General features: G+C 45.2%; 1 protein-coding gene across 3 annotated transcripts; it reads left to right on the forward strand.

Annotated features, from left to right (window-relative positions):
• Positions 1 to 15,863: 15,863 nt before the first annotated feature.
• On the forward strand, positions 15,864 to 58,260 carry LOC141083279 (aldo-keto reductase family 1 member D1-like). 3 transcript variants are annotated; one of them, XM_073567455.1, is made up of 9 exons: positions 15,864 to 16,129; positions 50,703 to 50,870; positions 51,463 to 51,579; positions 51,772 to 51,849; positions 52,243 to 52,365; positions 52,719 to 52,828; positions 56,287 to 56,452; positions 57,506 to 57,588; positions 57,972 to 58,260. In XM_073567455.1, exons 1-9 carry the CDS (start codon positions 15,905 to 15,907, stop codon positions 57,994 to 57,996), a joined length of 1,095 nt encoding a protein of 364 aa, XP_073423556.1. In that variant the 5' UTR covers positions 15,864 to 15,904; the 3' UTR covers positions 57,997 to 58,260. The 3 variants fall into 3 exon arrangements, with proteins under 3 accessions (XP_073423556.1, XP_073423555.1, XP_073423557.1); XM_073567454.1 differs by having other exon boundaries at positions 15,865 to 16,129; positions 58,036 to 58,260; XM_073567456.1 differs by having other exon boundaries at positions 15,889 to 15,907; positions 58,036 to 58,260.
• The last annotated feature ends 13,829 nt before the right edge of the window (positions 58,261 to 72,089 follow it).

Raw genomic sequence — 72,089 nt, forward strand, 5'->3', positions numbered from 1 at the left:
CACAGCATCCTGCAGCGGCATGCTATTCCATCCGGTTTGTGTTTAGTTGGACCATCTCATTTATTTTTCTACAGAACAATGACCCCAAACACACCTCCAGGCTGTATAAGGGCTATTTGACCAAGAAGGAGAGTGATGGGGTGTTACGCCAGATGACCTGGCCTCCACAGGCACCAGACCTGAACCCAATCGAGATGGTTTGGGGAGAGCTGGACCGCAGAGTGAAGGCAAAAGAGCCAACAAGTGCTAAGCATCTCTGGGAACTCCTTCAAGACTGTTGGAAGACCATTTCCAGTGACTACCTCTTGAAGCTCATCAAGAGAATGCCAAGAGTGTGCAAAGCAGTAATCAAAGCAAAAGGTGGCTACTTTGAAGAACCTAGAATATAAGACAGATTTTCAGTTGTTTCACACTTTTTTGTTAATTATATAATTCCACATGTGGTAATTCATAGTTTTGATGCCTTCAGAGTGAATCTACAATTTTCATAGTCATGAAAATAAAGAAAACTCTGAATGAGAAGGTGTGTCCAAACTTTGGTCTGTACCGTATGTATGTAATCGATATTATACAGTGTATTACATATTTACAATTTATTACAGTTTTTTGTGTTCTAAAGTTGTAATCCAATAAATAGATATTATGTTCTATCGAAATATCTTGATTATTGGATCATAGAAATGATTAAATGTCTGATGTTCACATTGTACTACAATAAATTTTTCACTTAAATATAAGCAATATATGTGGGAGTCGGAGTCGTGGAGTTGGTGTAAGGGAAATTGTGTAGTTGGAGTCGCAGGTTTGGCTTACGGACTCCACAGCCCTGCTTTGGTACTTGGGCTTCAGTGGAAGGTCTTCTCTGCGAAGTCCGGTCTGCTCTGGGATCAGCTCACTCTCAGGTACTTATACTGCAGTGATGTCCAGAAACCCACTTCGATATTCACGCATCCTTTCACATCTTGGCGCCAACCCGCCTCCTGCTCCACTGTCCCAGCCTTTTATATTTAGCAACTGCTCCACAGTTGTCACCGGAACTGGCATCCCCTTCAAACTCTATCCTTGAGGAAACAAACTCTCCGTCCTTCAGTTCCAACCTGTCCAGTCCAACCAGCAGATGGCGGTATTTATCTGCAAGTGCTGTGTGATGTTGACTGGATGCATCCTCTGCTCACCAATCCCTTAGGCTAGTTTCACACTTGCTTTTTTTTGCAGCGCGTTTTTCCCGCAAAAAAACGCATTGAAAAAACGCATACAAAAGCATACAACTGCTGCGTTTTTTTCAAGCATTTTTATGAGCATGCATGAAAAAAACGCAGCGTTTTTATGCGTTTTTAGTGCGTTTTTACCGCGTTTGCGTTTTTCCAACATTAGGTGGCCCCTCACACTAACCCAAACCATGACTTTACTAACCCTAACCCTGACCCTAACCCTGACCCTAACCCTTAACCAAATCATACTTAACCCTAACCCAAACCCTAACTAACCCTAACCCTGACCCTAACCCTAACCCTGACCCTAACCCTGACCCTAAGCCTAACCCTGACCCTAACCCTTAACCAAACCATACTTAACCCTAATCCTGACCCTAACCCTTAACAAAACCATACTTAACCCTAACCCTGACCCTAACCCTAACCCTGACCATAACCCTAACCCTGACCCTAACCCTGACCCTAACCCTTAACCAAACCATACTTAACCCTAATCCTGACCCTAACCCTGACCCTAACCCTTAACAAAACCATACTTAACCCTAACCCTGACCCTAACCCTAACCCTGACCATAACCCTAACCCTTAACCAAACCATACTTAACCCTAACCCTGACCCTAACCCTTAACAAAACCATACTTAACCCTAACCCTGACCCTAACCCTGACCCTGACCCTAACCCTTAACCAAACCATACTTAACCCTAATCCTGACCCTAACCCTGACCCTAACCCTTAACCAAACCATACTTAACCCTAACCCTGACCCAAACCCCAACCCTGACCCTGACCCTAACCCTAAACCCCCTTAACTAACCCTAACTCTAACCCAAACCCCTAAATTCCATGGTTAAAAAAAAAAAAACGCATATGCAAAAAAAAGCATACATGAGCATGCCAGTGCGCACATATGCGCATCCATAGGCTATAATGGCCAATTTTAGCGCAAAACGTGCGCATGCGCTTTTTTGCAGGGCCAAAAAATGCAACATGCTGCGTCTGGAAAATACAAACGCACACCCCAAAAAAACGCAGCGCATGAAAATCGCATACATGCGCTTACAAGCGCGCAGGTATGCGCACCCATGTTAAATATAGGGGAAAAAAACGCATGCGCACATATGCGTTTTTTTCCAGCGCTAAAAAACGCAAATGTGAAACCAGCCTCACACAGTGACAAGGCACTTATTTTGTTGAGAAATGCAGAGTATTAACCCCATTAAATGCCAACAGGGTTAATCTTTGTGTGAATCTGCCACACACCCATAGCCAAAATGTGATGATCAATGCATTTCTGTTCTGAAATAAATGGATTTTTATCAGGTGCTTTGACAATTATGGTAGTGACAACCCAAGTGGCATCTGGACACTAGTAGGAATATTGCGATTTACTCCTAATAAATCATTAATTCATACGGAATTTTATTCCCCCCACCCAGATTGTATCTTGGGGAAATCCAGCGTACACCCCTGGGTAAGAAGGCCCACATGATAGTCACCAATGCAAAGCCTGAATTAAGAAGGGTAATAAATGTAGAAAAACCATGGATGATAAGTCATGGTTATGTATTTATGATGTTTGCTGACTACTATGCATAATCTAAAGTAAACCACACTAATCACTTGGGGGCATCATGAGAATATACTATACCTCTGGCTATGAGTCTTGCATACTGTATGTTATATATGTCAGGTGTTATAGTAAATCCAGTCTGTTAAAAGGGTAATTATCTGATTAATAATGAAAACTGACACGACTTGACTTTTGCAGAAACTGACTTTTCTCTTACTTGCCTTCAGTGCCAATCCGGTTGAGTCAGACTTAGAGTTGAGCAAAAACATGGTTTGGCCTCCACTCCAGTCCTTTGTGGCACCCTGATCAGAGCAGTCTTGGCTGATGAAGGCCAGTATCTTCGACATGGCATACTGAGCAACCCTTACAGTTACTAAAGCTCCGAAATATCACAACGTCGTATGAGGCCCAGTCACACGTCATAAAATGTGTGGCCTCATAAACGCAAGAAGTTCCCAGGATGCTGGACCAAGACTGAAGTTAGCAGAAGTGAAGACTGTAGAGCTATTGCCATGTCAATGTTTGGCCACTAAACGGGAGCCCTGAGAACCACCTATCATCTGATAATATTGGTGGCTTTTTTTTTTTTTACTAGTCAGTCTTGATGTTGTGACAGGCCAGCTCATCAAAAAGAGAGCTGCAGATGACGGGTGTCGGATATTAGGGCTTCCACCCATCCATTGGCCACAAATCATAGAGGCTGCCGATGGACGGGGTCCTGCGAATTGACTCACACCAAGTCTAGAAGGCTGCTCTGGTCCAGCTACAACAGAGGACCAGACTGGATACTTGACCAAGGTAGCATTTAACATTTTGCTTAACTTTAGTATGGTTCCTATGGACATACTTGCGCAAGTACTGGTGACTTTGTGGTAGAATTAACTACCAGCATGTCCTGGGCAATCAGTCTCAGAAACCATCAATGGTCCAGATTAGTTTAAAATTTCTCTTCACATTTCTGGAAGTAGATGATTACTCTAATATTACAATAAAAATTTGTAGTCTAAAACATAAATTTTTTTCCTTATTTTTAAGCCCAATGATATTCTTTCATTACTCAAGAGCAAAAAGAAAAAGTGAAACTTGGTACACAAGACAGTGTACAGACATGTGGTGTATTACAAGCCCTCTCCCAGGCAAGAAGGGCCCACAAACCAAAATACTTTCCCTAAGGACACAGCAAAGGATGGAGGCATGTGCTAAGGCTTAGGGAGAGCCTGCCTTGCCCTCAGAGTTAACCTGGGATGTTAATCCAATACCATCTGGAAGGGCAAGGAGGGGAGCAAATAGCTGCAAGGGGTGCATAAACAGCTCCTCTACACACAAGATGAAAATCCATACGAGCACACCTTCCTGAAATGTTCTTGTGACAAACAGACGGGTACAGTCAACAAGAACAACAAATAGGATGTGCACTGTGACTACCTAGCCAGAAGGCATGAAAGAGAGTAGCGTGTGTGTAAGGAGATTGAAATATTGCTCATGTTCCCCTTGAAGAACAAGTGTGATGTTGTGCTGTGTAATGTGAATAGTGTTACATGTTAATGATGTTTGTACGTGTAATGATTTGCATTGTTAGTGTAAGGCTATGTGCAGACGATCTTGAAGCTGCTGCGGATTTTTCCGCACAGATTTGTCAGAATCCGCAGGTAAATTGACCTGCGGACTTTCCCCTGCGGAATCCTAGAATGGAGCAGGTGGAAAACTGCAGGAAATCCGCACAAAAGAAGTCACATGCTGCAGTTTTCAATCCGCAGCAAATCTGCGCGGAAAAATCCGCAGCATGTGCACAGCGGATTTTGTTTTCCCTACACTATAATTGTACTGTACATGACCTGCAGTTCTGCTACGGATCCGCAGGGCCAAATCCGCACCGTGTGCACAGAGCCTAAAACTGTACTGTGCCCAATAACAGACAGTTGACAGGGATAGTGGGAGTTAAGAGTTGGGACTAGCCCAGAGAGTGTTACAAAATCGGAATGGAGTTCCTGGTAGTGAGTCAGAAAGAGCCCAGTGTGTATAGAAAGAGACCATAAGGTCTAATGTGAGTAGAGCTGCATTCTGGGTTATCCAAAGGGAGTGGAGACCAAAGGAAAGAGATAGTGAAATCCGAAGCAGAACTGGCTTAGAAACAAAGTGATTTGCAAGAAACCGATCCTGTGAGAGGACACCTAGCCACAAGCCCCAGAGTTTATAACTCCAGGAAGTAACGGGCCTAGATAGGACTACGTACGTGAGACGAGTAAAATGTCCCAGGTGGGAGTTCCAGAGCATGAGCATTATAGAAGCAGTCCCACGCAGCGTCCCCAGGCCTCAGTGATGCTCCCGGTAGGTCCCGTTCCCAGTGATGCATTGCGACAATGACCTTTGATGACATCACTGGGAACGGGACCTGCCGGGAGCATCGTAATGATCAGGAATGCTGCGTGGGACGACGGAAGGTGAGAATATCATGATTTTTTTTTATTATTTTTAACATTAAATCTTTTTACTACTGATGCCGCATAGGCAGCCTCACTAGTAAAAAGTTGGTCACACTCGTTAAACAATGTTTGATGAGTGTGACCAACCTGTCAATCAGTTTTCCAAGCGATGCTACAGATCGCTTGGAGAACGCTAGCATTCTGCAAGCTAATTACACTTGCAAAGCGCTAGTTAAACCGCGGGAATTACAAATGCGGATTTCTCGCAGATTTCTTTCAATCTTTGACCAAAAGGCCAGAACATGTGACACATTAGCAGTTCTTCTCTCCCTCCATCGGCAATGATTTGCCTCTCCACCAAGTTAAGACTGAGCTCTCTCCAGCCAATGCCCTACAGCTATGCCTCATCACAAATTTTCTCTCATGCTGCGCCTACAATGTGGAAGGTTTTCCTTAAAATGTAACTATCATTTCTGTAGAACTAATATGGGACCCTGTTTGCAGAATGAATGCAATAACACGGGATATAGACTGCTGCCAAAAGTACCTGCTCATTGTAGAAACGTGGTACGGAGATAACACGTGCGGGCAAATATTGCCTCCATCCTGAGGTAGGCGGTAGTCCGTTCTATGCCAGGTAAATGGAGTGGGCTCAACAACTGAGCCTGCATCAAACCCAGCAGATGACAGCTGTGCGATACAGCCAGCGGTCGCCACTAATATCAGAATTTATGCCAATTACGGCTGTTTAACCCCTTAAATGCCTCTGGGAATCTCTTACAGTGGCATTTAAGGCGCACAGTCCTGCCCAGGCAGAGGTCGCCGGCATCACTAAAGCCTGCGCAGGCTATTTTACGCTTTTCAAAAAGTTTCACGTGTGTTACTACGCTTGAAACTTTTCCGACAAGGAGCAACAAAGTGCCTATGTTCCTGAGGGTCCCGAAGACGTCTGGTCTGGGTGGTGGGACTGTAGGGTACCTCATCTGACTACAAATGGTGCTTCTTCCCACATTTAACTGGGCAGCACGGTGGCTCAGTGATTAGCTCTGTACAGTGGGCAACATGGTGGCTCAGTGGTTAGCCCTGTACAGTGAGCAGCACAGTGGCTCAGTGGTTAGCCCTGTACAGTGAGCAGCACGGTGGCTCAGTGGTTAGCACTGTACAGTGGGCAGCACGGTGGCTCAGTGGTTAGCACTGTACAGTGGGCAGCACGGTGGCTCAGTGGTTAGCACTGTACAGTGGCTCAGTGGTTAGCCCTGTACAGCTGGCTCTACGGTGGCTGAGTGGTTAGCCCTGTACAGTGGGCAGCACGGTGGCTCAGTGGTTAGCCCTGTACAGTGGGCAGCACGGTGGCGCAGTGGTTAGCCCTGTACAGCGGGCAGCACGGTGGCGCAGTGGTTAGCCCTGTACAGCGGGCTGCACGGTGGCTCAGTGGTTAGCCCTGTACAGCGGGCTGCACGGTGGCTCAGTGGTTAGCCCTGTACAGCGGGCTGCACGGTGGCTCAGTGGTTAGCCCTGTACAGTGGGCTGCACGGTGGCTCAGTGGTTAGCCCTGTACAGTGGGCTGCACGGTGGCTCAGTGGTTAGCCCTGTACAGTGGGCTGCACGGTGGCTCAGTGGTTAGCCCTGTACAGTGGGCTGCACGGTGGCTCAGTGGTTAGCCCTGTACAGTGGGCTGCACGGTGGCTCAGTGGTTAGCCCTGTACAGTGGGCTGCACGGTGGCTCAGTGGTTAGCCCTGTACAGTGGGCTGCACGGTGGCTCAGTGGTTAGCCCTGTACAGTGGGCTGCACGGTGGCTCAGTGGTTAGCCCTGTACAGTGGGCTGCACGGTGGCTCAGTGGTTAGCCCTGTACAGTGGGCAGCACAGTGGCTCAGTGGTTAGCACTGTACAGTGGCTCAGTGGTTAGCCCTGTACAGCTGGCTTTACGGTGGCTCAGTGGTTAGCCCTGTACAGTGGGCAGCACGGTGGCTCAGTGGTTAGCCCTGTACAGTGTGCAGCACGGTGGCGCAGTGGTTAGCCCTGTACAGCTGGCTCTACGGTGGCTCAGCGGTTAGCCCTTACAGTGGGCAGCACGGTGGCTCAGTGGTTAGGCCTGTACAGCTGGCTCTACGGTGGCTCAGTGGTTAGCCCTGTACAGCGGGCTGCACGGTGGCTCAGTGGTTAGCCCTGTACAGTGGGCTGCACGGTGGCTCAGTGGTTAGCCCTGTACAGTGGGCTGCACGGTGGCTCAGTGGTTAGCCCTGTACAGCGGGCTGCACGGTGGCTCAGTGGTTAGCCCTGTACAGTGGGCTGCACGGTGGCTCAGTGGTTAGCCCTGTACAGTGGGCTGCACGGTGGCTCAGTGGTTAGCCCTGTACAGTGGGCTGCACGGTGGCTCAGTGGTTAGCCCTGTACAGTGGGCTGCACGGTGGCTCAGTGGTTAGCCCTGTACAGTGGGCTGCACGGTGGCTCAGTGGTTAGCCCTGTACAGTGGGCTGCACGGTGGCTCAGTGGTTAGCCCTGTACAGTGGGCTGCACGGTGGCTCAGTGGTTAGCCCTGTACATTGGGCAGCACGGTGGCTCAGTGGTTAGCCCTGTACAGTGGGCAGCACGGTGGCTCAGTGGTTAGCCCTGTACAGTGGGCAGCACGGTGGCTCAGTGGTTAGCCCTGTACAGTGGGCAGCACGGTGGCTCAGTGGTTAGCCCTGTACAGTGGGCAGCACGGTGGCTCAGTGGTTAGCCCTGTACAGTGGGCAGCACGGTGGCTCAGTGGTTAGCCCTGTACAGTGGGCAGCACGGTGGCTCAGTGGTTAGCCCTGTACAGTGGGCTGCACAGTGGCTCAGTGGTTAGCCCTGTACAGTGGGCTGCACGGTGGCTCAGTGGTTAGCCCTGTACAGTGGGCTGCACGGTGGCTCAGTGGTTAGCCCTGTACAGTGGGCTGCACGGAGGCTCAGTGGTTAGCCCTGTACAGTGGGCTGCACGGTGGTTCAGTGGTTGGCACTGTACAGTGGGCAGCACGGAGGCCAGGGCTGTGGAGTCGGAGTCGTGGAGTTGGAGTCGGAGTTAGTTTTGGTTGGAGTCGGAGTCGGTAGAAATGTACCGACTCCAGCTTTAAAAAAAATGTATTAATATTTCATAATTGAACTTTCATATGAATTTTATAAATGTTACTCAAATATATATGTTCTATCAAACTATGAACAACAGTGATAAGCAGTTCTGCTGGAGATAGAGACATTTCTTACTTCTTGTGTGTCACTGTTCTCCACTGCCCTTATCTAATCTTATACTTGGTTAACCTCATGCTGCCCCAACCCCCCTACTTACAATGTATGAAACTGAAAGTGAAAATGTGTTGCAAATTCTTAGTAGTAAAGCTCCTCCTCTAGACTAGATCATACTAGGTGTGCGTCTTCCAAGCATCTCACAGCTGCCTGCTACTCAGAAAAGGAAGACTGTAAGAAGTATTATATCTTTCAACAAACTTTGCATCAGTTAACTGTGAGTACATGAGGAATAATAACAGTATTACTGACCACTATATCAGTTGTACGACCTGGCAATAATTTTGTACAATTGTTTTTAGGAAAAACAATTGTCATTTGGATTGTGAATGCAGAATTAAAAACCTGAGAATGTCAAAGAAGCATCACATTAAATCAGCTGTATTTGAACATTTCACCATCACTCAAGATAGAAAACATTATGTCTGTCAGTGTATGACAAATGATCCAGACGAAAACAAATGCTGTGAAGCCAAGATGAGTGCATATTCAGGCAAAGATAAAAATGCTCCTACCAGAGCTTCTAATCTAAAGAGACATTTACAGCACTTTCATCCAGAAGTACTGAAAGCAGTGGATGAGAAAGACTGCATCCAAACCAATGAACCAGTGCCCAGCTCTTCCAGCCAAACAAAGGAGCAGAGAACTTTGCAGCCATCAGTTGCAAGATATTTTGTCAGTGACAAAGTTACTGTGACAATGACAGTAGATACATTTAAAAAACAGATCATAGAGCTTGTTGTAAAGGATAGTGTGCCTATTTCATTATTTTCACGACCAGCTTTTGTGTGTCTGAATGGGGAAATGGCCCGCAAGCTTGGTGTTTCTCTGGAGAGAGAGTATTATAAAATTAGTAATCGAAGAAGCTTTCAAACAAAAGGAAGAACTTAAAAAAACTCTCAAGGGACGCTTTCTGTTTCTTAAAATGGATGCCTGCACACGTCACAGAGTGAACTATTTTGCCATCAATGTCCGATTTGTTTGTGACAAAAATGAAATAGTTACCCAGACATTGGCAGTAAAAGACACCAAAGCTCATCACACCAGTGAGTTTCTCCAGGTCTTGGTGGAAAAGGTTCTGCAAGACTATGAACTTAAAAAAGAGCAAGTTCTTTCTGTCGTAACTGACAATGCTTCAAATATAAGTACTATTAAGCTAATGAATGAGAGTAATGATGGTGACCAGCAGCTAGAAGAACATTCTGGGTCCACAGACACAGAAATGTTTGAAATAGAGGAACACAGTATTGTAACTGAGGAGCAAACTGAAGTTGCTTCAGATGAACAGCAACATGATAGTTTAGATGATCTTGTAGAAACTGTGTCAATATGTTCTTTCATTCATCACATGCGCTGTGTTGTGCATACGCTACAGCTGGCTATAAGAGACAGTCTGCAAGAAGGACATGCTGCCGCACTGATTGGCAAGGTGAGAAAATTGGCTACTGTTGCCAGAACCCCTAAAGTTGACTCAATTCTGAAGAGACGTGCTGGAAAAGGGGCAATTATTGATCAAGCCACACAATGGGGCAGTACTTACTTAATGATTCAGCGCTTGGTTGAACTGAAAACCTTTCTTGTAGACATGGCTAACCCTCAACTGACGCTAAATGAAAGTCAGTGGAATCAGGTGACTGAGCTGGAAAAATTGCTAGAGCACCCATTTACAGTGACTAAAAAATTACAAGCAGAGGACTTAACTCCAGGTATTTTCTTAAAGGCGTGGAAGAACCTGATGTTTCGCCTGTCCCAAAGAGGAGGGTTAATTGCAAGTGGCATTGCTACATCAATGAAACGGAGAGAGGAGCTACTATTACAAAATAACATTCTTTTGGCAGCTGTTTATGTAGACCCAATGCATTGGATTCTTCTAGATGATCAACAGCTAAGTAAAGGAAAAGAAGCTCTGTTTGAAATAGCAGTAAGGATGAAAGGGTTGCAGAACAGTCAGGAGGAACAAGAATAATTTGGTCAAGAAACTGAATAAGCACGATGTTTAACATTTTACAACAGTAAATTTGTTGTTATGAATTGGCCATTTATGAAGGAGTCGGAGTCGGAGCCTGATAAAATCCAGGAGTCGGAGTCACAACTGAGGCTTACCGACTCCACAGCCCTGACGGAGGCTCAGTGGTTAGCACTGTACAGTGGGCAGCACGGTGGCTCAGTGGTTAGAACTTTACAGTGGGCAGCACGGTGGCTCAGTGGTTAGCACTTTACAGTGGGCTGCACGGTGGCTCAGTGGTTAGCCCTGGACAGTGGGCAGCACGGTGGCTCAGTGGTTAGCCCTGGACAGTGGGCAGCACGGTGGCTCAGTGGTTAGCCCTGGACAGTGGGCAGCACGGTGGCTCAGTGGTTAGCCCTGGACAGTGGGCAGCACGGTGGCTCAGTGGTTAGCCCTGGACAGTGGGCAGCACGGTGGCTCAGTGGTTAGCCCTGGACAGTGGGCAGCACGGTGGCTCAGTGGTTAGCCCTGGACAGTGGGCAGCACGGTGGCTCAGTGGTTAGCCCTGGACAGTGGGCAGCACGGTGGCTCAGTGGTTAGCCCTGGACAGTGGGCAGCACGGTGGCTCAGTGGTTAGCCCTGGACAGTGGGCAGCACGGTGGCTCAGTGGTTAGCCCTGGACAGTGGGCAGCACGGTGGCTCAGTGGTTAGCCCTGGACAGTGGGCAGCACGGTGGCTCAGTGGTTAGCCCTGGACAGTGGGCAGCACTGTGGCTCAGTGGTTAGCCCTGGACAGTGGGCAGCACGGTGGCTCAGTGGTTAGCCCTGGACAGTGGGCAGCACGGTGGCTCAGTGGTTAGCAGGGCTGTGGAGTTGGAGTCGTGGAGTCGGTGCTCATTTTGGTGGAGTCGGAGTCGGTATAAAATGGACCGACTCCGACAATATATAATAAATTGGGTACAGTAATTCAATGCAGGATGTGCTGAATATTTTTTCATAGGAGTTTGGGAAAGTTATGAAGTGTCCTATAAATTGCTGTTATATTCCTGATCTAAGGCTACATTCACACACAGCGTTTTTCCTGTGTTTTTTGAGGATACGTTTTTCAGCTGCAAAAGCTGATCATCTTTTTAAAAAACTGCATCACCTGAAAGGTTTTTGAGCTCATAGATAATGTTTTCAATAGCAAAAGCAGATTAGAAATCTGCTGTATCTATCCATTTATCCATATCTGTCTATCCATATCGTATCTGTACAAAAAAGAATGAAAACCAGGTAGTACACCAATATATATTCTGTTCTATCTAAATATCTTGATTATTGGATCATAAAAATGATTAAATGTCTGATGTTCACATTGTACTACAATAAATTTTTCACTTAAATATAAGCAATATGTGTGGGAGTCGGAGTCGGTGTAAGGGAAATTGAGGAGTCGGAGTCGCAGGTTTGGCTTACCGACTCCACAGCCCTGGTGGTTAGCCCTGTACAGTGGGCAGCACGGTGGCTCAGTGGTTAGCCCTGTACAGTGGGCAGCACGGTGGCTCAGTGGTTAGCCCTGTACAGTGGGCAGCACGGTGGCTCAGTGGTTAGCCCTGTACAGTGGGCAGCACGGTGGCTCAGTGGTTAGCCCTGTACAGTGGGCAGCACGGTGGCTCAGTGGTTAGCCCTGTACAGTGGGCAGCACGGTGGCTCAGTGGTTAGCCCTGTACAGTGGGCAGCACGGTGGCTCAGTGGTTAGCCCTGTACAGTGGGCAGCACGGTGGCTCAGTGGTTATCTCTGTACGGTGGCTCAGTGGTTAGCCCTGTACTGTGGGCTGCACGGTGGCTCAGTGGTTAGCACAGTACAGTGGGCAGCACGGTGGCTCAGTGGTTAGCCCTGTACAGTGGACAGCACGGTGGCTCAGTGGTTAGCCCTGTACAGTGGGCAGCACGGTGGCTCAGTGGTTAGCCCTGTACAGTGGACAGCACGGTGGCTCAGTGGTTAGCCCTGTACAGTGGGCAGCACGGTGGCTCAGTGGTTAGCCCTGTACAGTGGGCAGCACGGTGGCTCAGTGGTTAGCCCTGTACAGTGGGCAGCACGGTGGCTCAGTGGTTAGCCCTGTACAGTGGGCAGCACGGTGGCTCAGTGGTTAGCCCTGTACAGTGGGCAGCACGGTGGCTCAGTGGTTAGCCCTGTACAGTGGACAGCAAGGTGGCTCAGTGGTTAGCCCTGTACTGTGGGCAGCACGGTGGCTCAGTGGTTAGCACAGTACAGTGGGCAGCACGGTGGCTCAGTGGTTAGCTCTGTACAGTGGGCAGCACGGTGGCTCAGTGGTTAGCCCTGTACAGTGGGCAGCACGGTGGCTCAGTGGTTAGCCCTGTACAGTGGACAGCACGGTGGCTCAGTGGTTAGCACAGTACAGTGGGCAGCACGGTGGCTCAGTGGTTAGCTCTGTACAGTGGACAGCACGGTGGCTCAGTGGTTAGCCCTGTACAGTGGGCAGCACGGTGGCTCAGTGGTTAGCCCTGTACAGTGGACAGCACGGTGGCTCAGTGGTTAGCCCTGTACTGTGGGCAGCACGGTGGCTCAGTGGTTAGCACAGTACAGTGGGCAGCACGGTGGCTCAGTGGTTAGCACAGTACAGTGGGCAGCACGGTGGCTCAGTGGTTAGCTCTGTACAGTGGACAGCACGGTGGCTCAGTGGTTAGCACAGTACAGTGGGCAGCACGGTGGCTCAGTGGTTATCTCTGTACAGTGGCTCAGTGGTTAGCCCTGTACTGTGGGCTGCACGGTGGCTCAGTGGTTAGCACAGTACAGTGGGCAGCACGGTGGCTCAGTGGTTAGCCCTGTACAGTGGACAGCACGGTGGCTCAGTGGTTAGCCCTGTACAGTGGGCTTTACGGTGGCTCAGTGGTTAGCACAGTACAGTGGGCAGCACGGTGGCTCAGTGGTTAGCCCTGTACAGTGGACAGCACGGTGGCTCAGTGGTTAGCCCTGTACAGTGGACAGCACGGTGGCTCAGTGGTTAGCCCTGTACAGTGGACAGCACGGTGGCTCAGTGGTTAGCCCTGTACTGTGGGCAGCACGGTGGCTCAGTGGTTAGCCCTGTACAGTGGACAGCACGGTGGCTCAGTGGTTAGCCCTGTACTGTGGGCAGCACGGTGGCTCAGTGGTTAGCACAGTACAGTGGGCAGCACGGTGGCTCAGTGGTTAGCTCTGTACAGTGGACAGCACGGTGGCTCAGTGGTTAGCCCTGTACAGTGGGCAGCACGGTGGCTCAGTGGTTAGCCCTGTACAGTGGGCAGCACGGTGGCTCAGTGGTTAGCCCTGTACAGTGGGCAGCACGGTGGCTCAGTGGTTAGCCCTGTACTGTGGGCAGCATGGTGGCTCAGTGGTTAGCCCTGTACAGTGGGCAGCACGGTGGCTCAGTGGTTAGCACAGTACAGTGGGCAGCACGGTGGCTCAGTGGTTATCTCTGTACGGTGGCTCAGTGGTTAGCCCTGTACTGTGGGCTGCACGGTGGCTCAGTGGTTAGCACAGTACAGTGGGCAGCACGGTGGCTCAGTGGTTAGCCCTGTACAGTGGACAGCACGGTGGCTCAGTGGTTAGCCCTGTACAGTGGGCTTTACGGTGGCTCAGTGGTTAGCACAGTACAGTGGGCAGCACGGTGGCTCAGTGGTTAGCCCTGTACAGTGGACAGCACGGTGGCTCAGTGGTTAGCCCTGTACTGTGGGCTGCACGGTGGCTCAGTGGTTAGCCCTGTACAGTGGGCAGCACGGTGGCTCAGTGGTTAGCCCTGTACAGTGGGCAGCACGGTGGCTCAGTGGTTAGCCCTGTACAGTGGGCAGCACGGTGGCTCAGTGGTTAGCTCTGTACAGTGGACAGCACGGTGGCTCAGTGGTTAGCCCTGTACAGTGGACAGCACGGTGGCTCAGTGGTTAGCCCTGTACAGTGGACAGCACGGTGGCTCAGTGGTTAGCCCTGTACAGTGGGCAGCACGGTGGCTCAGTGGTTAGCCCAGTACAGTGGGCAGCACGGTGGCTCAGTGGTTAGCACAGTACAGTGGGCAGCACGGTGGCTCAGTGGTTAGCTCTGTACAGTGGACAGCACGGTGGCTCAGTGGTTAGCCCTGTACAGTGGACAGCACGGTGGCTCAGTGGTTAGCCCTGTACAGTGGACAGCACGGTGGCTCAGTGGTTAGCCCTGTACAGTGGACAGCACGGTGGCTCAGTGGTTAGCACAGTACAGTGGGCTGCACTGTGGCTCAGTGGTTAGCCCTGGACAGTGGGCTGCACGGTGGCTCAGTGGTTAGCCCTGGACAGTGGGCTGCACGGTGGCTCAGTGGTTAGCCCTGGACAGTGGACAGCACGGTGGCTCAGTGGTTAGCCCTGGACAGTGGACAGCACGGTGGCTCAGTGGTTAGCCCTGGACAGTGGACAGCACGGTGGCTCAGTGGTTAGCACAGTACAGTGGGCAGCACGGTGGCTCAGTGGTTAGCCCTGTACTGTGGGCAGCACGGTGGCTCAGTGGTTAGCCCTGGACAGTGGACAGCACGGTGGCTCAGTGGTTAGCCCTGTACAGTGGGCAGCACGGTGGCTCAGTGGTTAGCCCTGTACTGTGGGCAGCACGGTGGCTCAGTGGTTAGCCCTGGACAGTGGACAGCACGGTGGCTCAGTGGTTAGCCCTGTACAGTGGGCAGCACGGTGGCTCAGTGGTTAGCCCTGTACTGTGGGCAGCACGGTGGCTCAGTGGTTAGCACAGTACAGTGGGCTGCACGGTGGCTCAGTGGTTAGCCCTGTACTGTGGGCAGCACGGTGGCTCAGTGGTTAGCCCTGGACAGTGGACAGCACGGTGGCTCAGTGGTTAGCCCTGGACAGTGGACAGCACGGTGGCTCAGTGGTTAGCACAGTACAGTGGGCTGCACGGTGGCTCAGTGGTTAGCACTGCAGCGTTGCAAATCCCACCAAGTACATCTGCAAGGAGTTTGTATGTGCTCCACGTGTCAAAAAAAATATACAAAATTTTATTCTTGAAAGGGGAAAAAAAATAAAAACAATTGAAGATGAAAATTAGCTGTGACAGGAGGGGTTAAACTGAGGGTTATAACGCCGCCTTTCCTTACCATAAGGTAGTAATAATTCCCATCTTGGTCCTGAAAGAGAGATGGCGGCGGCACTATGTGAGGCATCTGCCAGTCTAATTGCCTGTGCCCAGGTCTGGTCAGCGGTCATCACCTCACACAGGTCCTCCTGTGCAGCCCGCCAAAAACCAACCAATCAGCAGCCTCTCTGCATGAGCCCATACACAGAAGTCTGCTAGTAACAAGCTTCTCATAGGCTGGAAGTTTCCAGCGCTGACCTGAGGCTCCGCCCCCCGCTACTTCACCTCAGAGTTCGGGCTCAGGTGGGCAGTCGCGTCACTGACGCCGGTGGAGTCGGTGCTGCGTTCTGTACGTTACTATAAATTCACATATTTCATAACTGTGACTCTGAGCTGAAGCTATGGTGGGTGTCCTCGCTTTATGCCCCGGTTGCAGACCTCCTCCTGCAGGTGTCCTCTCCGCCTTCCTCCCGCCCCTCCGCTCAGCGCCACTTATGAGTTCCCCGGTGCCGGTCCGCACTCAGGAGCTCAGCATGGAGCTGACGGCAGAGCAGCACCGCGTCCGCCTGAGCGACGGCAACAGCGTCCCGCTGCTGGGGCTGGGAACCTACTCCTCCCCGGCCACGGTAAGGGCGAGAGCAGCAGGTGCTGTGATGCTCCATGGTACCGCTATTCTATACTGCTGATCTTATGCTACATGGGACTGCTGATGTACTCCATGGTACCACTATTATACGTACTACTGACACTACATGGGACTGCTGATGTACTCCATGGTACCACTATTATACGTACTACTGACACTACATGGGACTGCTGATGTACTCCATGGTACCACTATTATACGTACTACTGACACTACATGGGACTGCTGATGTACTCCATGGTACCACTATTATACGTACTACTGACACTACATGGGACTGCTGATGTACTGCTGATACTAGTTCCACTACATGGGACTGCTGATATAATACTCCAAGGTACCGCTATTATACTGGTGATATTGCGCTACATGGGACTGCTGATATAATGCTCCAAGGTACCGCTATACTAGTTACACTACATGGGACTGCTGATATAATACTCCATGGTACCGCTATTATACTGCAGATATAACGCTACATGGGACTGCTGGTGTACCGCTATACTAGTTCCACCACATGGGACTGCTGATATAATGCTCCAAGGTACCGCTATTATACTGCTGATATTGCGCTACATGGGACTGCTGATATAATGCTCCAAGGTACCGCTATACTAGTTACACTACATGGGACTGCTGTTATAATACTCCATGGTACCGCTATTATACTGCTGATATTGCGCTACATGGGACTGCTGATATAATGCTCCAAGGTACCGCTATACTAGTTGTGCTACATGGGACTGCTGATATAATACTCCAAGGTACCGCTATACTAGTTACACTACATGGGACTGCTGATATAATGCTCCGAGGTGCCACTATAATATCACTGATATTACGCTACATGGGACTGCTGATGTACCCCATGGTACCACTATTATATGTACTAATGACACTACATGGGACTGCTGATGTACCCCATGGTACCACTATTATATGTACTAATGACACTACATGGGACTGCTCATGTACTGCTGATACTAGTTCCAAAACATGTGACTGCTGATATAATGCTCCATGGTACCGCTATACTAGTTACACTACATGGGACTGCTGATATAATACTCCATGGTACCGCTATTATACTGCAGATATAACGCTACATGGGACTGCTGGTGTACCGCTATACGAGTTCCACCACATGGGACTGCTGATATAATGCTCCAAGGTACCGCTATTGGACTGCTGATATAATGCTCCAAGGTACCGCTATACTAGTTCCACTACATGGGACTGCTGATATAATACTCCATGGTACCGCTATTACACTGCAGATATTACGCTACATGGGACTGCTGATATAGCTTATACTCCATGTACTGCTATTATGCTCCCTTATTTTAGGACTGATATTTCTGCTCCCTGGTATTGGTCTTATGCTCCTTAATATAGTACTGATATTAGTTACACTCCATGGTGCTATGCATACACTGTGTTCCAAAGTATTATGCAAATATTTCCTCATATTTTCTCTAAATTCCCTATATGAATTGCAGTCATTGTTATTTTCCAGTCATCTACTATTCTAGTATAATTGCAATGTTTTTGAACAAACTGCCTATGAAAACAGTATATTTTTAAAAATAAGAAACACTCAAAATGCATGTTCCAAATTATTATGCACAGCAGAGTTTTCAACCTTTTTATTTTGAACAAAAAAATGGTGAATTTTGAAGTTATAAGCATTATCAGCTTATTCCAAAATGAAATCAAACAGTTTTCAAGTGAAAACTTTATTCTCGGTGATGTTACATTTGCACATAGGACCCTTGTTGGAAAGAAGCTTCTGAACTCTCTCGTCCATTGAATTTGTCAGTTTTTGGATGGTTTGTGCTTCGATTGTTTTGCATGTGGACAGAATCCCCTCCCAGAGCTGTTGCTTAGATGTGAACTGCCTCCCACCATCATAGACACTCCTTTTGATGATGCTTCATAGGTTCTCTATAGGGTTGAGGTCAGGGGAAGATGGTGGCCACACCATAAGTTTGTCCTCTTTTATGCCCATAGCAGCCAGAGATGCAGATGTGTTATTTACAGCATGAGACGGTGCATTATCATGCATGAAAATGATCTTGCTGGGGAAAGCACGGTTCTTCCTCTTGAACCATGGCAGGAAGTGCTGTTCTAGAAACTCCACATAGATTATGGAGTTCAACTTTACCCCTTCAGGGATCCTAAAGGGGCTGACAATCTCCCCATGATTCCAGCCCAAAACATTACTCCACCTCCTCCTTGTTGGCGCCTTAGCTGTGTTTTCATGGGGTGTCCATCAACCAGCCATCCTCCACTCCATCCATCTGGACCATCGAACGTTGCACGGCACTCAAAACAGTTTGGAAGTCAATCTTCATGTCTCGTTTGGCGCACTGGAGCCGTTTCTGCTTGTGTGCAGTGGATAGAGGTGGTCGACAGGATGGCTTGCGCACAGCTGCAAACCTCTGAAGGACCCTGCATCTTGTTGTTCGGGGGACGTTGGAGGCACCAGCAGCTTCAAAAACTTGTCTGCTGCTATGACCAGGCATTTTTGCAGCTGCTTTTTTAACCTGACGCAATTGCCTGTTGGAAAGAGTCCTCAATTTTTCCTTATCAGCACGCACACGTGTGTGCTGGGAATCCGCTACATACTTCTTGATTGTGCGATGATCACGAAGTGTCTTGGCAATGTTGATTGTCGTCATGCCTTAACCTAAATACTCCACAATTGCTTCTCAGCAGCCGACACATCCTTTTTCTTTCCCATTTTGGCAAAAAATGTAGGCTGCTTAATAATGTGGAACAGCCTTCTTAAGTAGTCTTGCCTTTATTTGGACACACCTGCCAAACTAATGTGCACAGGTATCTGCAATTGCTTTCAGTGACACACATCACCATCAATGAGTTTAAATGACAAACAAAAAAATCTAACCTTATCACTCCGAAACTCTTTTTGCATAATAATTTGGAACACAGTTTAGTTACACTCCATGGCCCTGTTTATTATAGTGCTGATATTAGTTACACTCATTATAAGGCTCATATTAGTTATGCTCTCTGGCACTGCTATTACGCTTGTTATTATAGGGCTGATATTGGCTATACTCCTTATAGGGCTGATGTGAAGAAACCAGATTATATCTTAATTACCCAGACGACTATAGGTACTGTCACACTTGGCGATGTACCAGCGATCCCGACCAGCGATATGACGCGGTCAGGATCGCTGGTACATCGCTAAGTGGTCGCTAGTGAGCTGCCACACAGGCAGATCTCACCAGCGACATCGCTGGGGTCGGGGGTCGCTACTTACCTGTCACACTAGGCGATCCTGCGTCGCCCGTCCTCACAGCAGGAAGCGCCGCAGGAAGCTGACGACGAGAAACAGTCCTGAACGTTCTCGCGCGATCAGCCATAACCAGCGGGGGAGCGGGTCGTAGGTAAGTATCAGACACAGCGATATCGCTAGCAGTATCGCTATAACGTCACTAGTTATAGCGATATTGCTAGCGATATCTTAGTGTGACATGCCCTTTAGTTTAGCAAACCAAGAAGAATTGACTTTTTATCTGTATGTTGGCTTTTGGATTTAACTGTTGATTTCTGGTTGGTCAAGAAAACAGACTTTTGTTCATGTAAGCCTGAAATATTGTAGGCTGATATTTGATATAACATTGTGCTCTTATCCTTGCTGAATAGTGAGGTCTGCTAATATGCTAATTATACATTGTCTAGCCCAGATAGTGTGTTGATTTTTTAAAACAGAGGAGGAAAAACTATGCAAATAGATTACGCATCCAAACAGGCGACCTGGTCGTCGCCATTCTTCCCCCTTGTCTGTGAGGGTGGACTGAGGGACACTGGGTAAATCTAAAAATAGGTTACATGCCATTATATTAAGGTACTGTCACACTTAGTGATGCATCAGCGATCCCGACCAGCGATATGACGCGGTCAGGATCGCTGGTACATCGCTAAGTGGTCGCTAGTGAGCTGCCACACAGGCAGATCTCACCAGCGACATAGCAGGGGTCGGGGGTCGCTACTTACCTGTCAGACGAGGCGATCCTGACGTCCTCCCGCCCGCGTCCACGCGTCGCTCGTCGGCGCCACAGGAAGCCCAGCAGGAAGCTGACAACGAGAAATGGTCCAGGACGTTCTCGCGCGATCAGCGATGAGCAGCGGGGGAGCCGGTCGGAGGTAAGTATCAGACATAGTGATATCGCTAGCAATATTGCTGCTACGTCACAAAATCAGTGACGTTATAGCGATATTGCTAGCGATATCGCTTAGTGTGACAGGCCCTTAAGACTTTCTTCGGGTTGGTGTATCTCTTCAGAATCTCAGCTTGGAGTACTGTGGACCCGGCTGGTAGAACACAGGACTGCATCACTGACCATCACTGAAACCCCAGAGATGTCCAGGTTGGGACAATCGGTTCACCTGGCCACATACCTCACTGCTCTGTTAGTTTCCTAAGCTTGTCGTTGCCTCCTCTCTGTGGGGTCCTGCCAAAAGTGAGGAGCCACTGGTGGGGGTAAGCTACACTGGAAGCAGCTCTGACCCCGGCGAGTTAGCGGAAGGGTGAGACTGTAATTTGCACCATCTTATATATTTGCTGGGACTGTTCTGTTTGCTATTGGGTGTTGTGGTTCAATAAAGTATTGCCACACTGTGTTACCCAAACCCTGTGTTGTCTGAGTAGTGTTCTGCCCACAGGGAGAGAGCGTGGGCGTTCAGTGGTATGAGCCCTGGTCCATGCAGTCTTTCTAAAGACCGCTGAGCCAGCGGACGAGACCACCCACTGACCCCCGTGTCTCCACAGCTGATAATAGTTATATTCCGTAGTATTATAGGGCTGTTATTACTTATACTCCATGGTACTGCTAATATTACTGGTGTTACTATTGAACTTGTGCTACTAATATTCATGTTAGTTACTACTATTATACTCAATATTACTAAAAACATAATAGTGATATTACAATTTTATATTTCTGAAGCTACTGTTATTCTCCAATACTATTATATCCCTGCTACTATTATAATCTTTATACTCTATGGTTCTTTTACTATATTCCTGGTACTATTATTATTGCAGTTATACACCCCTGATAAAACTGATGTACAGTGTCCTACTATTAGTCATGTTAATACTGATACTATTGTACTATCTAGTATTACTATTTTTACTACTATTATACTCCAGATACTATGTTATTATATTCTCTTGTTTCTCTAGTCACCTTCCACGACAGCCACCTTGGAGGTTGTCTCCCCGCCCTAATGGGGGACAGGAACACAAAGAGGTTAAATAACCCTCCCCTTCCTGCTACCTCAGTGTTTTTCCTGTCCCCTATCGGGGCATGAAGAGGTCACAAGGGGCTGCCGTGGCCAGCGAGCGGAGCCTATATACTTACCGAAGCTGGGCAGCCGAGGTCGGGGGGTTCGCCTCTCCTCCTCCACAGGCTGCTCCAGTCTCCACCGCGGTGTGACTCGGGACTTTTGCCGCCCCTCCCGCGCCCTCCGGGGTAAAGCGGGGCGGTATGGTGCCTGCGGGGTCCTGCATAGCTCCCCGGCGTCCTCCCTCCTCCCAAACGCTCAGGATGACGCCGGCGCGCGCGCCAGAGGGGGCGGGCAGTGAACCGGAAGTTGCGATGACGCGCACTTCCGGTTTGCAGCCTCCGGCGTCCTGTGAGAGGGGAAACGCGCGCCGGCACTCGGGGGACCCGGGAAAGGCCTCCAATGGCGGCGGAGGTCGACCAGAGTCCTCCCCAGGGACAAGGAAGGAGGGAGGAGCACCACAGAAGAACGCCAAGCAACACTCTTAAAAAGGTGCAGCAGCTCCAGGTAAGTGCAGTGTGTCTGTGGTGTGTGCAGACATGGATGGTGAGAAGCCCTCGACTGCAGCATCTGCGGAGCCCAGCGTTCCCCCTCCTACAGTGAGTAGCAGGGCTGGTCCCGTCTCTGTCAAACTACGGTGGCACGGATCTGAGCGAGCCTCTCTTCTAATTGCATGAAGACAAGGCCTCGGTCCCTAAAAATCCCCGCAAGTGTGGTATTTGTGGTGCCAGGTTTCCTTCTGACTACAGGAAGAAGTTATGCCAACCCTGTACGCAAAATATCCTGCGTACCGAGCAACCCTCCCTGTTTGACAGCATAAAGGCTCTCATCAGACAAGAGGTGCAGACTTCCATAGCAGCCCAGACCCCCGCGGCCCAGGGCCCTGCCCCAAAAAAGAGGAAGAGAGCGCCCATGGAAGCTGACTCGGACTCGGGAGAAGTCCGTTCCTCCGGATCGGAGGATATCTGGGAAAATGAGGCCTCCACGTCCGCATCCACTCATGATGCGAAAAAATACTATTTCTCCTCAGAGGATATGGAGGAGTTAGTATCCATGGTGAGAAATACCATGGGATTAGAGGACGAGGAGGTTAAACTCTCAGTCCAGGATGAGATGTTTGGAGGGTTGAAACCCAGAGGTAGAAAGGGTTTCCCGGTTCATGAGATCATACAGGATTTAGTAGCTCAGGAGTGGTCCTCCCCCGAGAAGGCACTCACTGTGCCCTCCGAGCTTAAAAACCGGTTTCCCCTAGAGGGTGATAATTCTATTTGGGAGATCCCTAAAATAGATATCCAAGTGTCTAGGGTCACTAAAAAGACGTCCTTGCCCTTCGAGGATGCTTCCCAATTAAAGGATCCAATGGATCGGAAAATAGTGAGGCCAATATTCTAAAAGCTAAAGGGTTATCGGACAAGGTGATTCGGACCCTCCAAAAAAGTAGAAAGCAGGTGACAAATGCAATCTACGGCAAGATATGGAAGAAATTTTGCTCCTGGTGCCTCCCGGGGGCCCCTGTCCCCTTCCATCCAAATATTGCCCAAATACTAGATTTCCTGCAGAAAGGCTTAGAGTTAGGGCTTACGCCAAGTACGTTAAAAGTGCAGGTATCTGCCCTTAGCTCTTTCTTTGACCAAGACCTAGCTAGACACCGCTGGATTAAGCGGTTCATGGTAGCGGCAGGCAGAATTCGCCCTTCACTTTCTAATCGGGTTCCCCCCTGGGATCTTAATTTAGTACTCAATAGCCTAACACAGGCCCCGTTTGAGCCCCTGTCAGAAATCTCATTGAAAATTCTTACACTCAAAACTGTTTCTGGTGGCAATCACATCGGCCAGACGGGTGGGGGAGTTACAGGCCCTATCGGTGCAGGAACCTTACCTCCTACTCAATTCAGACAGTATAGTGCTACGTCTAGACCCCTCCTTTTTGCCCAAGGTGGTGTCGGATTTTCATAGAAGCCAGGATATCGTGTTTCCCTCATTTTGCCCAAATCCTTCCAATCCGAAAGAGGGAAGGTTTCATACCCTGGACGTTCGCAGGGTGGTTCTCCGCTACCTCAAAGCAACCAAGGAGTGGAGAATTGACCAGAGCTTGTTCCTTCAGTATTCGGGAAGAAACAAAGGGAAGAAAGCTGCAAAGAACACAATAGCGGGTTCGATCAAACAGTCCATCCCACTGGCATATTCTTCAAGACCTCTCTCTCCTCTGGAGTCGTTAAAAGCCCACTCCACTCGATGAGTCGCTACGTCCTGGGCATCAAGAGGAAATACGTCTTCAGAGCAGATATGCAGAGCGGCTACCTAGTCCTCTGTACACACCTTTACCAGGCATTATAGACTGGATTTCGATAGGGATCTGACGTTCGGCAGACGTGTCTTGCAAGCCGTTGTCCCTCCCTAATAAATTAACGTTGGCATGACTCCAAGGTGGCTGTCGTGGAAAGTGACTAGAGAAAATAGAATTAGACTTACCGGTAATTCGGTTTCTAGGAACCTTCCACGACAGCACTAATTTCCCTCCCTATATGATGTATTTACCTGATGATTCCTGCTCTACTGGCGGTAACTATTCATGCTAGTATGTCAGAAAAAACACTGAGGTAGCAGGAAGGGGGGAGGGTTATTTAACCTCTTTGTGTTCCTGTCCCCCATTAGGGCGGGGAGACAAACCTCCAAGGTGGCTGTCGTGGAAGGTTCCTAGAAACCGAATTACCGGTAAGTCTAATTCCTATTTTTTTTTATATCCCTGTTACTACTACCATAGTTGTAATCCCTGATACTATTGTATTTGTTACAATTTTTATATTTAGTAACTACTACATTCCTATTACTACTACATTATTATTACACTTATACGCCATGGTGCTACTGATGTTAAAGGCATAGTCCCAACTCATAGATCCTATCCCAATATGTATTAGATGTAATAATATTAGCAAATGCCTCCAATTAGAAATGTGGTATAGTTTGCCTGATTCACTGACTCTTTCCTCATGTACAAGCATTTTAGGACCTTAGGTATCCATGGTTATGACCACTAGCTAACGGTCAGTACCAGTTGTCGTAACCATGGATACCTAAGGTCCTGCAATGCCTGCACATGAAGAAAGAGACATAGCGAATCAGAAGAACTATACCACATTTCTAATTGGAGGTATTTGCTAATATTAATTTATCTACTACATATTGGAATAGGATCTTGGAGATGAGAAAACCTCTTTAAATGTCCTACTATTATACATATTACAGTTCTACTACCCGACACCAAACTTGTTTCTACTACTAGTTAGTGCAGGAGTAGCACTGCTGCAGCAAGGCATGTCCTCTGAAAGCCGGAGGAGTGTCTGCTCCAGCAAGGGGCGAAATAGGAGGGCAGGTCAGACAGGTGCTGGTAGTGGGAGACTCAATTATTAGGGGAACAGGGCAATCTGTCACAAAGACAGGGATCGTCGAACGGTGTGCTGCCTACCTGGCGCTCGAGTCCGACACATCGCTGATCGGGTTGACAGATTACTGGGAGGGGCTGGTGAGGATCCAGCGGTCATGGTGCACATTGGCACAAATGACAAAGTTAGAGGTAGGTGGAAGGTCCTTAAAGATGATTTCAGGGAATTAGGCTGCAAGCTTAAAGCAAGGACTTCCAAGGAGGTATTTTCGGAAATACTTCCTGTGCCACGCCAGAGAGGCAACGGGAGATTAGGGAGGTTAATAAGTGGCTCAGGAATTGGTGTAGGAAGGAGGGGTTTGGGTTCCTGCACAACTGGGTTAACTTCACAGTTGGCTACAGGTTCTACGCTAGGGACGGGCTGCACCTCAATGGGGAGGGTGCTGCTGTGCTGGGGGAGAAAATGGCTAGAAGGTTGGAGGAGTGTTTAAACTAGGGACGGGGGGGGGAGGGTATTCCTTTTATAGGAGGGGAAGACAGTGCAGATAGAGACCTGGGCACAAATAATGACATTGGGGGTGGCATGTGGGGTGGGGTTAGAACAGTTAATAAATTAAGAAAGAATAGAGGTACAGAGAGATACATAAAGTGCATGTATACTAATGACAGAAGTCTCGCCAACAAGATGGAGGAATTGGAGTTAATGTTGTTGGAACATAATTATGACATGGTGGGGATATCTGAGACATGGCTGGACGAGAGCAAGGACCGGGCGGTTAATTTACAGGGCTATAGTCTGTTCAGAAATGACCGAACAAATAAGCGAGGGGGAGGCGTGTGTTTATATGTAAAATCATCCTTAAAACCCATCCTTCGTGATAATATATATGAGTCTAATGAAAATGTAGAGTCCCTGTGGGTAGAGATAAGGGGAGGGGGGAAAAATAATAAATTACTGATAGGGGTTTGTTATAAGTCTCCAAAAATAATGGAAGCAACAGAGAATATCCTCATAAAGCAAATAGATGAAGCTGCGACTCAAGGAGAAGTCATTATTATGGGGGACTTCAACTACCCAGAAATACATTGGGGAACCGAAACCTGCAGTTCCAGCAAAGGTGATAGGTGTCTGACAACTATGAGAGACAACTACCTTTCACAACTGGTTCAGGACCCAACAAGAGGGGGGCACTGCTAGACCTAATATTAACCAACAGGCCAGACCGCAGATCAAATGTAAGGGTTGGGGGTCACTGGGGGAATAGTGATCACAAATTAAGTTTTCATGTGTCCTGTAATAAGATGTGTAGTAGAGGGGTTACAAGGACACTAAACTTCAGGAAGGCAAATTTCCAACGGATGAGAGATGATCTTGGTGCAATTAACTGGGACGATATCCTGAGACATAAAAATACACACAGAAAATGGGAGACGTTTATTAGCATCCTGAATAGGACCTGTGCACAATATATACCGTATGAGAATAAACATGCTAGAAATAGGAGGAAACCACTATGGTTAAATAGAGCTGTAAGGGGAGCAATAAGAGATAAAAATAAAGCATTTAGAGAATTAAAGCAAGTAGGTAGTGATGAGGCATTAACTAAATACAGAAAATTAAATTCTGTAAAAAGCAAATCAAGACAGCAAAGATTGAGACAGAGAGACTCATTGCCAGAGAAAGTAAAAATAATCCTAAAATATTCTTTAACTACATAAATAGTAAGAAGCTAAAAAATGATAGTGTTGGCCCCTTAAAAATAGTCTGGGTGAAATGATGGATGAGGAAAAAGCCAATATGCTAAATGACTTTTATTCAACAGTGTTTACACAAGAAAATCCCATGACAGATAACATGATCAGGGATAACAAAAATTCTCCATTAAATGTCACCTGCTTAACCCAGCAGGAAGTACGGCGGCATCTAAAAATCACTAAAATTGACAAATCCCCGGGCCCGGATGGGATACACCCCCGAGTACTGCAGGAATTAAGCACAGTCATAGACCATTATTTTTAATCTTTAAAGATTCCATAATAACAGGGTCTGTACCACAGGACTGGCGTATAGCAAATGTGGTGCCAATATTCAAAAAGGGGACAAAAACTGAACTTGGAAATTATAGGCCAGTGAGTTTAACCTCAACTGTGGGTAAAATCCTGGAGGGTTTTCTAAGAGATACTATACTGGAGTATCTGGAGAAGAATAACCTCATGACCCAGTATCAACATGGGTTTACAAGGGACCGTTCCTGTCAGACTAATCTGATAAGCTTTTATGAAGAGGTAAGTTCTGGACTGGACCAAGGGAATGCAGTGGACGTGGTGTATCTGGACTTTTCAAAAGCTTTTGATACGGTGCCACACAAAAGGTTGATACATAAAATGATAACAATGGGGATAGGGGAAAATATGTGTAGGGGGGTTAAGAGCTGGCTCAGGGATAGGAAACAAAGGGTGGTTATTAATGGAGCACACTCGGACTGGATCACGGTTAGCAGTGGGGTACCACAGGGGTCAGTTTTGGGCCCGCTTCTTTTTAACATATTTATTAATGACCTTGTAAGGGGCATAGAGTAGAATTTCAATATTTGCAGATGACACTAAACTCTGCAGGGTAATCAATTCAGAGGAGGACAATTTTATATTACAGGAGGATTTATGTAAACTAGAAGCTTGGGCTGATAAATGGCAAATGAGCTCTAATGGGGATAAATGTAAGGTCATGCACTTGGGTAGAACGAACATGATGTATAATTATGTGCTTAATTGTAAAACACTGGGCAAAACTGTCACTGCAAAAGACCTGGGTGTATGGGTGGACGACAAACTCACATTTAGTGGCCAGTGTCAGGCAGCTGCTGCAAAGGCAAATAAAATAATGGGATGCATTAAAAGAGGCATAGATGCTCATGAGGAGAACATAATTTTACCTCTATATAAGTCACTAGTGCGACCACACTTAGAATACTGTGTACAGTTCTAGTCTCCGGTGTATAAGAAAGACATAGCTGAACTGGAGCGGGTGCAGAGAAGAGCGACCAAGGTTATTAGGGAACTGGGGGGTCTGCAATACCAAGACAGGTTATTACACTTGGGGTTATTTAGTTTGGAGAATCGAAGGCTTAGGGGTGATCTTATTACAATGTATAAATATATGCAGGGACAATACCAAGACCTATCTAATGATCTTTTTACTCTTAGGCTGTGTGCACATGCTGCGGATTAGGTGCAGATTCATCCGCGTGGATTTTGTAAAATCCGCAGGTGAAACCGCAGGTCAAAAGACCTGCGGATTGCTCTGCAGTTTTGCCCTGCAGTTTTTCATCTCCTCGGAGGAGATGGCAAACCGCAGGGGAATCCGCAGAAAGAATTGACATGTCAATTCTTTCTGCGGATTGAAAACCGCAGATAATCCGCGCGGAAAATTACGCACCGTCTGCATTGCGGTTTTTGATTCCCATAGGGAATCATGCTACTGTACACCGCAGCAAAAACTGCTGCGGGTCCGCAGCGGCCGAAACCGCTGCGGAACCGAAGCAAAATCCGCAGCGTGTGCACACAGCCTTAGACCTGTGACGGCGACAAGGGGGCATCCTCTACGTCTGGAGGAAAGAAGGTTTAAGCATACTCACAGACGCGGATTCTTTACTGTAAGAGCAGTGAGACTATGGCCATATGATGTTGTAATGAGTGATTCCCTACTAAAATTTAAGAAGGGACTGCATGCCTTTCTTGAAAAGCATAATATTACAGGGTATATACACTAGTTTCCTTAGTGTTGCGTTGATCCAGGGAGCTAGTCTGATTGCTGTATGTGGAGTCGGGAAGGAATTTTTTTCCCCAATGTGAAGATTACGGTTTGCCACATGGGTTTTTTTTTGCCTTCCTCTGGATCAACATGTTAGGATAGGATATGGGTTGAACTAGATGGACTTAAAGTCTCCCTTCAACCTTAATTACTATGTTACTATTATACTCTAGTACTATTATAATATATATGTAATTGCACACTTGTCTCCCGTATATTATATCCTATAGGCATCTTATGTCAATAAATGGAGATTTTGTGTGGCACGTCAGTACCGGCGCTTGGGAAGCAGATTACCCTACTGGTGCTGTAATAGCTCTAGAATTTATCCAATGAATTCTACGCTCTACCTGTTTAATGTTCTGACCCTACACTTTGTATCCCCTAAACGCCTATTATATTGAATTACTCACTCTCCCAACACTCCTTCTCCCCACAGCTGTGCGCCTGCAGATGTTTTATGTGCACAGCACTCCATATATCTAAGACCCGACTTCTTCACAGGAGAATAATCCAGTCTGTTCTGATCGGGCCATCGCCAGAGTTTTGAAAGCGTGTTGTCTGGCACATATCCCACCTGTGGCGTTCACCAATGTCAGATGAATGGATTCTGCTCCAGTTTTTTTTTTTTTTTGCTGTAGATGCATTGTAACAATCCTAAGTAGCATGAGCTTATTTAGTTCCTTGCACCTGCTATTGCCATGGTTTACTGCAGCAGGGACTAGGGGTATGATTACTGGGTGAGTAGTGCAACTGTTAAAGTACATATAATAGGAGGTTGTAATGCTCTTCAGTGTATATCTTGAATCTTTCTACATCATTGGTGCCTTGGCCACAGGATTCTGATTTTTGCTGTAAGAGGGGGGCCAGGACGGTAGTCGCAGCCAAGGACACCGGGGCTCTGGTGTCCTGACCTCCTCCCACAAATACCATCAGCATCTACCCGTGTACCTGTTCCGGTTGCTGGTCCACGGTCAGGGATTCTACTGTGGTGCGACCCAGCTCCTGCACACTTGTTCCCAGTGCATAAGGATGGAATAACGAACACAGATGCCGGTTCTGATGCAAAATCAACACTTACTTTTTTTCTTTAACGTTCCCAGACACATCAGTTATATCACAGTCCACACAGCCTTCCTCCTGCTCTTTCCCTTTCTTACTTTCTTCATCCTCGCGTACATTACGGGGTAGTAGTGCCCTTGGCGGTACCGCAGGTTTACTACTGTAGGACCTCAGTACATAGGAGATCCCTCTCATCCGTTTTGCCCCAGACTTGTCAGCTTCAGCCCTATTGAGGATCTGACACATCATGAACGTTCTGCACGACTTTTGGACCACGTTTCCTTCTCCATTCCTTCTGCTGACGTGAACTGTAACTTCCCTGGGTGCTCCGGTCTTATCCCCTTTGCTTCACTTAAACAACATTGCGTAGCTGCTATGTTGTCCTGGGCTTGGAGCCTTTGTGGATCTGTCGGGCGTGCTCGACCTTCTGACTAATTCCTACAACCTACACTGGCTTAACCAATAGCAGCTCCTCCTACAGTTAACCCCTATGTGAACTTCCTAACCAAGCTATACCTATCAAGGACCCACTAGTATGCCCCATCTAGTGGCCCGTTGCAATATTACACTTACCATACCTATGAACTCTGTACTATAAGTGCCCTCCTCTAAAGGAAACCCTAATCTGTACAGAAATGCAATACAAAAGACATATCGTACAGTATGGTAACGCATAATGTGGCAATACCAATAAGACAGTCATAATACACAGCTGTGTAGCAGTACCGAAGCATAACAGTATGTTTACACAACATTTACAATATATTATTAGAACACCTTAACCCCTTACCTACAATTGACGTAATATTCCGTCCATGTGACCATGGACCTAATTACCATGGACGGAATATTACGTCCCAGCGATCAGCAGCGCCCACGTGGTGAGCGCCGCTGATCGCGGCCGGGTGTCAGCTAATTATCATAGCTGACACCCGGCACAATGTGTCAGGGGCGGTCACGGACCGCCCCCAACACGTTAACCCCTTGCACACCGCGATCAAACGCGATCGCGTTGTACCGGGGGTTAAAGGGAAGCATCGGCAGGGAGGGGGCTCCCTCCGTGCTTCCCTGAGCCCCCCACAGCAGCGCAATGTGCAGCGCTGCTGCGGGGGGCTCCTTTCCTCCAGGCCCCCGAATCCAAGATGGCGACGGGGGCCTGAGGAAGCTGGCTTCCTCAGTGCCTGCAAAGCGCAGGCATGAGGAAGTCTGCAGCAGTGCCTGTGACAGATCGCTGATCTGTCACAGTGATCTGTGATGTGACAGATCAGCGATCTGTCACAGGACAGTGATGTCCCACCTGGGACAAGGTAATAAAGTAAAAAAAAAAAAAAAAGTGTTAAAAATAATTTTAAAAAAATCGCTAAATAAATTAGTAAAAAAAAAAAAAATATTCCCCAATCCATTTTTTCAAAATAAAAAAACAAAAACAATAAAAGTACACATATTTGGTATCGCCGCGTCCGTAATGACCTGCCCTATAAAACTGTCCCATTAGTTAACCCCTTTAGCGAACCCCTTAAAAAATAAAAATAAAAAACGAAGCAAAAAATGATTTATTATCATACCACTGAACAAAAAGTGCAATAACGCGCGATCAAAAAGACACATATAAATATCCATGGTACCGCTGAAAACGTCATCTTGTCCCGCAAAAAAGGAGCCGCCATACAGCGTCATCCGCAAAAAAATAAAAGTTATAGTTCGCAGAATAAAGCGATACAAAAATAATAATTTTTTATATAAAATTGTTTTCATTGCAAAAAAACCGACAAAACATAAAAAAACGACCTAAATGAGGTATCGCTGTAACCGTACTGGCCCGAAGAATAAAACCGCTTTATCAATTTTACCGCACGCGGAACGGTGTAAACGCACCCCCCCCAAAAGAAATTCATGAAATGCTGGTTTTTGTTCATTCTGCGTCCCAAAAATCGGAATAAAAAGCGATCAAAAAATGTCACGTGCCCGAAAATGGTACCAATAAAAACGTCAACTCGTCCCGCAAAAAATAAGACCTCACATGACTCGGTGGGTCAAAATACGGAAAAATTATAGCTCACGATATGTGGTGATGCAAGAACTACTTTTACAATAAAAAGCGTCTTTTAGCGTGTGACAGCTGCCAAACATAAAAACCGCCATAAATAGTAAATCAAACCCCCCCGTTATCACCCCCTTAGTTAGGGAAAAATAATAAAATTTAAAAAATGTATTTATTTCCATTTTCCCGCTAGGGTTAGGGCTAGGGCTCAGATTAGGGTTAGGGGTGTGTTGAGGTTAGGGTTGGAGTTATAATTGGGGGGTTTCCACTGTTTGGGCACATCAGGTGCTCTCCAAAGGCAACATGGCGTCTGATCTCAATTCCAGCCAATTCTGCGTTGAAAAAGTCAAATGGTGCTCCTTCCCTTCCAAGCTCTGCCATGTGCCCAAACAGTGTTTTACCCCCACATGTAGGGTATCAGCCTACTCAGGACAAATTACAAAACAACTTTTGGGGTCCAATTTCTCCTGTTACCCTTAGGAAAATAAAAAATTGGGGGCAAAAATATAATTTTGCGGAAAAAAATGTTTTTTTTATTTTCACGCCCAGGCGTTATAAACTTCTGTGAAGCACTTGGGGGTTCAAAGTGCTCTCCACACATCTAGATAAGCTCCGTGGGGGGTCTAGTTTCCAAAATGGGGTCACTTGTGGGGAGTTTCAATAGTTTAGGTACATCAGGGGCTCTCCAAACGCACATGACACCCGCAGACCAATCCATCAAAGTCTGCATTCCAAAACGTCACTACTTCCCTTCCGATCCCCGACGTGTGCCCATACAGTAGTTTTCTCCCACATATGAGGTATCAGCGTACTCAGGACAAATTGGACAACAACTTTTGGGGTCCAATTTCTCCTGTTACCCTTGGGAAAATAAAAAAATTGGGGACTAATTGATCATGTTTGTGGAAAAAATATGATTTTTTTATTTTCATGCCTGGGCATTATAAACTTCTGTGAAGCCCTTGGGGGTTCAAAGTGCTCACCACACATCTAGATAAGTTCCTCAGGGGGTCTAGTTTCCAAAATGGGATCATTTGTGGGGGGTTTCCACTGTTTAGGTACATTAGGGGTTTTCCAATCGCGACATGGTGTCCGATCTCAATTCTAGCCAAAAACGTCAAATGGCGCTGCTTCCCTTCCGAGCTCTGCTATGCGCCCAAATAGTCATTTACACCCACATATGGGGTATTAGCGTACTCAGGACAAATTGCACAATAACTTTTAGGGTCCTGTTACCCTTGGAAAAATAAAAATTGGGGGTGAAAAGATCATTTTTGTGGAAAAAATGATTTTTTAATTGTACCGCTGTACGTTATAAACTTCTGTGAAGCCCTTGTGGGTTCAAAGTTCTCACCACATATCTAGATAAGTTCCTTGGGGGGTCTAGTTTCCAAAATGGGGTCACTTGGGGGGGGTTTCCACTGTTTAGGTACATCAGGGGCTCTCCAAACGCGGCATGGCGTCCGATCTGAATTCCAGCCAATTTTGCATTGAAAAAGTCAAACGGCGCTCCTTCCCTACTGAGGTCCGCCATGCGCCGAAACAGTGGTTCCCCCCCACATATCAGGTATCAGCGTACTCAGGACAAATTGCACAATAACTTTTGCAGTCCAATTTCTCCTGTTACCCTTGGTAAAATAAAGAAAATTGAACCTGAAGTATTTTTTTTGTGAAAAAAAGTTAAATGTTCATTTTTTTTTTAATATTCAAAAAATTCCTGTGACGCACCTAAAGGGTTAATAAACTTCTTGAATGTGGTTTTAAGCACCTTAAGGGGTGCAGTTTTTAGAATGGTGTCACTTTTGGGTATTTTCTATCATATAGACCCCTCAAAGTGGCTTCAAATGTGAAGTGGTCCCTGAAAATAAAATGGTGTTGCAAAAATGAGAAATCGCTGGTCAATTTTTAACCCTTATAACTTCCTAACAAAAAAAAATTTTGGTTTCAAAATTGTGCTGATGTAAAGTAAACACGTGGGAAATGTTATGTATTAAGTTTTTTGTGTGCCGTATCGCTGTGATTTAAGGGCATAAAAATTCAAAGTTGGAAAATTGCTAAATTTTCAAAATTTTTGCCAAATTTCCGTTTTTTTCACAAATAAACGCAAGTTATTTGAATGCAATTTTACCACTAACATGAAGTACAATATGTCACGAGAAAACAATGTCAGAATCACCGGGATCCATGGAAGCGTTCCAGAGTTATGACCTCATAAAGGGACAGTGGTCAGAATTGTAAAAATTGGCCCGGTAGTTAACGTGCAAACCACCCTTGGTAGTGAAGGGGTTAAAGGGGAAGTGGCATTAAAGGGATATTCTGCTTAACCCCCTTCAGTGCGAACTAGTGATGAGTGAGCATGCTTAGGTAAGATCTTATCTGAGCATGCTCGTGTTAATAGAATATCTTCGGCATGCTCGAAAAATGTTCGTGTCCCCGTGGCTGTTCGACAGCCACAACACATGTATGGACTGCCTGTTTGTTAGTCAATCACTGCATGTGTTACGACTGTTGAACAGCCGCGGGGACTCGAACATAGTGTCCGAGCACGCTGAAGATAGTTTCTTTAGCATAACACCTTATTGGAGCACCTTCGCTCATCACTAACGGGGACGGATGGAAACCAAGCATATGGGAAGGTGTAGTTAGTTGATTGGCGCGAGTGCCTGTACTTGGTTTCAACAGTCATTCTGTGCTGACGGAGTCCTTTTTTCAAAAGTCGTATTTGATGAATTGCCCGAAAACATCTGTAATTGCTAAACTCTGCCCACAAAGCAAAAAAAGATCACAAGTAAAATAGACTATTAAACAACAAAAAAAGCATAAATAGAATAATGAATTGGGTACAAACAAAGAAAATGCACAAAGTTCATAAGAATTGGGGCTTCTATGTAGAAAAGTATTGGGGCACGGGTCTTCGTAATTTTCATTCAGTCCTATTACCACAGATGTATAAAATCTGACACCTCGCCGTGCCATCCACCTTCAGAGACGTGACCGTGTGGTCATTCTAAAAAGCTTGCTGAATTCAGGCATGCTCCTGTAATAGGACGTCCGGGTTGTGACCAGTCAGATCATGATTTATTTATTTTCTACCCAAAATTTTCCATGATCAACTGTGTGTGATATTATTGAGAAGCGAAAGGAAACACAGCATTTTGGAGAAGCTGTAAAGTTACAGATCGGTGTCACCTACCGCCTATAGATCACCAACGCTCTTCTGACTTCATAACTATAGAGTCCAGACCTCCTCTGGTATAACATCAGCACAAAAACTGCGCCCCGGCCGGGACCTTTATGGCCGTGCATCTGCATGCAGCTGTACATCACCAAGCACAATGAAGTGTTGGATGGAGTGGTGTAAAGCCACCACCACTGGACACTGGAGCAGAGGACGCCTGTTATGCTGAGAAGGAAGTGTGAATTGACAACCTGATGGATGGGTTTGGCAAATATCAGGAGAATGTTGGCCACCTGGCTTTTTTGGCAACATTTCGAGAAAGGCCCAGTCCAGCTCCTCATGTTCTGTTCCCTACCCCAGTGCATACAATCTATAATTGCATGGTTGGGCGAGTTTTATGTGGAAGAACATAACCGGCCACACACAGCCCCCCTGACCTCTACCGCTATATATATATATATATATATATATATATATATATATATATATATATATATATATATATATATATATTATTATTCCCCTCATCCATGACCATACCTGAGAGAGTAGGATCTGTCCTGATCAGTGGACAGGAAGCCAAGAGCACAAAATAGGAGGAAGCAGAGTTGCTTTTTTTTATGTGGTTTCCTGTCCTTTGGATGTATGGGCCTTGAGCAGCATATGGCTGGAGCAGCCATGAATCTAAAACACCATAGTGTGTTGTATAGCAACCACTAGTAAGAATGGTCAGTGAAATATGAACATCAGTCAGGGAGAAACTACATTTACATTTAATGTTTTCAGTAGTCTTGCAGCCTGGCACTTCTAGTTTAAAGAACCTGTCTTGTCAACAGATCCTGTTCTCATGGCTTGTTTCGGGCCGGCCGCCTCTAGGATGGCCTCAGGTTTGTCATGCCACCTCATGTCTCGTGTTTGGCCTGCCTGAAGGTTTTCCGGCTGCTTCATAGTTGTTGACTATTCTGCCACCTCAGGTCCGGGGTTTTCTTCGGCTGCCTCTGCCTTACGGCTCGACTTGATGGGCTTTCACTGGTATATACACCTTTTGAGGGCCGTGACTTTTGTCTGGTTAGCCAACAGACTTGCGGCTTGTAGGTCTGTTTTCACTACGGTCTCAAAGCTTCACTCCACTTTATGAGCAGTACTGCTGATATTGGTAAGGATGGCTTCTGGATGATGCTGTCTTTCTGTGGTGGTTCTATTAACACCTTCACGGCTTTATTTTTTGACGTTCACTAAATGCTATAACTGACCTGCCGCTATACTTCTCCAGGTTGCTGCGAGTTCGCAGATGCCAAACATGCCTCCCCTCCCCCCAATTGACCACATGAAAAAAAGAGGGGGATAAGGTGCCATGCATAAAAGGAGAGGGAAGACTGGAGAGCCATGCATGCAGGATAGGGACCGGGGGAGCCATAAATACACAATGACAGGGGAGCTATGCATACCACATAGGGATGAGGGGACAATGCATACCCGGCTTATACTCTAGTCAATAAGCTGACCCAGTTTTTCGTGGCAAAAGGAGGTGCCTCGGCTTATGCTCAGGGTCAGCTTATACTCAAGTATATACGGTATATATTTTTTGCTAGTTTTCACCTGAAATTTTACTCATTACTCCCCACCCCCTCCCCAAAAAAAGGCTTACGGTCAATGAATAAACTCTCTGTATGGAGTAGTGTCGTATGTCAGACGTATAAATGAAGCGTAATAGTAAGCTATAAAAACTAATCGGATATTCCCCCATGGTCTCTCCTGGATGTCTCAAACTACTAGTCGCACCTCTGAGCACTGCAGACAAATTCACTTATTACATCATGTGATTGTGCCAGTAAGCGTCAATTTCTAGCAATTCATTTATTTTCTTTATAGTAATATAGATCATTTCAACTTTTGCATATCAAACCTTGCCTTCTTGCATTAGTTATACAGTTGTGCTCAAAAGTTTACATACCCTGGCAGAATTTTTGCGTTCTTGGCCTTTTTTCAGAGAATATAAATGATAACACCAAAACGTTTTCTCCACTCATGGTTAGTGGTTGGGTGAAGCCATTTATTGTTAAACAACTGTGTTTTTCTCTTTTTAAACCATAATGACAACCCAAAACATCCAAAAGACTCTGATCAAAAGTTTGCATACCCTGATAATTTTGGCCTGATACCATGCACAGAAGTTGGCACAAATTGGTTTTGAATGGCTTCTAAAGGTAACATCCCTCACCTGTGACCTGTTTGCTTGTAATCAGTGTGTGTGCATAAAAGTTGAGTTTCTGGGATCCAGATAGACTCTTGCATCTTTCATCCAGCCTCTGACGTTTCTGGATTGTGAGTCATGGGGAATGCAAAAGAATTGTCAACGGATCTACGGGAAAAGGTAGTTGAACTGTATAAAACAGGAAAGGGATGCAAAAAGATGTAAAAGGAATTGACATTGCCATTCAGCAACATTCACACTGATTAACAAATGGAAAATTGGGGGCTCTGTAAAAACAAAACCACGGTCAGGTAGACCAACAAAAATTTCGTCCACAGCTGCCAGGAAAATTGAGTATGCAATGGAAAAACCCACAAATAATAGCTGAAATACTGGGACTCTGAAAACTATAAACCTACAAAAATTACTCCCATAAACAACAATCCATTATAAACCAAAAATATTTTATTAGCTCAATAACGAGATATAAAAACAAGTGAAGAAAGGAGAGGTCATACAGAAAACAGATCAAATGGTAACTATAACAAATATATTTATAAATTTGCACTGTGATTTTTTTTTTTTTTTTTCTATAAAGTGCAAGTGCATAAAGGTTACCAATAAAGTGTATAAGATAAGAAAATAACAATTGTATCAATATACATATATAAATCACATCAGAAGTAGGTGCATGTGCTACAAAGTGGCAATGCATTCAGGACCACACGGCATATAGAACATTAGAATTCCCTTGCACCAAATAAATGCCCCTAATATTCAACCATTAGAGCTAGTGCTCAATTGCAGGGGCAGAGATCAGAGGCAAAGAAACAGATGACATGAAGTTCAAGAGATGACAGACATGGTCATGTATTTACCTATATACCCCCTTTTACGCGTGTTTCGCAAACCATGCTTCCTCAGAAAGGGTTAATACACGGTATTAAGAAATGGGGTATGTGAACTTTTGAGGAGGGTCATTTGGATGTTTTGGGTTGTCATGATTTAAAAGGAGAAAACGCATTGGTTTGATAATAAATGGCTTCACCCAGCCACTAACCATGAGTGGAGAAAAAGGTTTGGTGTTATCGTTCATAGTCTCTGGAAAAAAAAGGTCAAAAAAGCAAAAAATTCTGCCGGGGTATGTAAACTTTTGAGCACAACTGTGCTTCTCACAAAATTAGAATATCATCAAAAAGTGAATTTCAGTTCTTAAATACAAAAAGTGGAACTCGTATATTAGTCATTACACAGAGTGATCTATTTCACGTGTTTTTCTGGTAATGTTGATGATTATGGCTTACAGCCATTGAAAACCCAAAAGTCATTATCTCAGTAAATTAGAATACTTTAACACCAGCCTGAAAAATGACTTTAAAATCTGAAATGTTGTCCTACTGTAATGTATGATCAGTAAATGCACTCCGTACTTGGTCGGGGCTCCTTTTGCATCAATTAATGCATCAATGCGGCGTGGCATGGAGGCGATCAGCCTGTGGCACTGCTGAGGGGTTATGGAAGCCCAGGTCGCTTTGATAGCAGCCTTCAGCTCGTCTGCATTGTTGGGTCTGGTGTCTCTCATCTTCCTCTTGACAATACTCCATAGATTCTCCATGGAGTTAAGGTCAGGGAGTTTGCTGCCAATCAAGCCCAGTGATACTGTTGTGTGTAAACCAGGTATTGGTACTTTTGGCAGTGTGAACAGGGCCAAGTCCTGCTGGAGAATGACATTTCCATCTCCAAAAAGCTAGTCGTCCGAGGGAAGCATGAAGTGCTCTTAACATTACCTGGTAGATGGCTGCGCTGACTTTGGTCTTGATAAAACACAGTGAACCTACACCAGCAGATGACATGGCTCCCCAAGCCATCACTGATTATATAATAAATTTTATTTTTATAGCGCCGACATATTCCGCAGCACTTTACATTTCAGAGGGGATTTGTACAGACAATAGACATTACAGCATAACAATAATCACATACAGTAGATTATAACAAAATACACTGATTGTGGAGGCTTCACACTAGACCTCCAGCAGCTTGGATTGTGGCCTCTACTCTTTCTCCAGACTCTGGGACCACGATTTCCAAATATAATGCAGAATTTACTTTCTTCTGAACACAACACCTTGGACCACTGACAACAGTCCGGTTCTTTTTCTCCTTGGCCCAGGTAAGAAGCTTCTGGCGTTGTCTATTGGTCATGAGTGGCTGACACATGGAATGCGACACTTGTAGCCCATGTCCTGGATACGTCTGTGTGTGGTGTGAAGCAATGACTCCAGCAGCAGTCCGCTCCTTGTGAATCGCCCCCACATTACTGAATGGCCTTTTCTTAATAATCCTTTCAAGGCTGTGGTTATCCTGGTTCCTTGTGCACTTTTTTTCTTCCACACTTTTTTTTTTTTTTTTTTTTTTTTTTTTTTTTTTTTTTCCTTCCACTCGACTTTCCATTAATCTGCTTGGATACAGCCCTCTGTGAACAGCTGGCTTCTTTAGCAATGACTTTTTGTGGCTTCCCCTCCTTGTGGAGTGTGTCTGACTGCCTTCTGGACATCGGTCAGGTCAGCAGTCTTCCCCATGATTGTGGAGCTACTGAAACAGACTAAGGGATCTTTTAAACGCTTAGGAGCCTTTACAGGGGTTTTTTAATCTAATTTACTGAGATAATGACATTTGGTTTTTCATTAGTTGTAAGCCATAATAAACATTAACTGGAATAAACATGTGAAATGGTTCCCTCTATATAATGAGTTTCATTTTTTGTATTGAACTGAAACTAACTTTGATATAATCTTGTACATGCATTTTTATTTTTTTTGTGGGGGAGGTTTTTTTTTTTTCTTTATCAAATATTATGCACCCTCCATAAATGCGGGTCCCATCCTTGAGACCTGTAAAAAATCTTGAAAATGGGGCATGACATCCAATAATGTGAGAAAAGGCCACGTTTTGAATGAGCACAGGTCCGGGAGAAGGAACCCATGGCCAACAGACAATTATGAAATGTCCTGTGGGTATAAATAAATGTCTGATATGAAAATGTATTAATCTACAAAATATGTTAAATGCAAAGTAAAACCCTATTAAGAAAACTGAATTTTTTTTATGCATTCAAACACCGTATAATATGCATTAAAAATCTTGGTCTATTAAAAATAGTTTTTGTTTTTTGCACTTTTTTATATATCACACTTTTTATATTTAAGGTAATGCCAAGACTAAAAGGTACTTCACACATAGCGAGATCGCTGAATACGTCACAGGTTTTGTGACACAACAGCGATCTTGCTATGTGTGACACATAGCGGCGACCGCCCCCCCCCCCCCACTGCGATATCGCTGATCGTGCTCAAATGTCCTAGGCCATGTTTTGATCGTTGGTGTCCGGCTGGCCAGCGCGCATCGCTGTGATTGACGCCATAACGACGAGCGACCTCATTGGCGACTCAGAACTTGGGGACGCAGGCGTGATTTTGCTTTCTTTCCAACGCCCCCTCAGCTCCGATTGGTGGTCTCAAATTAGGATCTTTGTAGCGTTTCCTTTTATAGGTCAGCTATCCATTATATGCAATCATAACATTTAACATGTACAGTTACAATAATCGCGTGTCCCCACGTCAGTGACTGTGGATCCATGAATAAATGGCGCACTAGCGACTCAGACAGGGATGCTGAAGCAAACCGCGCAGTGGTGGCCACCCATCGGAGCAGAGGGGCGTGGAAAAGGCAACTCGCTGAAGCACGCCTTTCGAGGTCTGAGTCATCAGAATAGCTGCTGTGTGACAAGGTCCCAATGACCTTAGAAACCCGATGTTTACCAGCTCGCTGATCGCTGTTCTACCGCCTGTCACTCGCAGCGATGCGTGCTGGCCAGCGGGAGACCAACGATCAAAAAAATGTCCTGGCCATTCCAGGACGATCAGCGATACCCAGCAGGGGGGCTGCTCAGTGTCACACACAGCAATCTCGCTGGTGCGTCACAAAACTTGTGACTCAGCAGCGATCTCGCTAGCTAGATCAATATGTGTGACGGGGGCTTTAGGGAGAGGTAACAAGATAAGATATCTGTGTACAGATCTAATGATCTACAAAAATTGTGAGGTCATTGGGGGTTGTATACTATAAAACCAGGTGAGGACCCTCTAACTGCTTAAGTTGACTTCTGATTTCATTCATTTCTAGTGATGAGCAAACTTTCACAGATAAGGCGTTATCTGAGCACGATCGGGTGCTAAACAAGTGACTTCAGCATGTTTGAATGCTATTTTCGAATACCTGCGGTTTCATGTTTTGCGGGGTTAGGCAATCCCTCCATGTGTTGCCCTGTCGAACAGCTGCTGGGACTCGAACATATTATTCGAGCATGGGCAGTCCTTGCATGTGTTGTGGCTATCGAATGCCACGAAACATGCAGCGGTGGAGACTCGAGCATGGTATTCAAGAACACTGAAGTCACTGTTGCCACCTGAGCATACTCTGGTAACGCTTTATTTGAGCGTGTTCGCTCGTCACTATTGGTTTTCTAAGACCTAGTCGAGAGGACACTTCTATGATTACCTAGGAGATATCGCCTGGATTTCCTTAACCATTATGAAGCGGTGAAAGGGTCCTTTTTCTGGTCAATCCATAATGTTGGATTCCCCCCTTGTCATTGTCACCTGATTGATAATCTAGGAAACCTTTGTGCGCTAAACCACTCTGTAAATATGAAGCTGGGTCCTGTTTGGAGCAAATTCACCGTATCTAGAAGTAAATTACAAGAAGACCAGCACACTGTCTTTTTTTTTTTTTTTTTTGTGTGTGAAATTGTGTGCTTGATCAAGGTACTCGTGGTCTGGACTTGCTGAGGTAGAAACCTCAGCACCACAAAAGAAAATGAGACCATGGGTCTTGCCCGCAGTGTAACTTTATTTTGATCTGGAAAGAAGTCAAAAACGGGAATGGTCTGTGTCAAAGACTTCTGTTGCGGGTGCAGGTGGGCAACAAAAACATGTATAGTAAGGTTCCGAATATACTCGTGTATAAGCCGAGGTTTTCAGCACTTTTTTTTTTTTTTTTTTGTGCTGAAAATGTCCCCTTAGCTTATACACAAGTCATTCAGCAGAAACCAGTGGGGGAGGGGGAGCCGGTAGCTGGGAAGTTATACTCGCCCCTCCCGTGCCTCGCTGAACGTCCCCTGCAACCTCGTTGCCCCAGCGCTGACAGCTTCTTCCTGCCTTCAGCGGTCACGTGGTACCGCTCATTAAGGTCATGAATATGGACGGCTATGGGCGTGGAAGCATATTCATGACCTTAATGAGCGGTACCATGTGACCGCTGAAGGCAGGAAGAAGCTGTCAGCGCTGGACAACGGAGGAGGCAGGGACGTTCAGCGACGGCATAGTAGGGTGAGTATGAAGGGGGAGGATGGGGGCTGCACAGAGGGCATTGGAAGTAGGGAGGGCGGATGCAGCATGGAGGAGGACGGAGGCTGCACAGAGGGCACTGGAAGCACGGAGGATGGGTGCAGCACAGAGGAGGACAGGGAGCTGAGCCATACATAGAAGGGGGAGCCGAGCCACACAGAGCAGGACAGGGATGAGGGGACAATGTACACCCGGCTTATACTCGAGTCATTAAGCTTACCCAGTTTTCCGTGGCAAAATTAGGGGCCTCGGCTTATACTCTGGTCAGCTTATACTCGAGTATATACAGTATTTTGTGTCAATGAGGACCTCTGTGGAGCAAGGAATCTTGAAATGTGGCAAGCAGGGTGTAAGCCGTATGTATAAGGCATCATCCTCTGAGAATTCTACATGAACCCTAGTGACCACCATGTTTCTGTCACTTGGTCCTCTCCGCCATGTGTAGCTTTCAAAGGATTCACCTTTCCCCCTTTTTGTACTCTTGTCAATCTGATTTTCTCCTCCAGTTAATTTGCAGTAATGAATGTAACAATAGTGTCAATGTTTACTGGAATCGGGTTATGAACGGTCAACTACTCCCATTCACCTCCTCCACTCACATCGGCCTCGGGGTTGTCACACAATAGAGGAATATACCACCTAAATATTTCATTCATTTATGACTCAGTGGAGATGTATAATCAATCTGTTGTCAGATCAGATCAGACTCTATGTTGAGATACAATATACGGTACATATGGCAAAAAATGCAAACGGAACCATTTAAAGGGCCAGTCCCCCTCCATGTGGCCAATCTGAGGGGCAGCAAACATAATAATAATAATCTTTATTTATATAGCGCCAACATATTCCGCAGCGCTTTACAGTTTAACAGTTTCAAAACACAAGTCATAAGTAACAACGTTAACAATACAATAATTGAAGCGAAATGAGATGACCCTGCTCGTGAGAGCTTACAATCTACAATGAGGTGAGGGAGATACAGAGTACAGGTGTGTATTTACAATGGTGTATTTACAATGATGGTCCAGCCATCTTGCGGGAGTGAAGGATGGATGGAGACAGTGAATGGGCTACACACGCACACTTACACAGAGAATTACTTTGATCAGTGAACATGATAGGCTGCTCTGAACAAGTGTGTTTTGAGGGAGCGCCTAAAACTATGCAAATTGTGGATAGTCCTGATTTCTTGGGGTAGAGCATTCCAGAGGATAGGAGCAGCACGGGAGAAGTCTTGGAGTCGGGAGTGGGAGGTACGGATTAGTGCAGAGGTTAGTCGAAAGTCGTTTGCAGAGCGCAGCGATCGGCTAGGCCGATAGACAGAAATGAGGGAGGAGATGTAAGGGGGTGCCGCACTGTGGAGAGCTTTGTGGGTGAGAACAAGTACTTTGAATTGGATCCTATAATGAATGGGCAGCCAATGTAAGGACTGGCGAAGAGCGGATGCGTCCGAGTACCGATTAGCCAGATGGACGATCCTGGCCGCTGCATTAAGTATGGACTGGAGGGGGGATAGTCGCGTGATGGGGAGGCCAACTAATAGAGCACTGCAGTAATCCAGGCGGGAGTGGATCAATGCAACAGTGAGGGTTTTTGTTGTTTCCATAGTGAGAAAAGGGCGGATTCTAGAGATGTTCTTTAGGTGTAAGCGGCAAGAGCGGGCAAGAGATTGTATATGGGATGTGAAGGAGAGATTGGTGTCAAACAAAACACCCAGACAGCACGCCTGCTGCCGGGGTGTTATTGTGGTACCATCCACAGAGAGGGAAATGTCAGATTTAGGGAGGTTAGTAGACGGCGGGAGCAGAAGAAGTTCAGTTTTAGAGAGGTTGAGTTTCAGATAGAGAGTGGACATGATATTGGAGACTGCGGACAGACAGTCACTGGCGTTCTGTAGTACAGCGGGGGTGAGGTCGGGGGAAGATGTGTATAGTTGTGTGTCATCAGCATAAAGATAGTACTGAAAGCCAAATCTGCTGATGGTCTGTCCAATTGGGGCTGTGTAGAGAGAGAAAAGAGGACCAAGGACTGAGCCCTGAGGTACCCCAATAGCAAGAGGAAAAGGAGATGACGTGGAGCCAGAGAACAAAACACTGAAGGAGCGGTCAGAGAGATAGGAAGAGAACCAGGAGAGAGCAGTGTCCTTAATGCCTAGTGCTTGGAGCCTAGAGAGTAGGAGATGGTGGTCAACAGTATCGAAAGCTGCAGATAGGTCAAGAAGAATGAGCAGAGATTGGTCACCGTTACGTTTTGCTGTCAGAAGGTCATTGGTCACTTTGAGTGCAGTTTCAGTCGAATGTAAGGGGCGGAAGCCAGACTGTGAAGGGTCTAGAAGGGAGTGAGTGGAGAGGTAACGGGTAAGGTGGGAGTAAACTAGGCATTCCAAAAGTTTAGAGATGAAGGTGAGATTGGAGACTGGTCTGTAGTTGTTTGTGCAGGATGGGTCGAGAGCAGGTTTCTTTAGTGATGGAGTAACAATGGCGTGTTTAAAGGAGGATGGGAAAATGCCCGAGGAGAGGGAGAGATTAAAAATTGTAGTTAGGTGGGCTGTGACTACTGGAGAGAGAGACTGGAGGAGATGTGAGGGCATGGGGTCGGTAGTGCATGTAGTCGGACGAGAAGAAGAGAGGAGTCTGGAGACTTCTTCTGTGATGGGATCAAATGTGGAAAGTGAGCCAGGGGAGATGCAGGAAGGGATGGGAGTCACAGCACTTGGTGGTTGGGAGCAGATTTCTTGACGGATATTATCCATTTTTTCTGTAAAGTGGGAGGCCAGGTCATCAGCACAAATGTCTGTGATAGGGGCTTGTGCTTTAGGGCTGAGGAGGGAGTGAAAAGTGTCAAAAAGTTTCTTGGGGTCGTTGGCTAGTGAGGAGATCAGGGTGGTGAAGTAGGTCTGTTTGGCGAGGTGAAGGGCAGCGTTGTAGGTTCTTAACATAAATTTGAAGTGGATGAAGTCTTCTGGTGTGCGGGTTTTTCTCCATAGGCGTTCAGCACTCCTAGAGCATCACTGGAGAAGTTGAGTTTGGGATGTGAGCCATGGTTGATCATAAAGCATAACGACTTGTAAATGCTCCTCTTCCTCTAAATATTGTTCATGGATGGCTGGATTCGGAAATAATTAACATTTTATTTGGGGTGAGTTGAATGGACATGATTAGTGATGAGTGAACATGCTTGTGTACTAACTAAACGTCTTCTGCGTGCTCGAAAGATATGTTTGAGTCCTCATGGCTGCAGATCTCGCAGCTGATAGTCGCTACACAATGATACACGAGATATGCAACCGCCAGTGCTCGAGCATATTATTCGAGCACATTGAAGACACTCGGTTAGCACACAAGCATGCTTGCATAATGCCTTATCTGAGCATGGTAGCTCATCGCTAGACATGTGTTGCTGAAAATATCATGGGTTTAGGTGTCAGCAAGACGTGTCGGGATGTTGAAGCTCTTAAATGATTTTGTCTGATGTTGGCTACAATTTGGGACCGTGTCGTCAAAATGGCCTGCTCTTCATCCTCACCAATGCAAAGGTGGTGTAGACTTTGCTACATGAAATTTGTCAGGTTGCAATACCCCACAACAGTCTTGGGATGGCAGTGGCAACCCTATGAAGTGTGGTCAGGAACACTGTCTATGGGCAATATCAGGAGAGCAATCCGATTGTGACGATCCTAGGGATGAGTCGGGAGTAAACCAGAGGTCAGAATGGGAGAAGCACCACAGCTACTAGGCCTTACAGGCCAACTTTTAAGGTATGTTCAAATGGTGTTTTTCTTTCCCAGCTGTTATAATTAACAAGGCGTTTAAGTGTTAAAGGGAATCTGTCACCCCATTTTTTGAGTATCAGCTGCCAGCACCGCATCAGGGGTTTATCTACAATGCTGTAGATAAGCCCCCGATGTAACCTGAAAGATAAGAAAAATGAGTTATACTCGCCGGGGGGCGGTCTGGTCTTGGTCCAATGGGTGTTGTGGTCCGGCGCCTCCCTTCTTCTAATGGTGGTGTCCTCTTCTTTGCTGCCTGTCGTGGCTCCTGCGCAGGTGCACTGCTGTGCCCTGTTGAGGGCAGAGCAGGCACCAGACCTCTCCCGGCGCATGTGCACTGCAGAACTCTGCTCTGCCCTCGACAGGCAGCAAAGAAGAGGACGTCACTGTTAGAAGATGGGAGGCGCCGGACCGCAACACCCATCGGACCAAGCCTGGCCCACGGTGAGTATAATATAACTAATTTTTCTTCTCTTTCAGGTTACATCGGGGGCTTATCTACAGAATGCTGTAGATAAGCCCCTGATGGCGGTGTCGGCAGCTGATACTCAAAATTGGGGCAACAGATTCCCTTTAAATGCCTCCAAGTGGGTGGTGGGTTATTTTTGCCTTTTATTTTAAATAATGGAGTTTCCGAAGCAGTTAAAAGGAATGGGAATAAGATGGAACATGTGCATTATGTTCTTTTTATGGGTACAGTTTCAGGTGGATTTAGGGCGGCATTCACCTGGAGAAGAGGTCATGTGCTTGTAGCCTGATGTTTGGTCTAGTAGTTGGTAGAATAAAGGATGGAACATCCGAGTGTCGTATATCCGTTCTCGTAATGCTGCACCAGAAGTCTGGAAGATCTCTCATTTCTTGAAGATTCAAAGACTTTCTGAGGGCAAGGCAGGAATGACCAAGAGCAGTACTATTACTAGACATGTTATCCAGCGTCCAGAAGGAAGAAACGATAATCCCCAGCCAATCTGTGTCAGGCAGATGCTGATTTCTGTGAAGAGCAACAGAGCCACAGCCTAAACCAAAGGGACTGTGACCGAAACTGGGTGTTGATGACGTGACAACCATAGTCACTAAGAGTAGAGGCTCCTTGGATAAATACTAATGATACTATGAACATGCGGTCATAATCTCGTAATGCCATCCTTCATGGCACATGAGTGTCATTGGTGCAGCTTCAGATGAGCAATGTGGATTTTGAGGGACTCTCGCTGGCTGTACTTCTTGGTCAGATTAGTGAGTCAGGAATCTTTCTTACGTTTTGTTAAGCCAGGAACATGCTGAACCATTTCCAGGCCTTCAGATAATGGGATTGGGAACAAAAAATATGCACAGTCCTACGTATATTTTCATGTTCACATTAGTGGAATCTGGCATTGCTTCATTCATGTTCAGGGAATTCCTCAAGGTCCTGAAGAGATGTACTGGGCAGCCGGCTCATGGAGAACCTGGCCGACTATAGAGGAACTATCGCAATACTAGAAAAGCAATAAATGCATTTAGAGAAGTGAGAATGACATGCTGCCACAGGGTAAGCATTCTTGCTCACCGGTGGTGGCTGCCGTAATAAGTGTTTTTTCGTAGACCGCTTTCAAAACTTGCACATTAAAGCGGATTAGCCATATGAGTCTAACCCTTCGCTTTCTTTCACTCAGCCATAGGGAAAGAACAGTATCCCGAAGCGGTCAAAATTTCTCCAGTTTTTCCAAGGAGCCTCCAATTTTGCCATTTAATTTCTTTTCTCAGTCAACGGCCGTCTTCTTGTAAAGGTTACACATCTCTTGGCCCAGTGTTCATGGCTTATTGTTAGTCTTACAGCGTGTGTTTTTTTTTTTTTTTTTTTTTGCTCTATTTAGTAATTTCTTTTCTATGTATTTATTACCCACATGGGATCAGCAGGTCTAGATTACCAAATATCTGGACCTTTGAAATTTTGAAGACAATGTCTGCAGCGACGCTTCCCATTTCCTAAAGTGATGGTGTGTGTGTGTGTGTGTGTGTGATCATTTACGAGACGTGGGTCTGATCTTTGGCATTGAGGAAGCAACAACACTGATTCTTTCCAAAATATCTTGCTTAGCCATAGTTTAAAGGGGACCTGTCACCCCCACCCCCACCCCAGGGCTTTTTAAAGTAAAAGAGCCACCTTCAGCACTAAGGCTGCATTCTGTGAAGGTGGCTCTTATGTTTATTATCCCTAGGATCGCTGAAATAAATACTTTAATAACTTGCCTGTTATACCTCTATTGCAACATGGAGGTATCTTTTCTCTCCCTGTCTCAACCGCCTCGCAGCCGTCCATCACCCCCCCCCCCCCCATTGCCTCTGTGCGCCGCCTCCCCTGTTCCTTGTTATGTGACCGGCGCCTGCGCTCTGCAAACATTTCTCAGGCATGCGCCGTGCGTGCTGCCCGGGAATTTACATCAGGCAATGATGTAAAGATATCGCGCCTGCGTGTAGCGGAGGCCCCAGATCCCGCCCCGCAGTGTCTTATGATGAATTCACACTGCGGGGCTGGGTATCTGGCGCCTGTGCAGTGAGGATCTCCGCCTGTCCCCATCTCCCTCCGCTTCTTTTCTCCACCGAAATACGGCTGGGATTTCTGTACTGTATTAATCCAGAATTTTGAAAATGTATGGGGAGGTCTTAAGAATGTAATTAATTTTTTTTTTTTTTTTTTTTTATAAAAATAGTAAAATGGCCATTATACCAAATTTACCTTCATCGTGGGATAAAGTGCCTGGTAATTTAGGACTGAAACCCTTTGGTCATCAAGGGGTCAGGAGAAGGTAGCCATAAGATAAGGTGAACCTCAGTGAATGGCGTACAGTACAACCCTTGTATTATATATCTGCACACTGACCAAACCTGGTGACTTTCCTCCACGTGAATTCACATTGAACGATGCAGTACACCCTAGAGCACTTTTTGTACTAAGTAAAATATGGTTCTCAAATAACTCAATGTTTAAAAGATGGCTTTGTTGCCCAGGTTCAGTAATGGCCGAAAGTGTTGGCACCCTTGAAATTGTTCCAGAAAATGAAGTATTTCTCCCAGAAAATTATTGCAAATACACGTGTAACAAAACCTGTATGGGAAAATTGGACAAATCAATATAGTTGTCACCTCCTTCTATAAAGGTCTCATTTTATCAGAGGGTTTTCGAAAGAGTTTAGCAAACATGGCTGTAGAATGTTAGGTGCCTAAGGATGGACATTTATAGTATTTTACCTTGCTGGGCATCATGGAGGTATGGTGGTGTATTGTGACCGTTTTGATATCTGCTTGTCACTAAAGTAGCATCATTGATACAAAAGTGTCGTGCCACGTCCTCCCCTGTTGGCCCATTTGTACGCAAGCTCATTAGGTTGGATATTGATGGTGGTCTCAGTATTATGGCAAATTACTAAGACCATTGTGGCTCCCACAGTTCTCTTAAAGTGGTATTGGTGATCAGAAAGTGATAAGCCCCTTAGTTTTATTTGGCTTCTTGTATATTAGACATAGATGTTGGGTATTTTAATGAGTACCTGGAGAAAACCTCTAGAGGCCTGATGCTTGGTCAATTGTGACTCAAACCCCCCCCCCCCCCCCCAATTGCCAAAAATGGTTTTCCACTTTATCGACAGTTGACCTATTTGGTCCCGAGAACATTACAACTGAGAGTCTGATGTTGGATGGCATAGGGGATGTCTTGGGATGACCATGTATTGTGAAGACCATTATTCTCCAGAGCAAAGTAGCATTGGCGATTAGAAAATGCCTCTTCATCACATTGTCCGAAAGACCAATAAAGAGACTAATAACCCCTGTCATCTCAGGCAAGAACGTAGCCTATTTGTAGGAGAGTTCTAAGCCGTCACTGAAATTTAATGAGCTATGTGGATGGGATCGGACCATGACCTTTTTTTGTGGAGGGCACATGATTGGCCTTTGATTCTGTTTCCTTAGACACCTGTTATGGATGGGGTTATAGAAGTTAAACCTTATTGGCTAGTCCAGTTGTAAATATCAATCTCCAAACTGGTGACTGAGTGGAAAACTCTTAAGTGCTTTCTATATTTTCATTGGTCTGTGGAGCAGTAAGAACTAAAAGATCAAAAACCCTACCATGTGCGATGTAGTCAAGTAGGACGTGCTCGCTAAGCATTCACGATAGTTTAGTAGTCTGCCATCTGGTGATGCATGAGCCATCTCCTCTCAATATATAAAGGTTTTCTGCCCAAGAGTCCAGTGATGGTAGCACCATGCATGGTGATCTGATGTCCATTCCATAAAAATACATTCTAAACAGTTTTTGAGCTGACGTGAGTTCCAGAGTTTTTATGATAAACTTAGAACCCAACAGAACACTTGCTCAAATAGTCTCTTTTGGATATTGCAGACCCCTAAGGGAACCTGTCTGGATTCTGTTAAATTGGCCATAGACATCGGATATCGTCACATTGACGGGGCCTTTGTGTATTACAATGAGCACGAGGTTGGAGCTGCTATAAGGGCAAAAATAGCTGAAGGAAAGGTGACGAGAGAAGACATCTTCTACTGTGGAAAGGTATGTGGCCCAACTGGTACATAACGATGTGCTTCTAACCGATTTATAGGACATCATCGATGAATCTGCCACAGTTAAATTCCCATAAATTCTCTATAGTGAAATCCAAATTTTGCCCAATAGTCTTGGCCAAGAAAGCTTTTTTTCGAGGAAAATTTTCAGTAAATGGATGACTAACCGAAAAATCTGGCAGATGTTGTTTTGAAGGTCCTCTGTTAAAGAGCGACTGCCATGACCCCTTTCAATTACAAGAAAGGCCACATCATTGGTTTTCTGGTTGGAAGGACTCCATGTCTTAGAAGGCTATTTCGGGATCTACTCTAATTTCCAGGAATTATAGGACCTGCTGAATAATTAATTCTTGGCTCGGCCTTATGGCCTTTGTCCATAGACACACATGATGGCTGAATACTTTTTTTCTGAGCAATTTTCTTCCAGAACTTGTGAGTTTTCAAAATTATTTTCTTCACTTGGGAGTGTTGAGTGCACCAATAATGCTATTTTTTTTTTCCTCTGTTTATTCTGTAAAATAGAAGTACCGTAGTTTTTTTTTTTTTTTTTTCTTTAATATTTGATATTTTTAATGTTTCAGCTTTGGAATACCTGTCATCCTCCAGAACTTGTACGACCAACTTTGGAAAAAACACTAAAGACATTAGGTTTGGACTATGTGGATTTATATATAGTCGAACTGCCAATGGCTTTCAAGGTGAGCAGTGTTATTTTTATTTTTTTCCCATTAAACGATTATGTCCTTCATACACATTTGTGACCCCCCCCCACTTGTTTCCCAAACTTTAAAAACTGTCTTTCTTGATTCTTCAGTTGTCTACTATTACGGTCTAGTTGTAAATGGCTAATCTGCCTAAATTTTCTATTTATTAATTATTTTTTTACGCAGCCCGGTGACACTTTTTATCCAAAAGATGACGATGGAAAGTACCTGTATCACAAGACTGATCTGTGTGCTACTTGGGAGGTAAGGAGACATGTACTGTGGTATCCTGCAGGAGCGAGAGCAGCCTGTGTGCGCGCGCTGTGCCGGCAGGAGCGAGAGCAGCCTGCGTGCGCTGTGACGGCAGGAGCATGCGCCAGACCAGCTTGTGTGTGCTGTGTTCACACCGACTCGTGTACGCTCATGTTCTCAGTGAACTTTGGAGGAAAATTTCTTGGCCGACCTGCAGACATTCACCGTAGCAGCTGGTGTAATTTGCAATAAAGGAGGTGTTGTGACTTTCTTTGGTACCAGACATTAGTGCATTGAGGACCATAATGGCGATGGGGCTGTTTTGTTGCTGGCTCTGATCTAGTATATAAATGTAGATTGTTGTAATTTCTCTAATAATATTTTTTTTTTTTTTTTTTTGTGCAGGCTTTAGAAGAGTGTAAAGATGCCGGGCTTGTAAAATCTTTGGGAGTCTCCAACTTTAACCGTAGACAACTTGAGCTGATTCTCAATAAGCCGGGCTTGAAGCACAAGCCCACATCCAACCAGGTGAGTAGGAGAAAAATCCCACAAACCCGACAATTGCAGCAAAATCTTCTCACGCTCTGTCTGGGGGTTTCTTGATTCCTCCACAACAGAAGCTTTTGGGCAGTTGCCTGATCCTTTTGTTCTCAGGGAATGTCGCAAATATAAGGGTCTGGCAGCGGCTTCTTCATGGAGAACACCGGAGCGATCAGCCGTGCAGAGTCCTCCTGTGCATTGGGCAGTCGGGAGGAACGGCTGTCATTCGAATACTCTGTTAGCTGACCGTTCTCTAGTGTGCATTACCAGCTTTATGGGGTTTGGTTCGGCCTTGGGTACATCTCGTGGGCCACATGGGGGTCTTATGATCTCTGTTACAGGTCGAATGCCATCCATACTTCACCCAGCCGAAGTTATTGGAGTTCTGCCGACAGCACGAAATTGTCATTGTGGGATACAGTCCTATTGGGACATGTCGTGACGAGGCCTGGTAAGTGGTGTATATCCTCGCTGCATTATGGCTTAAAATAAACCACATCTCCAGTAGATCCTAACCTCCTCCTAGCCCTCTGCTGAAAACCTGCCTGCAGTCCTAAACGGCCAATATTGGTAAAGGCGTGCGATAGAGACGGCAAAATTGCTTTTCGTTTATGGGCTTTCTAGAAGTACACACAGTATGTTTAGTGTCTATAATCCCTGGCAGACTAGTGGTTAGCATGCCCTGTCTGCAATTCCTGGTGGTCTAGTGGTTAGCACAGTGTCTATAATACTTGGTAGTCTAGTAGTTAGCCCGCACTGTCTGCAATCTGTGGTTGGGGGTTAAAAAAAAATACTCCTGGTGATCTAGAGTGGTTTAGTAGTTTACACACTAATGTCATTTAGTTATATAGTTTTCTTTTTAAGGTTTTATGTGGTGAAGGGCATGAAGACTTATCTAGTTTTATTTATTTTGACTATGTCCAGGCCCCTTTTTAAAGGTATCAATCACATAGAGATCTCCAAACATTCCGCTTTCCTTCAGACTGCCGTGCGAGAGATGAGGATTAGTAAGCTTGGTGCTGTGTAGTCCAACCACACCGGCCTATGCACAGTGTACACAGAAAGCTGCTAAACAGTGCTGTGTGCGGGGTTATACAGAGCTCAGTATTCAAAGAGCTGCTATCGTGTGTCTGTACAATAGATGAGACTTCTCTCACCGTTCTCTCACCCTGCACATCTCGCCCGGTTTCCCTATGCAGGCTTTATCCCTAATATTTCAGTTGTCTCAGAGCTGGTGGGTGGAGGGGAGCTGCTATGTCTCCCATATACATCACACACAGAACTGGAGGATTCCTGCTCTTCAGTCTCTATTCAGCGCATGTTCAGATGGAGCTTTACAGAGCGCAGGAGGAGTTCATGAGAAGTGGCTCATAAGTGGGGAACGAAACCTATTAATCTGAGATGTTTCACTCGTTCTCACATTCACTATTGATTCATACAAAGGTTATTGAATTGAAGATGACCATCACATTTTTCCACTCTGTTTTGTAGCAATTTGTTGGAGAAGATGATAGCCTTGTCATTCAGGAATAAAGGAGAAGCTGAATGACCGTAATGGCGGAGCACAATATTGAAACTGTCCAGATAGCGACTTGGGGGCTTCAGTACTTACAGGAACATGTAGAATAAAAAAGTAATGCTTTCCACATATACTAAGCAGTCAGCAGAGCACTGCAAACATATCATGTGCTTTGTTTTTTCTAAAGGCATTCCTGAGAATCAGCATCACTAATATTCCACTGGTGCAGTCACTGTGTACATACATTACATTACTGATCCTGAGTTACATCCTGTATTATACTCCAGAGCTGCACTCACTGTTCTGCTGGTGCAGTCACTGTGTACATACATTACTGATCCTGAGTTACATCCTGTATTCTACCCCAAAGCTGTACTCACTATTCTGCTGGTGGTGTCACTGTGTACATACATTGCATTATTAATCCTGAATTACCTCCTGTATTCTACTCCAGAGCTGCACTCACTATTCTGCTGGTGCAGTCACTGTGTACATACATTACATTACTGATCCTGAGTTACATCCTGTACTATACCCCAGAGCTGCACTCACTATTCTGTTGGTGCAGTCACTGTGTACATACAGTCATGGCCAAAAGTTTTGAGAATGACACAAATATTATATTTTCACATGATCTGCTGCCCTCTGGTTTTTATGTGTGTTTGTCAGATGTTTTTATCACATACAGAAATATAATTGCAATCATATTATGAGTAACAAAAGGTTATATTGACAGTTAGAATGATAGCAGTCCATTCTTGCAAAATCAATGCTTTTATTTTGTCTGAATTTGAAGGTTTTTGTTTGTCCACCCGTCTCTTGATGATTGACCACAAGTTCTCAATGGGATTAAGATCTGGGGAGTTTCCAGGCCATGGCCCCAAAATCTCTGTTTTGTTCCCTGAGCCATTTAGTTATCACCTTTGCTTTATGGCAAGGTGCTCCATCATGTTGATAAAGGCATTGTTGATCGCCAAACTGCTCTTGGACGGTTGGGAGAAGTTGCTCTTGGAGGACATTCTGGTACCATTCTTTATTCATGGCTGTGTTTTTAGGCAAGACTGAGAGAGAGCCCATTCCCTTGGCTGAGAAGCCACCCCACACATGAATGGTTTCAGGATGCTTGACAGTTGGCATGAGACAAGACTGGTGGTAGTGCTCACCTGGTCTTCTCCGAATAAGCCGTTTTCCAGATGTCCCAAACAATCGAAAAGGGGATTCATCAGAGAAAATGACTTTACCCCAGTCCTCAGCAGTCCACTCCCTGTACCTCTTGCAGAATATCAGTCTGTCCATGATGTTTTTTTCTGGAGAGAAGTGGCTTCTTTGCTGCCCTCCTTGAGACCAGGCCTTGCTCCAAGAGTCTCCGCCTCAGTGCGTGCAGATGCACTAACACCTGCCTGCTGCCATTCCTGAGCAAGCTCTGCACTGCTGGTAGCCCGATCCGCAGCTGAAACACTTTTAAGAGACGGTCCTGGCTCTTGCTGGTCTTTCTTGGGCACCCTGGAGCCTTTTTGGCAACAAGGGAATCTCTCTCCTTGAAGTTCTTGATGATGCTATAGATTGTTGACTGAGGTGCAATCTTTCTAGCTGCGATACTCTTCCCTGTTAGGCCATTTTTGTGCAGTGCAATGATGACTGCACGTGTTTTTTTAGAGATAACCATGGTTAACAGAAGAGAAACAATGATGCCAAGCACCAGCCTCCTTTTAAAGTGTCCAGTGGTGTCATTCTTACTTAATCATGACAGATTGATCTCCAGCCCTGTCCTCATCAACACCCACACCTGTGTTAATGGAGCAATCACTGAAACGATGTTAGCTGGTCCTTTTAAGGCAGGGCTGCAATGATGTTGAAATGTGTTTTGGGGGATAAAGTTAATTTTCTAGGCAAATATTGACTTTGCAAGTAATTGCTGTTAAGCTGATCACTCTTTATAACATTCTGGAGTATATGCAAATTGCCATTAGAAAAAATGAAGCAGTAGACTTTGTAAAAATTAATATTTGTGTCATTCTCAAATCTTTTGGCCATGACTGTACATTACATTACATTACTGATCCTGAGTTACATCCTGTATTATACCCCAGAGCTGCACTCACTATTCTGCTGGTGCAGTCACTGTGTACATACATTACATTACTGATTCTGAGTTACATCCTGTATTATACCCCAGAGCTGCGCTCACTATTCTGCTGGTTGCTATTAATAACCGTGCACAAACTTGTTGCCAGATATTTTTTGACAACTGTTGGTGTTATTTTTTTTACCACCAGGAGATGATTACATTTATTGTTGTGACTCATGAAGCCCTAAATTAAGCAGGCCATATAGCGGTGTGACTATATAGTACCGTCCAGTATGTTACAGATATTTTACAATCGTTGTAGGGTGAATGTGTCCTCGCCGCCTCTTCTGGAAGATCCAACCTTAAATCGCATCGGCAAAAAGTATAGCAAGACGGCCGCACAAGTTGCATTACGATTTAACGTTCAGAGAGGGGTCGTCGTCATTCCAAAAAGCTTTAATCCAGAAAGGATCAGAGAGAACTTCCAGGTAAGAGATTTCATAAATCTGCATGCAGTGTGCTCCTACTAGTGGTGGCAGAGTATAGGAGCACCATGTGTGCACTTGTATGGCAGTGTTGTGTGCTGCTTAGTGGCATTAGTTGCGTGTACAGTATAGCAGTATTTATGAGGGCACTGACAGCATTGTCTATTCGTCACTGTGTGCATCACAAATTATACCAAAGAAGCTGAAACTGTGTCTAATATGACACTGCTGACACAGCGCCCTTCCCAATCAAAGAGCGAACCACTCTCTCCTCCTACCCGACACTCATCTGGCTAATTGGTGCAGCTGACCCTTCACCTGATTAGCTGAATCCAGTTCTCGATCGTGACATTTTTTCCTGGCCAGACACATTTTGGAGTACTGTCATACACACACTTTAATGGCCCTATAATGTTTTCCCATTCAGATATTCAAATAGTATTTGCATTTTTTTTTTTTTTTTTTTTTTGCAATACATGGGGCTTAATTTTTATGTAATTTTCATATTCTGGTTTTGATGGTAAAATGTAAAGAAAATTGGGAAATATGGATCTATACATATTAAGTTTTCTCTTTCTTTATAAATGTTATCTTTTGTATATTGAATATTTTTTCTATGGGGTGTTGAGTTAGAAACAACGCTTTAGAATTAGTGTGTTTGTGTGGGTTTTTTTTTTTTTTTTTTGTAGGTTTCACTTGTAATTGGGGGTATATCATCCCTAGTTGCAGGGGAATTTCAGCCCTCCAGCTGCATAGCAGGCCTGCCTGTTTCCTAAAACTCATCACTCCAGTTCCCTCCCCACACCCAGTGATCCTATGGCCACAGGGTTTGGCAAAGGAAGTACTGTCAGTGCTTTCTTATCTGCATAGCAATGGATCTGTTTATTCCCTATTCTATCCTAGTGCATTAAAATTTGTGAAATTAAACCCTCCACTCCAAGTTTTTATTTGTAAGAAGTTGTTTCACACTCATTCTTCATGCACTTGGGCTTATGTAATGTTTAATTTAAATATTCACAGGTTCTTTTAATTATATATTTTTTTTTTTTCTCTCAGATATTTGACTTCTCGCTGACTGACCAGGAAATGAAGGATATTGAAGCACTAAACAAAAATATTCGTTATGTGGAGCTATTGATGTGAGTGTATAAGATCGCTTAATTTATACCTTTCAGGTAGAGAATCAAAGACAAATTCGATGGTGTCCTACATACTTTTCTCAGCACTAAAATCCTGCGCATGTGCCGTGCGACCACCCGACAGCACGTGCGCAGTGCTCTTCCTGATCTGGGCGGCAGCATCGGTGTCCTCTTCGGGTGTAGTGCACAGATACAGAATGTTCGCATGTACAGCCTCAATCTGATGTGTGCGCCGTGTGATCATGAGATGGCGCCTGCTTAAAGAGAAATGTTGCTGATGGTATTAACTCTGAGACCGGAGACTTGACAATGTTGATAGGTGCTAATGAGGTACCAGTTTTTCAGTTCACCACCAATTCCCCTTTTGTTTTCCAATACAATAGGCAAAAGACTAACCATTCATGTTAGAACGGTTGGTGGAGTCATCAGACGATGTGTCTTTTTTAGGTGGAGAGACCATCCGGAATATCCCTTCAATGATGAGTACTGAGGTGTGCTGTACAGGATTATTCCTCCAGTCAGCCTTCCAGTAAGGAGAATCCATGCTGAGACCTCCGTCCATCCAGGACCAGCCTCAGAGGAACATCTGCCGCTATAATCCTGGTCACTCCTCCCCCTCCAGTCCACATTGGTATAATGTAACCAAATTTTAATAAACATTTATTTATAAAAGTGTGTGTTATTGATTTTGTCACTAAATTATATCCAGCCATCAATACATAGGTATCGAATTGGGGGTGGGGAGTATCCATATCGGGGGAAACTGGGTGACAATCACAGTAGCTACCAGAAGTGATACTTTCCAGACAGTATCGGGAGGCTTGAATGTGTTAATTCTACTAGTAATTTTATACCATCTGTGGGAATCTTATAAATACCGTGGGTACCTTCATCTTTTAGTTAGGGAGGAGGGTGAAATCTATTGTTTCCACACTTTGTCCAGCTGAGAAGGACAGCTAGAGCATCCAAAAGAAGACATGACCCCCTGTATACAGTGACCTAAACCCAATTGAGCATCTCTGGAGAGACCTGAAAATGGCTGTTCACCATCCAACCTGACTGAGCTGGAGAAGATCTGCAAGGAAGAACGGCAGAGGATCCCCAAATCCAGGGGTGAAAAACTTGTGGCATCATTCCCAAGAAGACTCATGGGTGTACGAGCTCAAAAGGTGCTTCTACTCAATACTGAGCAAAGGGGCTGAATACTTATGACCATGGGATATTTCAGTTTTTCTTTTTTTTTTTAATTTGCAAAAATGTATACATTTTGGTTTTTTTTGTTTTTTTTTTTTTTTTTGTTTTTTTTTGTTTTTTTTCTGCATCAAGTTGGGGTGCAGAGTGTACATTAATGAGAAAAAAATGAACTGAGTCAAAAATTTAAAGGGGTCTGAATACTTTCCGTACCCACTGTATATTGCACCATCTTCTATTGGAGTATCCATGAAATGTGGGGACCATTAACAACTTTTCCCACCAGTTCTCGGCTTCTGGAGATCTTGGCTTCCTACTCAGATTTTGGTACTGGTGACATACTACTGTTAGTTGACAATATTCCAACTACCTGTACAATCAATGCAACGTCATAGATATTCATTAGTGAAGCTCTGCAGAAAATTGATTATAGTTATAAATTCGACTATGAGAATTCAGATTTTTCTCACCCTTCTTTTGCATAGAACTGTAGCTCTGAAGACCACGTGGGCAATGCTGTGAAGACACCTTCTCGGAGAAGCCCTGCTCTTACTACTGGGATTATAATGTGGGGTAGCATAATGTATAGGTGACAGTCTCATGACCAGGTCCAGTGTTTGGGGAAGGAGCAGACTGGGCAAATAATTGCCCAATGCCTCCACTCCATTATACAGCAGGAGTTTCGCTGATAATTGAATGTCGAGCTCTGTGATCAGAGATGACTGCAGCCTCTAAAGAGTAAAATGCAATTAGCGATCACAGCGTCTGAGTTGTTGAAATTCCATATTTTTCTCATCGGCTTCCCCCAATTGAGTGCTGATAGGAAGAACAATAACTTCCAGGGAGAGAGAAACAAATTAATTGGTGATGAATCATATTTACCTTAAATTTCACACACAATTTGGATTGGCGTAAATTCACCACTCCCACAGCTGACCTTAAGACCACACCGAAGCTGAAGTCACAACAGATTTTTGATCTTCACAGCTCCCGTCCATCCTATGGTGCCACTATTTCCCAAACTCCAGTCCTCATGACCCCCAGCAAGCCATGTTTTCCAGATTTCCTTAGTATTGCACAGGTGAGAGAATTCTTGATACTTCCATCACCTGTACAGTTCTAAGGAAATCCTGAAAATGTGACATGGTGGAGCCCGTGAGGACTTCAAGTTTGGGAAACATCGGTCTAATGAAGCTTTTCCCAAAATCCCAGTCCTCACGGGCTCCAACAGATCAAGTTTTCAGGATTTCCTTTAATATTGCAAAGGCGAGAGAACCTGTGGAAATTTCTGATTCCTTTTGATGATCATTCCGTCAGCTCTGCAAAACTAAGGAAGTCCTGAAATCATGACCTGTTGAAGCCCGGGAGGACTGGAGTTTGTCAAACAATGCCCTAGATGGTGAGGACCAAGGGTTAGAGGCAGCATGAAGATATGATTGGATTGGCTGAAGAATGTGACCATGACGCCAAATATCATCTTCTTTTCCATCTCCACTACAAGCTGATTGCAGACGGATTTATATTTCAGTCCTCCTCAGCTGCCTGTGGATAAAGTTGGCCTCTCCAGTAGATTTCCCCAGCCCTTCATCCTTACACTTCTCCAGCAGAAGAACATGAAGCCCCCCCAGGAGTAATTAGGCTGCCACATATGGATCTCAGCCTTGGCCAGAAAACCTAATCAACTAATGGAAAACACACACTGTGGTGTCGGTGTACACTGCAGGGGTTACGCTCTTATTTTAGAAATAGTGTGAATATATATAAAACCGCCTGAGGCCGCGAGTGTAACATTGTGTAATGTAATGTGGAGTCCGACCAAGAAAGTTATAATTCTTCTACAAACCCCGAGAACATCCTGAAATATTTGCCTCTGTGCTATATTTTTACAGCTGGAGGTTCAGTGTAAAACTATAGTACCTTCCATCATTAATGGCGCCATACACTGTCCAAATAACACCAACACCTCATGCAATAGTTGAACTGTGCAGCACTATCGGCCCGCTTATAATATTGCTTCACATAGTATACATGTCGGCTGCAATGATCCCATTATAGTGATTGGCGCATTATAGTGTTGTCCCAAGCCTTATGGCGGTATACTATCATATAGTATCTCCTCTAGCATACGCTACTAAAATGGCTTACTGTAGAGTACCAAAATAATGCCACCATGCAGTGAAATACAGGGGCTGACTTCTCTGACTGACCAGGCATCCTCTATAGGTGATCAGATAATATGCAATGAACGTATATAAATATACACAGTTTATATACTAGTGAGCTGAGGGGTATATATTAACAGTGGTGTGAAAAAGTGTTTGCCCCTTTCCTGATTTCCTATTCTTTCCCGTGTTTGTCACACATGTTTCAGATCACCAAAAAATGTAAATAGACAAAGATAACACAAGTAATCACAAAATTGTTTTTTAAATTAAGGTCTCTTTTATTAAGGGAAAAAGAAATCCAAACCTACAGGGCGCTGGGTGAAAAATGTATCCCCCCCCCCCTCCTCTTAAAACAAATTAACTGAGGTTTTTTTCATATCTTTGGGAAGCAGAGTTCAAATTCCCTAGCCACATGGAGGCTTGATTACTGCCACACCCGTTCTCAAATCAAGAAATTACTTAAATAGGACCTGCCTGACAAAGTGAAGTAGACCAAAATATCCTCAAAAGCTAGACATCATGCCACAATCCAAAGAAATTCTGGACTGGAACAAATGAGCAACAAAGTAATTGAGATCTAACAGTCTGGAAAATGTTATAAAGCCATTTCTCAAGCTTCGGGGCTCCAGCGAACCACAGTGAGAGCCATTATCCTCACATGGTGAAAACATGGAACAGTGGTGATTAGTGTTGAGCATTCCGATACCGCAAGTATCGGGTATCGGCCGATACTTGCTGTATCGGAATTCCGATACCGACTTCCGATATTTTTTCAATATCGGAATTCGGCATCGGAATCTGAAGTTCAGTTGATTGCCGGCCTGACGTCATCATGATGCGCGGTGTGTGCGCATCATGATGCGCCGTCATTTCGGGCCTTCCGGGGGTCTCTGCCGGCCTGCCGGGGGTCTCTGCCGGCCTGCCGGGGGGCTGTGTGGACTGCCCGGGGTCTGTACCGGCCTGCCGGGGGGCTGTGCCGGCCTGCCGGTGGTCTGTGCACCCTGTGGGGGTCTGTACCGGCCTGCCGGGGGGCTGTGCTGATGTCCGGGGGTCTGTGCAAGCATCGTCCGATGGGACTAAAAGTCCCATCGGGCGATGCCTGCTACCATGACAGTGATTGACACATTAGCCAATGATGGGACAGTAGTAGTCCCATCATCCGGCTAATGTGTTAAATGTTAAAAAAAAAAAAAAAAAAAATACTACATACATACTACATGCATGCTACATACATACTACATGCTACATACATGCTACATATATACTACATACATACTACATACATGCTACATACATACTACATGCATGCTACATACATACTACATGCTACATACATACTACATGCATGCTACATACATACTACATATATACTACATACATGCTACATACATACTGCATGCTACATACATACTACATACATACTACATACATACTACATATATACTACATGCATGCTACATACATACTACATGCTACATACATACTACATATATACTACATGCATGCTACATACATACTACATACATACATGCATGCTACATACTACATGCATGCTACATACTACATGCATGCTACATGCATGCTACATACATACTACATGCTACATACATACTACATATATACTACATGCATGCTACATACATACTACATGCTACATACATACTACATACATACTACATGCTACATACATACTACATATATACTACATGCATGCTACATACATACTACATGCTACATACATACCACATACATACTACATACATGCTACATATATACTACATGCATGCTACATACATACTACATATATACTACATGCATGCTACATACATACTACATGCTACATGCATGCTACATACATACTACATACATACTACATGCTACATACATACCACATATATACTACATACATACAATACATACATAGACATACAGTACATATAACATAGAGTAACATACTTACCAATACTTGTCACATTGTTCCCCGAAGCCATTGTCTTTTCCGGAATAAATATTAACATAACAAACCACAAAAATACTCACCCACGATCCGAAGCAGTCCACGAGTGTGTCCCACGACGATCTTGGGTAGAGAACTGCAGCATCAGATGATGCTGCCGTTCTCTACGGGCTGCAGGAATCCAATGACGGAAGGTAGGTATCCTTCCGCACTGTATTCCTCCGCCACTTAAAAAAAAAAAAAGTCCCTAGTCTCACTTTATGCCATTGCTGCGTGGGAATTTCCCACACAGCAATGGCATAAAGTGAGACTAGGGACTTTTTTTTTTTTTAAGTGGCGGAGGAATACAGTGCGGAAGGATACCTACCTTCCGTCATTGGATTCCTGCAGCCCGTAGAGAACGGCAGCAACAGCTGATGCTGCAGTTCTCTACCCAAGATAGTCGTGGGACACACTCGTGGACTGCTTCGGATCGTGGGTGAGTATTTTTGTGGTTTGTTATGTTAATATTTATTCCGGAAAAGACAATGGCTTCGGGGAACAATGTGACAAGTATTGGTAAGTATGTTACTCTATGTGGTATGTAGCATGTGGTATGTATGTAGCATGTGGTATGTATGTAGCATGTGGTATGTATGTAGCATGTGGTATGTATGTGGCATGCATGTAGTATATATGTATGTAGCATGTGGTATGTATGTAGCATGTGGTATGTATGTAGCATGCATGTAGTATATATGTAGTATGTAGTATGTATGTAGCATGTAGTATGTATGTAGTATGTATGTAGTATGTATGTGGCATGCATGTAGTATATATGTATGTAGCATGTGGTATGTATGTAGCATGTGGTATGTATATATGTAGTATGTAGCATGTAGTATGTAGCATGCATGTAGTATATATGTAGTATGTAGTATGTATGTAGCATGTAGTATGTATGTAGCATGCATGTGGTATGTAGCATGTGGTATGTAGCATGTGGTATGTAGCATGTGGTATGTAGCATGTGGTATGTAGCATGTGGTATGTAGCATGTAGCATGTAGTATGTAGCATGCATGTAGTATATATGTAGTATGTAGCATGTAGTATGTATGTAGCATGTAGTATGTATGTAGCATGTAGTATGTATGTAGCATGTAGTATGTATGTAGCATGTAGTATGTGGTATGTATGTGGTAATTTTTTTTTTTTTTTACATTTAACACATTAGCCGGATGATGGGACTACTACTGTCCCATCATTGGCTAATGTGTCAATCACTGTCATGGTAGCAGGCATCGCCCGATGGGACTTGTAGTCCCATCGGACGATGCCTGCACAGACCCCCGGAGCCTGCACAGACCACCGGCAGGCCGGCACAGCCCCCCGGCAGGCCGGCACAGCCCCCCAGAGCCTGCACAGACCACCGGCAGGCCGGCACAGACCACCGGAGCCTGCACAGACCCCCTGGCAGGCCGGCACAGCCCCCCGAAAGGCCCGTACAGACCCCAGAGAGGCTGTACAAGGGCAGGAAAGGGTTTTTCTTATTCCGATACCGGAAGTCCCATAGACTTGAATGGGACTTCCGGTATCGGAATCGGCGATACCGATACTTTTTTTAAAGATCGGCCGATACCATCCGATACGATACTTTGAAGTATCGGACGGTATCGCTCAACTCTAGTGGTGATCCTTCCCAGTAGTTGCCGGCTGACCAAAATTACCCTAAGTGCACAGTGACGACTCATCCAAGAGGCAAAATACTGACATACAGTACATAAATAAGACAATACAGGACATAAAAACATACAGTGCAGAAATACTACCACCATTCAGTATAAAAAAAAAAAAAACAAAACAAATTATGCTATATAAATATTATTTACAAGGTAGAGTACCTTCATCTGGGATGGTTGGTAAGGCCGGTTCAACCACACACGTCACACACCTTTAGTTGGGTCTGCCATATAATGCCTGTCATACCATCCATATTATAGTGCCCTCCAACATTTTTTTTTCCTGCCATGTTGCACATTGTGATTGGCTTTCTCCCACCTCTGGATGTGAAGGGTCTACACACTGGGCACAATGGGGGGCAATATTTATAGGATCAGCCCTTATTGAGGCCAACAATAAATCTGTCTTCAGTAAACTCATAAGCGCCCTCTAGTGGTGGCTTCAGGTAATCCCTTTCCCCTCCATACCATCAGTATATTACATGCATGAGTGAGGTTTTAGTCAAAACAATATACATTGATGGCACAGGCTCGGAAACGAAACCTACGCCATTATCAAGTCCACAAGTGTCAGTTCAGTTGTAAACATAAATGGTCCTCATTCCAATTTTGCTTCTGTTTTGCTGCTGCAGGGTGTCTGTACATCCTTTAACTAGTAGAGTGATCCACAAAAATGTTACAAATCTTTCAATGCTTATGATGGTTCTGTAGAAACTACAGATAGCAGCACCTTTAGTACACACAGACCACACCGACCTCACATTCAGCCTGTATTACTGGAAGAGACACATGCCTCACATCCAGCCTGCATTACTGGAAGAGACACACAGAACTCACATCCAGGCTGTATTACTGGAAGAGACACACATAACACATCCAGGCTGTATTACTGGAAAAGACACATCTCACAACCAGCCTGCATTACTGGAAGAGACACACAGACCTCCGATCCAGCCTGTATTAGTGGAAGAGACACACAGACCTCGTATCGAGCCTGTATTACTGGAAGAGACACACATCTCACATCCAGCCTGTATTACTGGAAGAGACACACATCTCACATCCAGCCTGTATTACAGGAAGAGACACATCTCACATCCAGCCTGCATTACTGGAAGAGACACACATACCTCACATCCAGCCTGTATTACTGGAAGAGACACACAGACATCACATCCAGCCTATATTAATGAAAAAGACACACTGACTTCTCATCCAGCCTGTATTACTGAAAATGGACACACAGACCTCACATCCACCCTGTATAACTGGAAGAGACATACAGACCTCACATTTAGTCTGTATTACTAGCAGAGACACACAGACCTCACATTCAGCCTGTATTACTAGCAGAGACACACAGACCTCACATTCAGCCTGTATTACTGTGAGATACATACAGACCTCATAGAGACCCTGTATTACTGTGAGATAGACACCTCACATTCAGCCTGTATTACTGCAAGAGACACACAGACCTCACATCCAGCCTGTATTACTAGCAGAGAGACACAGACCTCACATTCAACCTGTATTACTGTGAGATACATACAGACCTCATAGAGACCCTTTATTACTGTGAGATAGACACAGACCTCACATTCAGCCTGTATTACTGGACGAGACATACAGACCTCACATTCAGCCTGTATTACTGTGAGATACCCATCTCTGATTCAGCCTGTATTACTGCAAGAGACACACAGACCTCACATCCAGCCTGCATTACTTAGATGGACACTATCAAAAGAGCCTCATACTGCTTATCTTATAGGATCTGAAATGAATGAAGATTGCAGCTTGAAGGCTAGTAGTTAATATAAGTCAGTAAAGTTGTACTAATACATGTATAAATCATTTTTTTTCACACATCAGAGGTGTCTATTACCTACAAGCTATTTTTGTCCAGCACAGCCTCCCATTACTCAGACCGTTACCCTTTATATTTTCCATTCTGAGTGTAAAGAAAAAGCTTTGAGTGGTTGAAATTGCACCAAACCATCTCCGCTTTTTGCGGACAGGTGGTGTCTCCGACCTCCACTGGTCTGGACATTTCATCCATGTTGAACATCAAGGTCTCCTACTCAGGATCATCCCCAGCAGCCGGTAGATTTCACCATCACTCCACCGCACCCCAGAAGGGAAACTTGAGCCCCCCACAGGGGTAATTAGGCCGCCACATGCGGATCTCAAAACTAAATGAAAACACACTGAGATTAGAATCTGCAGATATGTTGTGACATAAATACGATGAATATAATGGCCTGAGGCCGAATGTGTGACACAGAGGAGAACATGGAATCCCTCCAAGAAATCCCTCCAAGGATCCGTCCTTGTGCAAACCCAGGGAGACTTGGTGAAATGTTTACTACTCTGCAGAAAGGCAAAACAAGGACTATTCAAAAATTAGTAAGAACATGGGGATGACGAGGACGAGGAGGATGATGACGACAAGTAAGATGACGATGAGGCAGCTTTGTGATTAGATAATTAGTAAAATAACTCGAAAATCTGGATACATTATAACTGCATAAAAGGGTAGCAAATTAGTCACTAGCGGACATGACTAGCTATAAACCAAACACTGTGCATTATCCCTGTACTGTGACATCGCTGTGTGCATTATCCCTGTACTGTGACATCAGTGTGTGCATTATCCCTGTACTGTGACATCAATGGTGTGCATTATCCCTGTACCGTGACATCACTGTGTGCATTATCCCTGTATCGTGACATCACTGTGTGCATTATCCCTGTACCGTGACATCACTGTGTGCATTATCCCTGCACCGTGACATCACTGTGTGCATTATCCCTGTACTGTGACATCACTGTGTGCATTATCCCTGTACTGTGACATCACATCACTGTATGCATTATCCCTGTACTGTGACATCACTATGTGCATTATCCCTGTACTGTGACCTCACTGTGTGTATTATCCCTGTACTGTGACGTCACTGTGTGCATTATCCCTGTACTGTGACGTCACTGTGTGCATTATCCCTGTACTGTGACGTCACTGTGTGCATTATCCCTGTATTGTGACATCACTGTGTGTATTATCCCTGTACTGTGACATCATTGTGTGCATTATCTCTGTAGTGTGACATCATTGTGTGCACTATCCCTATACTGTGACATCACTGTGCATTATCCCTATGCTGTGACATCACTGTGCGCATTATCCCTGTACTGTGACATCACTGTGTGCATTATCCCTGTACTGTGACATCTCTGTGTACATTATCTCTGCAGTGTGACATCACTGGTGTGCATTATCCCTGTACTGTGACATCTCTGTGTACATTATCTCTGTTGTGTGACATCACTGTGTGCATTATGACTGTACTGTGACATCACTGTGCATTATCCCTGTACTGTGACATCATTGTGTGCACTATCCCTATACTGTGACATCACTGTGTGCATTATCCCTATGCTGTGACATCACTGTGCGCATTATCCCTGTACTGTGACATCTCTGTGTACATTATCTCTGCAGTGTGACATCAATGTGTGCATTATCACTGTACTGTGACATCACTGCGTGCATTATCTCTGTACTGTGACATCACTGTGTGCATTATCCCTGTACCGTGACATCACTGTGTGCATTATCCCTGTACTGTGACATCACATCACTGTGTGCAGTATCCCTGTACTGTGACATCACTGTGTGCATTATCCCTGTACTGTCACCTCACTGTGTGCATTATCCCTGTACTGTGACATTACTGTGTGCATTATCCCTGTATTGTGACATCACTGTGTGCATTATCCCTGTACTGTGACATCACTGTGTGCATTATCTCTGTAGTGTGACATCACTGTGTGCATTCACTGTAGTGTGACATCACTGTGTGCATTATCCCTGTACTGTGACATCTCTGTGTACATTATCTCTGTAGTGTGACATCACTGTGTGCATTATCACTGTACTGTGACATCACTGTGTGCATTATTCCTGTACTGTGACATCTCTGTCTACATTATCTCTGTAGTGTGACATCACTGTGTGCATTATCACTGTACTGTGACATCACTGTGTGCATTATTCCTGTACTGTGACATCTCTGTGTACATTATCTCTGTTGTGTGACATCACTGTGTGCATTATGACTGTACTGTGACATCGCTGTGTGCATTATCCCTGTACTGTGACATCACTGTGTGCATTATCCCTGTACTGTGACCTCACTGTGTTTATTATCCCTGTACTGTGACATCACTGTGTGCATTATCCCTGTACTGTGACATCACTGTGTGCATTATCCCTGTACTGTGACATCACTGTGTGCATTATCCCTGCACCGTGACATCACTGTGTGCATTATCCCTGTACTGTGACATCACTGTGTGCATTATCCCTGTACTGTGACATCACATCACTGTATGCATTATCCCTGTACTGTGACATCACTATGTGCATTATCCCTGTACTGTGACCTCACTGTGTGTATTATCCCTGTACTGTGACCTCACTATGTGCATTATCCCTGTACTGTGACGTCACTGTGTGCATTATCCCTGTACTGTGACGTCACTGTGTGCATTATCCCTGTATTGTGACATCACTGTGTGTATTATCCCTGTACTGTGACATCATTGTGTGCATTATCTCTGTAGTGTGACATCATTGTGTGCACTATCCCTATACTGTGACATCACTGTGCATTATCCCTATGCTGTGACATCACTGTACGCATTATCCCTGTACTGTGACATCACTGTGTGCATTATCCCTGTACTGTGACATCTCTGTGTACATTATCTCTGCAGTGTGACATCACTGGTGTGCATTATCCCTGTACTGTGACATCTCTGTGTACATTATCTCTGTTGTGTGACATCACTGTGTGCATTATGACTGTACTGTGACATCACTGTGCATTATCCCTGTACTGTGACATCATTGTGTGCACTATCCCTATACTGTGACATCACTGTGTGCATTATCCCTATGCTGTGACATCACTGTGCGCATTATCCCTGTACTGTGACATCTCTGTGTACATTATCTCTGCAGTGTGACATCAATGTGTGCATTATCACTGTACTGTGACATCACTGCGTGCATTATCTCTGTACTGTGACATCACTGTGTGCATTATCCCTGTACCGTGACATCACTGTGTGCATTATCCCTGTACTGTGACATCACATCACTGTGTGCAGTATCCCTGTACTGTGACATCACTGTGTGCATTATCCCTGTACTGTCACCTCACTGTGTGCATTATCCCTGTACTGTGACATTACTGTGTGCATTATCCCTGTATTGTGACATCACTGTGTGCATTATCCCTGTACTGTGACATCACTGTGTGCATTATCTCTGTAGTGTGACATCACCGTGTGCATTCACTGTAGTGTGACATCACTGTGTGCATTATCCCTGTACTGTGACATCTCTGTGTACATTATCTCTGTAGTGTGACATCACTGTGTGCATTATCACTGTACTGTGACATCACTGTGTGCATTATTCCTGTACTGTGACATCTCTGTCTACATTATCTCTGTAGTGTGACATCACTGTGTGCATTATCACTGTACTGTGACATCACTGTGTGCATTATTCCTGTACTGTGACATCTCTGTGTACATTATCTCTGTTGTGTGACATCACTGTGTGCATTATGACTGTACTGTGACATCGCTGTGTGCATTATCCCTGTACTGTGACATCACTGTGTGCATTATCCCTGTACTGTGACCTCACTGTGTTTATTATCCCTGTACTGTGACATCACTGTGTGCATTATCCCTGTACTGTGACATCACTGTGTGCATTATCCCTGTACTGTGACATCACTGTGTGCATTATCCCTGTACTGTGACATCTCTGTGTACATTATCTCTGTAGTGTGACATCAATGTGTGCATTATCCCTGTACTGTGACATCACTGTGTGCATTATCCCTGTACTGTGACATCACTGTGTGCATTATCCCTATACCGTGACATCACATCACTGTGTGTATTATCCCTGTACTGTGACCTCACTGTGTGTATTATCACTGTACTGTGACATCGCTGTGTGCATTATCCCTGTACTGTGATATCACTGTGTGCATTATCCCTGTACTGTGACCTCACTGTGTTTATTATCCCTGTACTGTGACATCACTGTGTGCATTATCCCTGTACTGTGACATCACTGTGTGCATTATCCCTGTACTGTGACATCACTGTGTGCATTATCCCTGTACTGTGACATCTCTGTGTACATTATCTCTGTAGTGTGACATCAATGTGTGCATTATCCCTGTACTGTGACATCACTGTGTGCATTATCCCTGTACTGTGACATCACATCACTGTGTGTATTATCCCTGTACTGTGACCTCACTGTGTGTATTATCACTGTACTGTGACATCACTGTGTGCATTATCCCTGAACTGTGACATCACTGTGTGCATTATCCCTGAACTGTGACATCACTGTGTGCATTATCCCTGCACTGTGACATCACTGTGTGCATTATCCCTGTACTGTGACATCTCTGTGTACATTATCTCTGTTGTGTGACATCACTGTGTGCATTATGAATGTACTGTGACATCACTGTGCATTATCCCTGTTCTGTGCCATCACTGTGTGCATTATCCCTGTACTGTGACCTCACTGTATTATCCCTGTACTGTGACATCACTGTGTGCATTATCCCTGTACTGTGACATCACTGTGTGCATTATCCCTGTACTGTGACATCTATGTGTACATTATCTCTGTAGTGTGACATCAATGTGTGCATTATCACTGTACTGTGACATCACTGCGTGCATTATCCCTGTACTGTGACATCACTGTGTGCATTATCCCTGTACTGTGACATCACTGTGTGTATAATCCCTGTACTGTGACATCACTGTGTGTTATCCCTGTACTGTGACCTCACTGTGTGTATTATCACTGTACTGTGACATCACTGTGTGCATTATCCCTGTACTGTGACATCACTGTGTGCATTATCCCTGTACTGTGACATCACTGTGCGCACTATCCCTGTACTGTGACATCACTGTGTGTATTATCCCTGTACTGTGACATCACTGTGTGCATTATCCCTGTACCGTGACATCACTGTGTGCATTATCCCTGTACCGTGACATCACTGTGTGCATTATCCCTGTACCGTGACATCACTGTGTGCATTATCCCTGTACCGTGACATCACTGTGTGCATTATCCCTGTACCGTGACATCACTGTGTGCATTATCCCTGTACCGTGACATCACTGTGTGCATTATCCCTGTACCGTGACATCACTGTGTGCATTATCCCTGTACTGTGACATTACTGTGTGCATTATTCCTGAACCGTTAATGGAATGGCGTGCACTCAGGTCTTAAGTTAAGCAAGGTGCTGGTGAAATGGACCGTAAAGGACCCCAATAAGCATAAGAAATATAATTCACCGCACACTCTTGTTGAATACTTTGCAGAATTAGTGAATTTATA

The sequence above is a fragment of the Dendrobates tinctorius genome, unplaced genomic scaffold (genome assembly GCF_039654945.1).
Source record: "Dendrobates tinctorius isolate UK_male_01 unplaced genomic scaffold, ASM3965494v1 ptg000020l, whole genome shotgun sequence".
NCBI lineage: Eukaryota > Metazoa > Chordata > Amphibia > Anura > Dendrobatidae > Dendrobates > Dendrobates tinctorius.

Bases quoted from the DNA above. Each gene is read 5' to 3' on its own strand.
- LOC141083279 (XM_073567454.1), top strand. From the start codon at position 15,905: ATGGTGGGTGTCCTCGCTTTATGCCCCGGTTGCAGACCTCCTCCTGCA. The intron at 52,829-56,286 runs GTAAGTGGTGTA...CAATCGTTGTAG, and splicing joins ACATGTCGTGACGAGGCCTG to GGTGAATGTGTCCTCGCCGC. The intron at 57,589-58,035 runs GTGAGTGTATAA...TGTCTTTTTTAG, and splicing joins CGTTATGTGGAGCTATTGAT to GTGGAGAGACCATCCGGAAT.